Source organism: Varanus komodoensis, unplaced genomic scaffold, assembly GCF_004798865.1.
Source record: "Varanus komodoensis strain SLA01 unplaced genomic scaffold, ASM479886v1 scaffold1, whole genome shotgun sequence".
NCBI lineage: Eukaryota > Metazoa > Chordata > Lepidosauria > Squamata > Varanidae > Varanus > Varanus komodoensis.
Window position 1 is genome coordinate 20,589,374 of NW_025335268.1, and position 72,089 is coordinate 20,661,462.

At 42.0% G+C, this 72,089-nt stretch overlaps 2 protein-coding genes across 7 annotated transcripts in view; both read left to right on the forward strand.

Moving 5' to 3' along the window:
* The first annotated feature begins 11,178 nt into the window (after positions 1–11,178).
* SRD5A2 (steroid 5 alpha-reductase 2) lies at positions 11,179–41,123 on the forward strand. The gene is made up of 5 exons (XM_044448386.1): positions 11,179–11,513; positions 33,036–33,199; positions 35,808–35,909; positions 37,858–38,008; positions 41,057–41,123. The coding sequence occupies exons 1-5, from the start codon at positions 11,179–11,181 to the stop codon at positions 41,121–41,123; spliced, it is 819 nt and encodes a 272-aa protein (XP_044304321.1).
* Positions 41,124–51,494: 10,371 nt separating this feature from the next.
* Positions 51,495–72,089, forward strand: part of AHCTF1 (AT-hook containing transcription factor 1) — a 67,218-nt gene continuing 46,623 nt past the window's right edge. For 3 of the 6 annotated variants that reach the window (XM_044419219.1, XM_044419255.1, XM_044419264.1), the window contains exons 1-5: positions 51,495–51,828; positions 62,226–62,352; positions 65,812–66,065; positions 69,023–69,203; positions 71,468–71,675. In XM_044419219.1, the coding sequence (XP_044275154.1) occupies positions 62,232–62,352; positions 65,812–66,065; positions 69,023–69,203; positions 71,468–71,675 (764 nt within the window). In that variant the 5' untranslated portion in view covers positions 51,495–51,828; positions 62,226–62,231. Of the gene's footprint in view, positions 51,836–52,305; positions 52,328–56,890; positions 56,910–62,225; positions 62,353–65,811; positions 66,066–69,022; positions 69,204–71,467; positions 71,676–72,089 lie in introns of those variants that run through there. The other 3 variants (XM_044419228.1, XM_044419236.1, XM_044419246.1) reach the window with 3 other exon arrangements.

Here is a 72,089-nt window from a genome sequence, read left to right on the forward strand (position 1 = left end):
CTCAGGGGATGCCTTCCTGGCACAAAGGAAGCTGGCTCCAGCCCTATGACTGTTCAGGGTTCAGAAGTCATCTAATAAGCAAATAAGCCAAAGTCCAAATGAGCCACACTTTCTCTCTGAAGATAGTCTGCTAGTGAAGCCAGTATTCTAATGCAGACTGAAGGCATAATTACATGTGCCAAGAGCTGCGAAAGTCTCCAAGAGAAACAATAACACACCATTTTAATCTGGGAAGGATATTTGCTGATAGAATACTTGACAATGTGTGCACTTGCTTGTTATGGGTTCTCTGCCAGATGCTAGGGATAGGTCCGAAGGTGCCCACCAAAGGTGTGAAAGCTGGCAGTCCTGCCACAGAGGTTGGAGGCTTTACCTGAGGGTGGAGTAGCCCTAGCCCTACGTGTCTAGGGGAGGTCAGCTGTTGCCCACCTCATAGCTTTTACATATGTGTAATAGACATCAAAAAGGTGAAATAACCCTATTTGGCATCCTGGGGTGGTGTGAGCCTATCAGATGCTCTGCAAAATTCCATGAGAATATAAGGCTTTGTCACAAAATGGGCATATTTTCATGTTACACTTATGCACCCTGCCAATACGCCATCCATTGCTTGTTCTAACTTTCAAAGTCCTATCTCCTTTTAAAGATTTTGTTTTGCTTTGCTTTTCTATAGGCCTCCCCATAGTTTCTTTATGAGACATAGGCAAGCATTGAGTTCTTGTGGAAAAAAGAAGTTTAAAAACATCTGAAATGCTAGCTATCAAAATGTCACTTCCTTTTAAAAAAGGAGAGGGTCATACTTTTCTGTGTTCTCAGGAACAGGTAGAAAAGTGAGAGCACTCTTAGGACACTCAGATCTCCTGTTCCCTAAAAGGGGTCTTGCTGCAAAGATATATCCCACCACCTTTTCACTAGACAGATCACTTGTGGCTTTGGTTTGCCTTGACAGCTCATCTTTTGACAGCTGTCAAATCAACTAAGGAAAAATGGCTATTGGGAGCCTTTCTGAGCCAATGTCCACAGTTGATAGCTGCTCTACTTGGGCAGCTGGTACCTTCCTGACATTGCCCAAATCAGACTGTCCATTTTCAGACTTCCATAAGTCATGGTGTGGTGGTTAGAATACTGAACTGGGAATCTGAAAGATCTGACTTGAAATTCATTGGATGACTTTGGGACAGTCACTCATTCTCATCTACTTCACTGTAGCAGTTCACAATACTTCATAGTTGTTGTGAGGATAAAATTGAGTGATCTACATAAAGTGGGTGCCATGCAAAGGGTGGGGGGCAGGGAGGAATCAGAATGTAAATACAATGGGATAATAAGTGCACAGGGACATACTTGCAAAAGACTGAAAAACAATATCAGATAATATGTGCGAAAATCTGTGCCCCTTGCAAACTGCCTTTTTAAGTGGGACGCAAGCAAGGGCAGCCCCTCCAACATGCTGCTTGGGCACATTGAGAAGGCCGCCAGTGTCTGTCAGAATGGGTGGTGCAAAAGTGGGCTGTCAAGTTGGCTTTTGCAATCTCTGGGGGAAAACAGAGAAGTGGTAAAGGAGCAAAGCTGCGGCAAGCCAAGAACTGTGCACAAGTATGGTAGGAGACACCCAGTCAGTGCTGCTTGAACATTGGTAGGGTGTCTGTCACCGTTAGGCACCTGGGCAACCTTGGCAAGGGCAGCAAGGTGGATATTGCCATCTTTGCTAAGCCTCTTATAGCCAATTCCCAGTACCCGCAATGACACAGCCTGTTGTGGATACAAGAACCCCAAGAGCAACCCATGGAGTGTCAGGGTTGCTTCTTGCCCTTAAATTAGTCATGCTGTGGAAATTAGGTTAGGTTCGCCTGTTGTGTGCGTGCACTCAGAAGAGTCCCTTATGCGCACACAAGAGGAGGAAACTTCCCATGAGAACCAGAGTGTTGATGAAGAGCTATTTCTGGTGTCAGCGGAACAATCTTTACTCCCCAACTGCACAGATGATGGGAATGAGAATGAGCCAGGTAAGGAGGCTCAGGGCGAAGCCAAAACAGAGGTGCATCAAGAGGCCAGTTTGGGAGCAGATGGGAAAACAGTCTCACAAGTTGCCGATATGGAATGTGAGAACCAAGGAGATAACGGGCAAGGAGCTTTCGAGGATACTCGTTCTCGTAGGCACAGACTGGGACAGCTAGAATCGAGACTGATTGAGTGACACAAAGGGAGGGGTCACAGCACCCCACCCTTGGAGGGGCAGCCCTGAAGGATTCATAAACCCAGTGTAGGTTGAACTTAGTTAGAACGAGAGGACAACTTTCTAGCCTGTGTGACTGTAACTGTAATACTGTTTAGAATAAAGACATTTGTAGTATCAACTCAAGTGATTGCTTTCATTGGGAAGAAGTGCCAGCTGCATGACAGTTTGTCCTCTCATTCTCCAATGCCACACACGGACGGGCAGGTGAAGCAGTGGCTGTACTGAACTGATGCCTGGCTGAGGTAATGGGCTGGATGAGGGCCAATAAACAGCCTCAATCCAGATAAGATGGAAGTCCTGTTGGTGGGCAGATCGAGGTTTCATGTAAGTGATTTTGGATTGTTGTTTTGTAACCAAACCATATATGTGCCTCTCTGTCTTTGGGAATGGGCCTTATGTGAATGTCATGATGCTCTCTCTGCTGGTCATTTTGGCGTTTATAAGACTTTACATGATGTTACTAGGGATTTTTGGTGGCCTCCATTCAGTCGTGTGCCACCTGTCGGGGAGCCAAGCATCAGTCTGGGAAACCTTCTGGGTTATGACAGCCCCTGTCAATGCCCCCAGGGCCCTGGCAGACGGTCTCTTTAGTTCTTATTACCAATTTACCAGCATCCAAAGATTATAATACCATTCTGGTTGTGACTGACCTGTTTACCAAGAAGGCTCATTTTATTCCTTGTACGGGCTTCCCACCAGTAAAACCACTGCCTCCATGTTTGTACACTTTATTTTTAAATTGCTCGGGTGGGCCCTAGCATTAATTTCAGACAGAGGAACCCAGTTCACCTCCATGTTTTGGCAGGAACAACTTTCCTTGCTCAAGGTAGACCTGCGTTTAACCTCTGTGCATCACCCTCAATCAGATGGGCAGACTGAACAGTTGAATGCAACATTAGAGCAGCACCTCTGTTGCTATGTAAATTATCAGCAGGATTAATGGTCTGCCTTTAAACCTTGCCCCTTGGAACTCCTGAATACTATAAACTACCCTTTGATGGACAGATCCAGGTTGAGGCCCCCTGCATTAGAAGGCAACTGCTTTTCAAGGAGACAGTAGATGTGACAAACTGTTCTTCCCACACTGCACCTTTTGGTAGAGATCTTATGACTTAAAAGCCTAAAATAATTTGCAGGTGTTTCATATTCTCACTCTCACAGACTTGTCAAAATACTGCATTATTTTGGAATGAGAGAAGATTAGTTATCTTGAAATGAGGGCACATTAAGACATGTGAAGCTGGCTGTTGACCATTTGACTTGACTTGTCTTAAGCGAGGCACAAGGAACTATCTCTGCCATCAGGCTGATAAACTGACCTTCAAACACAGGTGTGCTTAATCATGAAATCATCTTCATTTTCAAGAGTTGCAGGCGCATAAGTCCTGAGAGTCTCATGGGTGATGTCTCTCAAGACAGCCCTCAGCTGCAGAAGTACTGGGTGCTGAACATCTCCTGAGGTCTTTCCATGGCTCTCTTCTGGGATTCCTGGTGACAGAAAAAAGAATTGAAGAGCTCTACTCAGCTATATTGTATGTTATGCTATATCTTTTTTGCCCTCTTACAACAAACAGTAGAATGTGCTGTATTAGTTAATTTGTTAATAAGCTGTTTCATCTTTGTCTACTGCATGTAGAAAAAGAACCACTTGCAGCTGGCAAGATTCCCAGTGCTCCTCAACTGCCTTGTGGGCCATCTCTGCCACTCTATGTCTGCCCTTGACCAACCTCCATCAAGAAATACTTCCATTCACCCAGTTCACCCCCTGCCCTGTTATTGCCCCTTCAAAATTAGCTTTTGGAACTGACTTTGTGTAAAGAAAAATGAAAAATATTTCACCATGAGAAATGTAAGAATACAGATTTGACTAATTTAGGGTACAGTCCTATGCATGCTTAGACAGAAAAAGCCCTAAAACTCCTAGCTTTCCCCAGCTAGTCATGCTGGATTATGCCCTTAAAGATGTATATTTTTTCACATAGTTAATTTCCTCACTGATTTTTTTTAAATTGTAGAATTTACAGATTTGTACTCCAAACACAATAATCTCACTAAAAAGTATGTACATTTCTCTTCATTGACTTTTACCTTTAAAAATCTGATCTGAACTACACAAGATGATATATAGTTTTTAATTATTGTCCCGGGTATAGAACATGCCTCTTGTTTGCCCAAGGGAGAATTATATCTTTTTCTCAAACTGCCAGACAGAATTCTGTCTGTACTTAAGATTATATTATACATGTACAATCCATGTATGGCTTGTTACATTGTCTGGAGCAAAGAAATTGAAAGATCACAAGGGACGGGTTGCACCTCACGAGGACGGGGAAAAGGTCCTTTGGAGATGCTTTAGTGAGCTTTGTCCAGAAGACTTTAAACTGAGCTGGGGGAGGGGCAAGTGGGGGGATAGGATCAGGCCTCTGGGTTTTAGAGGTATTGCAGGGACTGACAGGACTTCTACAAAGAGAGGGCCAGTATCAGGGAAGATGGGAGGTAGGAGGAGGAGGCTGGGGACTCCAAAGAAAGGAAGTTGTGGGAAGGAGTTGAGGTGCATGTACACCAATGCTAGGAGCATGGGTAATAAGCAGGAAGAGCTTGCAGCTCTCCTGGGAATAGGAGGGTATGAACTGGTGGGGATCACAGAAACTTGGTGGGATGAAAGGCAAGATTGGAATGTGAACATAGAGGGGTATCACCTTTTTGGAAAAGACAGGAAGGGAAAGAGGGGTGGGGGCGTGGCTTTATACGTCAGGGAAGGGATAGGATGCAGTGAGATAGAATGCAGCACAGATGGGGATTCGGCAGAGGCAGTCTGGGTGAAACTTAGGGGTTTTGACAGGGAAAGGGACCTGACAGTGGGAGTATGTTATCGCCCTCCAGGTCAACTTGAGACCCTGGATGATGTCCTGACAGATCAGATTCTAAGGATATCTCAGGGGAAGGACACTGTAATTATGGGAGATTTCAACCTGGGAGACTCACTCAGTGGTGAGAGCCAGGACACATCACTTTCTAGAAGCTATAAAGGGAGGGTTTTTCACACACAGGATCCAAGAGGTGACTGGGGGGGAGGGGACATCCTTGACTTGGTCTTGACCAACAGGGAGGAGTTGATGAGGTACAGATTAGGGGAGCTCTGGATGTAAGTGATCACTCCATCCTTTGCTTTGAGAGGGGAATGGGGACGTGCAGCAGGTCAAGCACTAGAAGCTAGGATTTCAAGAGGGCCAATTTTGGCCAACTGAAGGCCAGACTGGGGAAAGTCTCCTGGGATAGGTTACTGGAAGGCAAGCGAGTTGAGGAGAGTGGATGGCACTCAAAAGGGAGGTTTTGGAGGCGCAAGCCTTGACAATGCCTCTAGTTAGTAAGGCGGGGAGGCAAAGGAGAGTGCCACCATGGATATGAAAGGAGGTGGTTAGAGGGATTAGACGCAAGAGAAACCTCCATAGGAAATGGGTACTGGGGCAAATAGACAAAAGGGTATACCGGGGGGAGGAGGCCCATTGCAGAAGGATTCTTTGCAAAGCTAAGGCTGATTACAAGCTGAGACTTACAAAGAATATTGGGAGCAACAAAAAGGGTTTCTATCAACATGTAAATAGGAAGAGGAAGGGGAGACAAGTGGTGGGACCACTAAATAAGGAGGAAGGAGATCCAGTGACTGATATGAGGGAACAGGCACAGATGCTAAATGACTATTTTGCCTCTGTGTTCTCCCCAAAGCAGGATGGGGGAGATCTGCATAGGAGAGTAGATGAGGCCAGGGTCTTAGGGGCACAGATTAGAGCCACCCCACTAGAAGTCGAGGGGCTCCTCAGGGCTTTGGACATTACAAAGGTGCCAGGCCCTGATGGCCTGGTGAGTTACACCTGAGAGTACTTCGAGGGATGGCAGGAGTTTTTTCACGCCAGCTGGCCTCCATTTTTGAGGCCTCATGGAGAACATGAGGTGAAGTTCTGGGTGAAGTTCCAGAGGACTGAAAGGTGGCGTCAGTGGTCCCAATTTTCAAAAAGGGTAGTAGAAGGGACATAGGGAATTACAGACCATTTAGCCTTATGCCCATTGTAGGAAAAACAATGGAAAGGCTCATGATAGTGAGAGATCTAGTGATGCTAGATAGGGAAGGGAGGCTGGCAGCCACACAACACGGCTTCCACATAAACAGGTCCTGCCAGACAAACCTTGTGGAATTCTATGACAAGGTTTTGAGATGGCTAGATGGAAGGGATGCAGTGGATGTGGTATACCTAGATTTCAGCAAGGCCTTTGGCAAAGTGCCCCATGATATCCTGGTGGAGAAACTGAGGAGTTTTGGGATACACCAAAGCACTGTCTGATGGATTAGGGCATGGTTGACTGACCGAAAGCAGAGGGTGACCATTAGTGAGGGATCATTGGGATGGAGGCCAGTGACAAGCAGGGTCCCCCAGGGCTCTGTCCTGGGGCCGATCCTGTTTAATCTTTTCATAAATGACATGGAAGAAGGGGTGAACAGTCTGCTGATCAAATTTGCAGATGATACTAAAACTGGGGCAGTGGCCACAACTGAGGAGAAGGTACTCCAGATCCAAAAGGATCTGGACAGACTATGGAAGTGGGCAGGAGACAACAGGATGAAGTTCATTGTCTTGCACTTGGGGCATAGGAATAGGTGTCGTAAGTACAGGATAGGAGAGAAGTGGCTGGAAAGCAGCACTTGTGAAAGGGACCTCTGGGTGCTGGTTGACTGCAGGCTAAACATGAGTCAGCAGTGTGATGTGGTGGTTAAGAGGGTGAATGCCACCCTTGGTTGCATAGCCAGAAGTGTGGCTTTTAGATTGAGAGAGGTATTACTACCACTCTATACGACTCTGGTGCCCCCGCAACTGGAGTATTGTGTTCAGTTTTGGGCCCTTCATTACAGGAAGGATATAGCCAGGTTAGAGTTAGTGAGCGTATGGCCACAAAGTTGGTGGCCAGTTTGCAGGGGATGCTGTATGAGGCAAGACTGAGGGAACTGGGTCTCTTCAGCTTGGAGAAGAGGAGACTCAGAGGCGATCCGTTGGCAACATACAGGTATGTGAGGGAATGTCACACGGAGGTGGGTAGAGACCTGTTCTCCCCTGCAGAGGAAGGCAGGATGCACTCCAAGGGAGCAAAGCTCAGGGAACCAAGGTTCCATTTAGATGCCAGGAAGCACTTCCTGACAGTTAGGACCCTGAGGGTATGGAATGGGCTTCCATGGGAGGTGGTTGAGGCCCCATCAGTGAGGGTGTTCAAAGATAGGCTGGACATGCACATGGTGGGCATGTCCTGAGCAGAGCCGGCTGGAGCTGGGGGTCAGACTAGATGGCCCAGGAGACCCCTTCTGACTTGCTCTGTTTCTATGTTTCTATCACAAAAGCTGCTGCTCCCTTCAAGGCATTGTTGGGTGATATATTGTGTTCCGTGATACAATGCATGCAAATCTGGTAATGGCAATGAAGCAGACAAAAATTATCAGGCCAATTTAAAAAAAAGACACAGTTCAATGGGAAATAAGGTTCTGCTGGAGAAGAAACATATTAGTCTGTCAAATATTTTTAACTGCAATTAGTGTACAGTCAGGCAGTATTATTAACTGTGTGCCTCTTAAAGGATTTAGTGAAGTTGCTTTAGTGCTGTTCATGCTTTCTAAACAATGCTCTTTGCTACAGCAATAATGCAGACCTTCTCTTCTGACAATCTGTAGCTAGCCTAGCTATGGATTAATTTACTTTCAGCATGATGAAAAATGAAAATGGGGTGGATCGAATTGGGCATCAATTGAACACCTTGTTGCCCACATTTTACATGTAATCTAGGTTTCTAGTAAATCAGGTTTCTAGTGAGTCTAGTGAGCAAGCTGCATACTGATGCATGAAGCATGTTTATTCCCATGTGGCTCCTCTCACTAAAACAAGAGTTCCCTTGTGGTACTGAAACCCTGGATCCTGGCTTGTTGTGCCCTTTAAACACAGAATTATAATCAGAGTTTGTTCCTATTTTATTAATCCTGGTTTGTTTGACAGCTACAAGGAAGGATCCTAAATCCAGATGATACAATATATTTTCTGGTTTATTTGGCTGTTCACATTTGTGCAGAGATGGGGAACTTATGGCCCTTCAGATATTGTTAGACTGCAGTCCCCATGGTTCTTCATGATTGGAAATGCTGGCTGGAGTGAGAAGTTGGAGAACAATAATATTTAGAAAGTTGCAGGTTCTCTCCTTTTACTGGTGAGAGGAAGCAAGCAGAAGCCGTGTCCATGTTTAGGAAGTTCATTCATGGTAAGCCAGGATTTGCCAGGATCCTGGCTTACCATCACATTCAAATGCTGGCATTATGTTGCTAGATTATAGGTCTTTTAGCTATACAATGTGGAAGGAGGGAGTGGGTCTGGTTGACTAGACCAGGGGTCCTCAAACTTTTTGAATAGGGGGCCAGTTGAAGGGCTGCGGTGACCATTGCAGGCTGGTGAGGTGGGGGTGCCTGGGGGCGCAGGCTGGTGAGGCAGCATCGGGCATGTGCGAGGCAGCATCGGGCATGCGAGGTGGTGGCTCGCTCGCTCGGAGATCTCCCAGTGAGTTCAAAACCATCTCTGAGCGAGCAAGCCACCACCTCCCCACCCACACTGCAAGGCAGTGGCGAGCATGCGCTTACGGGAGACAGGCAGCGGCAGCGGCGGAGGCTTGCTCACTCAGAGACCATCTCCGAGCCGCCACCTCCCCACCCATGCAGCAAGCATGTGTGCGGGTGGTGAACGGGGGCGCGTGCCGGATGGATGGCCATGGCAGCCTGGATCTGTCCTGTGAGCTGTAGTTTGAGGACCCATGGACTAGACAATATGGCTGTATCTTTTATTGACCAGCTTCCTTATCTTGGTGAAGGGCTACACAAAACTGGGGTGCATACAACTTGCTTAATTAGACAGAAATCCGCGATAACTAATTTTCAAATTTACACAAGATCTTTAAAAAGCTGCAAAATTTACACAAGATCTAAAAAAAGCTGTCTGGATCATAATGTCCAGGTAGAAGAAGGTTGGGAAAGGTGTCCTATCGTGTTCCCAAGCTATGTAGGACTTTATAGGTCAAAACCAGCACCTGGAATTGGGCTTGGAAGGATATAGGCAGCCAGTGCAAGAGGGCCAGAATTCTATGTTCAGATCATCTGATGCCTGTTTAATAACAGATGTCTGGCTGTATTTTGCACAAGTTGCAGCTTCCAAGCAGTCTTCAAGTGCAGTTCCACATAGGGTGCATTTCAGTAATCTAGGTTAGAGATTACCAGAGCATTGATCAATGATAACAGACTATCTCTGTCCAGATAGGGGAGTAGCTGAGCCACCAACCAAAGCTGGTGGAAAGTGCTCTAAGCTGCTGGAGCCACCTGGGCCTCACATGACAAAGATGGCTCAAGGAACACCCACAGGCTATGAACCTGCTCCTTCAAGGGGAGTGCAACTTCATCTGGAGCAAGCTGAATTCCCTCCATCCAGTCAGAAGAACCACTGATTAATAGCATCTCAGTCTCATCTGGATTGAGCTTCCCTGGTAACCCTCATTCAGTCCATTGTCATAGCCAAGAACCTGCTGAAGATGAAAAGGAGAGATAAAGCTGTGTGTTATCAGCATACGGATGACAGTGCACTCCAAAACTCTGGATGACCTCACTGAGCAGTTTTCGGAGAGTTCTGCTGCACGGCAAAAAGAAGATTGAATGGAAACAGTCAGATATTGCTTCTTTGCTGCTCTCACTGCCTCCAAATATATTAGGCTGTAAGCACAAACTAGGACTGTATCAACTAGACATTTTCCTCCATCTGCATGCAAACCTCCTCCTGAATTGTTTCATCACTCTCAACTCTGAGGTATGTTGTGGAACTGTAAAAATTCTACTCGGGAGCTATCGTGTCAACCACTCAAATCATCTCTGTATTCCAAAGATGACCAGCCATAACAGCAAGAAAATCCTTAAGACCTCTGGAAACCGTCTAGATCCATTAGCTTCCGGGGGAAGACCATCTTAATGGGTCCCCCACCCCTCCAAAGGGGAAAAATCACCAGTAGTCTGACTCTCAACAAGAAGTGATCTGTCCATGACAAGGTGGACAGAGTCAAATGTTCCACCTTCAGATCGATATCCCCCTGCCCAGCTGAATAAACCAAATCTAGAGCTTGTCCTGCTACGTGTGTTGCCATTCCAGCCTTCTCTGTCCCTCCGTGGCCTTGGCACCTCGCTTTTCCTGAATTGCCACCTGGCCAAGGCAGCTGGGAGTCAAGAAGTGTTAAATCTTCCTCTGCCTAGCCCTAGGAGCTCCTGGGAGACTTTCTGTTACAATACTTTCTAGATAGAAAAATTGCCCAACAACCTTACAGAAACCTCTGGAAGATCATGGCATTGTGAATGCATTAATGGAATTTGTTTACCAAAAAATAAAAAATAAACATTGCATGAATATATAATTAAAAACTAATCCTTATTTCATGATGACTAGCCTTTGGAGTGTAATGTATCTTAAACAGAAAACTCTTTAGATAGATGTTTTCTCAAAATGAATTTTATTTAAAAAAAAAAACAATTTAAATTTAACAAATCCAGATTAAATTTTTAAAAAACCAATTTAAATTTAACAAATTCAATTTAAATTTTAACATCGGAGTTATTGTTTTTAAAAAGTCACTGATTTTTACCCACCCTGGTTAAAATTCACTGAACATTCTTCTAAATGGCAATTCTTTAAATTATTCTGGATTCCAAAAGAGGGTCGGGGAGCTTAGACGGGGCGTCCAGGAGGGGAACCGTCTGTGGGGACAACAAAGCGGGAGGCGGCGGAGGCGGCCGGGAGTCGCCCCCGAACCTCCTCTCCCCTGAAGGGAGGCGACGAGCGGCTCTATTAATGGCGCTCGGTGCCGAGCGCCCCCTCAGAAGGAGCATGCATTGCTGGCCGAGTCTGGTCCTCAGCGCCCTGCTGGTGGCCCTGGGGCTCCTGCTCCTGTGGCTGCACCTCCACCGGCCCGTTTGCTACGGGAAGCACGAGCTGCAGCAGCGGCACGACGAGGAGCGGAAGGACGGAGCGGGAGCGGACAGAGCCGAGAAGCCGCCGCCGCCGCGCCGCGCCTGTCTGCCCGCGCGCTACGCCTGGTTCCTGCAGGAGCTTCCCGCTCTCCTGGTGCCCGCGCTCTTGCTGGCGCTTCGCAGCCCGCCCCGCCTGGCGCCCCTCGGCTGCAGGCTGCTGGTGGGCATGTTCTGCGGCCACTACTTCCACAGGTAAATCGCGAGGGAAGCGGGCGGGAAGCGCGACGCAGCCCGGGAAGGTGGGCTTTTGCTGGCTGCTTTTACCGTCGCTTTTCTTGCCACCTCCATGCGGTATGCCCTCATTAAGTCTTATCTTTCTGATGCACCTGTCTGACCTTCTTGTGTAACCTGCTTCTTTGCAGCAAAGCTCTTTGGCATTCTCCAACAAAAAGATCGGAGGAGACAGATATGTGAGAGTCTGCCTCCCTCCCTCCCTCTGGTAAAGATTTAGACTAGGTGGAGTTTGAAATGCTGAGCTAATTAATACATCTTTGGTTTCTTCATTATAAGGCAGAGAATTTGGAATGCTAGTATCAATCAGAGGTTTAGACAACAAAAAGGAAGAAATATATTGACAACAATAACCTATTGCTTTTAAAACTGATGTACCTGTTACTTCATTTCAGCCCTAGGTGTATTTAGGGCTGCAGCATCACAGAGGGCCAACCTAGTTAGCAAGGGGCAACCTCCCCTTCTGCCTCAAACACAGCTTTTTATAGGTTACATCTGTTACATCAGGTCTTCTCTTGGAACACAACAAAACAAGGTGGAGGAACTTTGTATCACAAACAACTTTCATTTCGGGAATTTTATTGTATCATGCTATCTGGGCATTTCAAAACTGTAACTAAAATATCCCCGCCCCCTCCAGAACTTAACCTTTAGAGATCACTGAGAGATCTTTGGCTTTGGTTATATTTGGCTTCATGAGAAACAAAAGGTGCTAACTTTTCAGCTAATTTTCTTCCACACTTTTTCCTTTTGTAGCTTCATCTTCATCCCTGGAAACCTGTCTCCTCACATGTCCACTCTTTCTGTGATACATCACATTACATATTTACTCTCTTGTTGGTCTATTCTCTTGAAGCAAATTCTGTATCATTTTTCCTGTTTTCCTGCAAAATTTCTATTCTGCCTTGGCTAAGAACATGCTCTAGATAGGTAGTTATCTCCTTAATAAAATGATAATGCAGAGAGACTTGTATCTTTGTGTCAAGAAAGAATAGGCAAAAGTACATAGCAAAGCAGAAAATTACCCTTTTTTCAGCAATCCCGCATCATTCAGATGAGTTGCTCACAAAATAGAGCACACAGGAGCAAGGGAAGGGTGAATTTCCACAACTTCTCTTTACCCTACTACAAGGTCATTATCGAATTAGGGAATGGATGTTCTACCATGCCAATATAAACACCATCTGGAATACAGTAATTAATAGCTCTCCATTTTTTAAAGAGCTAGTATCTTGCCATAGTTTACAAAAGTGGAGGGGGGCAAAACAACAGCAAAAATATAACCTACTGAAATTGGTCTCACTTTTACTGCAGCAGCTCACTGAATGTGGTATAATTTTTCTATCTCAATTTCATTTACTCCTTCAGAATTCTTAAGGAGATTAGACTCAGACAGTTTAACAGTTGACATACTTGCAGCAGTATCTACCAGAAGTCACATTCTTTACCATTTACTTTGTGAGTAAGCATTGGATTGGAGGCAGAGAAATAGAAGAAAATGGCGGAGTCCCCTCATAATGTTAACAGTCACTGCACTGCATGGTATCTTAGAGTCCTGTGTTCACACATTCACATCATAACCACTCATGAAAAGTTTCCATGCACCTCAATCTTTCCTCCAGGTAGAAGTACATACCCCATCAGCCCCTGCTGCTTGGCATCAATCCAGCATGCATCGCTTCTGTCTGTCCCACCTGGGTTTCCCCCATTGGTCCTCATGCTCCCCTAGGTGCATCCTGTACCCAGACAGCACTTTTTTTTCGAATAAGTTTTATTCTTAATAGACCTAAACAAAAAAGGAACTAAAAAGTCATCAGTCATCAAAAACATCAGACCTACTGGGTCAGCCCCCCACATTTTTTCTTTTTATGTTAAACTATAAACATATTTAGATCTATGCATAGTCCCGCTTCTCTAGCCAATAATAAAAAGAGTCCCAGGTTTGATAGAAGTCTGTATCTTCTTTCTCCTTCAGAGACAAAGTCAACTTTTTATCTTTTAATAAGGCTTTGTTTAACACCCATCTGGGCATTTTTACTGTACCTTTCAATTTCATAGTTACAGCATTATGATCTGCCCAGACATTTGTCTCTATTTCAGCTTCTAGCAGATCTGGTATTAAGTCTGGGGTTATCCAAATCATATCAATTCTGGACCATGACCTATGTCTATTCAAGTAGACAGTATACTTAGCAGAGGTTGGGTTTTTATGTCTCCAAGAGTGTGTCAATCTAAATTCTTCAATTATATTAAAGGAAGCCTTTGGAAGTATCCTCTTGCCTTTTTTCTCCTTAGTCTCACTCTTATGATTCATTTTTTGTCCACAATTGTGTTGAAGTCTCCCATTAAACCCAAAATCTGATAATCCAGTTGCGAGAGTAAGTATGTAGTTTTTGGTAGAACATTTCCTGGTGATCATTTGGGGTGTAGATCACCACCAAAAGCAACTTTTAAAATGTGCAATGAATAAAATGAGCCTTCTTGGTAAACAGGTCAGTCACAACCAGAATGGTATTATAACCTTTGGACGCTGGTAAATCAGTAATAAAATCTAAAGAGACCATCTGCCAGGGCCCCGGGGACATTGGCAGGGGCCGTCGTAACCCAGAAGGTTTCCCAGGCTGATGCTTGGCCTGCTGACAGGTGGGACACAACTGAACGTAAATCTTAACATCATTGTTTAAACAAGGCCACCAAAATCCCTAGTAACGGAAGTGTTTTTGTTAGGCATTCTTTTTGATGAATTTGATAAACAAAGTACATATTTGACTTTACATGTAATCACAGCGGTGAGGATTGTATTTGCACAGCATTAGAGGAATGAAGAAATGATCCCAAAGAATATACTGGACTGTACAGAAATGGACAGTCTGACTTTGTCTCTTAAGGAAAAAGAAGGCACATACTACTATCAAACTTGGGACATTTTTATCAATGGCTAGAGAAGTGGAACTATACTTTGGGCTGAAACATACATTGATTGTAAAGAGAATAAGATAATACCCAGTATGTCCTATGTATTTTGAATGACTATTGTGTTATTGGTAGAAAATAATAAAAACTTTTTAAAAATCCCTAGTAACAGCATGTAAAGTCTTATAAACACCAAAATGACCAGCAGAGGGAGCATCATGACACTGACATAAGGCCCATTCTTGAAGAGAGAGAGGCACATATACAGGTTGGTTACAAAACAACAATCCATCTCTAAATTGTAATACAGAAGATAATGCACCAGCATTCTGCTCCCCGAACTTGTCCAGAACAAAGGCATCTTTCTGTTGTGCTTGGCGGAGATCATTCAACCACAGTGAAGAGGCAGTCGCCAACTCTGGGTGCAAGGTCAGAGCTGGCACAGGGTGCACATCTCCATCTTCAAAATACTCAGGCTTTTGCAATAATGCATCTGCCAGGAGGTTCTGAGATGAAGGAATATACTCAATGTGAAAGTGAAAACAAGCAAAAACAAAGCCCAGTGCTTGTCTTTGATTGAGGAGCTTTGCAGATTTAAAATGCTCAAGGTTTTTGTGATCTGTTTGAATGAGCACTGGATGAACAGCTCCCTCCAGTAAATGTCTCCACTCCTCTAGAGCAGCCTTAATCATCAACAACTCCTTTTCCCATATGGTGTAATTTTGTTCAGATGAAGTAAGTTTACATGAGTAAAAAGTCACAGGTAGAAGATCTCCTTGCTTCCCCCCTCCCTCCAATAGCACAGCCCTCAAAGCTCAGTCTGTGGGCCAAAAGGAGTGGCAGTATCAGGATGAAGCAATTGTGTTTCTGAAGCAAACTGTTGCCTTAAGGCATGAGAAGCCTCATCCATCTCCGGTGATCAACTAAAGCTTTTCTTTTTTCCTTTCAGGAGATCAGTCCAAGGAGCCATGAGGTGTGATTAATTGGGGATGAACTTGAGATAAAAATTGGCAAAGCCTAGGAATTTCTGTAACTCATGTAATATGTGAGGCAGTTTCCACAAAAGCACTGCTTGCACCTGAGCAGGATCCATTTTTAAACCAGCTCGGGAAATTTGATACCCCAAATAGTTTAAGGTGGTGAAATGAAATTCACATTTCTCCAGCTTTGCTGAAAGCTGGTTTTCCCTCATCCTCTGCAACACTGCTCTAATGTGCTGTACATGAGTGACAGGGTCCTAGGAGAAAATTAGCAAATCATCCAAATACACAATCAGAAATTTATCAAGGAAATCATGAAAAATTTCATTCATTAATTTTGAGAATGCTGCCGGGCCACAAATTAATCCAAAAGGCATGACTAAGAATGCATAATTTCCTTATCTCGAGCAAAATGAGGTCAAATATTCAAATCCCTGTTTGATTCTGAGAAAGATTATAGGTATTCCTGAAGTCTAACTTTGTAAAAACAGTTGCCTGCCCCAGGTACTCCAGCATCTCCAAGATCAAAGGCATAGAATGTGTATTGGGAATAGTAATTGAATTAAGATTGGGAAAGTCTATGCAAATGTGATGTTCTTGTGAGCCTCTTTTCAGAATAATTAAGGAGGGAGCTGATGAGGGAGATGAAGAAGGGCAAATAAAGCCTTTTTGCAAATTAGTGGACTCTTCTGAATGCACGTGCACAGCAGATGCCTGCTGTGCTTGTCTCACAAGGCCTGGCCTTGATGCACTGCCGGTTTACAGGGCACATCAGCAAGCTCGCAAGGTGAGGCTGTGATCGTGATGAGGTCAGGCCTTGCAGGATGGGCATGACAGACATCTTGGTGGGGCAAGGTAGGCTTGGTGGCAAGGCAGGCCGGCAAGGCTGGCATCATGGCAGGGCAGTCAGGCATTGGGCAGTGTGCATCAGGAGCGAAGACAGGGAGCATGAAGACATCCAATCAGCAGCCTGCTGCCAGCAACTCGGCAGTTGCTAGGCAGAACAGAGCAGAGGAAAAGAGCTGGCGGAACAGCCTCAGCTACTCTTGCCACCAAACTCACTGTTAGAAATGAGGAAACCATGGGGAAACAGTGTGCATGGGGCACACATCATGGCAAGCTATGGTGAGGAATGGAAACCCTGGAACAGACCATCATTTCCCTGTTGGGATTCATGCTGACCTAGCATGCTTCCTTGATTCACACACAGGCGGTCTCCAGCATGGCTTGTTGTATGTGGACTCAGCCCAAAAAAGGCTCATTAAAAGGCAGTGAAAAGGTTTCTAGTCATTGAGACACAGCTGGTCTTTGAGTTGGTTGCTGCTGTTGCATTTTTCAGATTGCTTATTGTCCCAAACACTTGGTTGCTGCTGTCACAATTTCATGTGAGGTGTTTCTAACTGCACTGTTCTACTTTGGTTTTGTGATTTGGGAAATAGTTTACAAATGAGGTATGACAGACAGTGTCAAGATGTGCATATTGGCAGAAAGGTGCCAAAAAACCCAAACATGCTATTTGCTAGGTGCCAGATCAGTGCCCCATGGATGATCACCGCCTTTGCAGGTAAGTAGTCCATCCCAATCTCTCCATGTCATTCACGAACATGCTATAGCAACCTGTTCTGCACACAGACTGCCCTCAGACAATTGCTCCTAAAAGGATTTTAAATATGGCAGAAAAAATAGATACAAGGATGGATTCTTACCTCCTCAATTGGGTTAGCCAGTCCTCAGGAGATGGGTAGACAAATCCAATCATTTAAAAATGGCTGTCTTAGTGTGTCCTGTCTCCCATGATCCAGAGTCAGACCCTCAGCAATGAAGTTCTGAGATTATCCTGCCAACTGCACCAGAAAATATCACAGGATTCTCAGCTCAGTCCAAGGAGGGGCTGGTGCCCACTCCCTGCACCCCCCCCCCCCCGATCTGGAGGTTCTTAAAATCTAAAAGCACTTGCCACGCAAAAGTGCTAACAGAAAGCTTTATTATTTTGCATGCAAGGGGTAAAATCAATTGAGTGACAGTAACAAAGCACAGTTTCAGTTTAACACATTTTATACACTTCGACACACCGCCTTTATCCTGACTGGTTAACAATAGCTGCTGGTATGACTCAGAAGTTGCGGATTTCCACTTAGGACAAACACAACTTTTTTACATGTTTTATATTTACATTAGATTGCCACTTCAACAAGCCCACTTTGTAACTTTCTTCTTATCTACTGTGACAGAGAGGGCAATTTATATTCTTTAAGTTTCCCTGTTCAGACTTAAATTCTCTTGTTCACCCTTTCTTCATCAGATGCTTCTTGTTCTCATTAACAGGATCATATAAATCATTCCTCCCCATGGTCTTTTATTTTTATTTTCTAAGTCATTTGTCTGCTGCTCCCCTGTGCTATATCACCCAAATTGTGAGGCACAACCTACTAAGAAATATAAATGCTCAGTAAAAGCACAGGCACAATAAAATCTCTTAGAATCATAGAAAAAAATGAGTCAGGGTCTCCCAGGCCATCTTGTCTGACCCCCAGCTCCAGTTGGCTCTGCTCATCTAATCCCCAACATGTGGTTGTCCATCACTTGTGAGGAGTCTCCTAGACAGAGTTTCCATGTAGGCATTAGCTTTAAACTACTGTGTTTTCCCGAAAATAAGACACCATCTTACATTTTTTTGGCTCACAAAAACACACTAGATCTTATTTTTGGGGTAGGTCTTATTTTTTTTTTTAATGTGTACAACAATCCACACTTATTCATGTACAACAGCATGAATACATGTACATTTGGTACATTTGGTATCACTCCACCTGTGACAGGAGCCGGCACTATAGAGGAAGTAGCTTTGAAATGACACAGAAAACCAAAACCTTTAAAGTGAGTTTTGAAGGCTCTCTGTAAATGTCACGATAAGAGGGATTTCATTAAAAAGGAATTAAAGAGGATATTAATTTTGTTATAAACTGTTGACACAAATAAGACAATTTTACTAATCATTTGTATTGACTTTTGTAAGAGAGGTAGCCAATAACTCTCAACTAAATAAAGATGTGACATTTGTGTTGGTTTCTTAAGATTAAAACAGGATATGGTATTTGCAAACACTTCCAATGTAGTGAAATGAATAGTGTATAAAAGGGAAATCTAATAAAAATGGGTTATTACGATGGGAAGGAGTAAGAAGTTCTATGGACCTAAAATACAAAAATGCTATTTTGGTGACACGTGCTTAGTCCAGCCCAGTGCATCTTCATTCAGGGGAGACAAGAATGGTTGCCAACCTGGGCTAAGCACTCGGGGGGGCGGGGGGACAAGACGACCAAAGCTAAGCCCGCCCACTTTCGTTGGTGCACCAACAAAGGAAGGCATGGTCCTTTGAGCTGAGTGTGCACTCTGTGTTTGTGAGAGTGCAGAGCAAAGAGGGGCAGTGCCTTCTGAAGTGCTTGGCCAGCAGTACTCATACCTCAACCTCATGCCTGTGGGGAGAAAAGAGGAGACTGCAGTGACTGTGATCAGACTTTTCTTTCCCCTTTGGGGGTTGCAGTCAGGCTGTGATTGTGCAAGGCAGGGGTGCCTGTGAGAGTCTGGCCAGCCATGCCAGTGTCCGGAGCAGAGCTTTGCTAGCAGAGACTTTGGCTGCATGTGCTTCCTGTATGTGGGCAGGACTGCTCCCTGCTGCCAAGATGGAGGAGTATTAAGGCAACACAGAGGAGGCAAAACCCTATTTTTGTTCATGGCAAAGGAGCAGAGGTGCATAAGCTCCACTGAAAGAAATGTAGTCCCATACATTTTAATGGGTCTGTTCACCAGCTGTGCCCCCATGTGTGAGAGAGGCCAAATGCCCTAAAGCTTTATCCACAAAGAGTGTCCAGAGTGGCAAGCTGTGTGGCATTATCAGTGAAAGACAACTAGAAATCTGCTTTCTTCACCATCCCCCTGAAACCCAGTCTGATAAGAGCTCTTTGCTCTCAATCTGCTTTGCTTTGTTTCAAGATTCTAATAAAATGTTATTGAAATTTATTGGATTCTTTCTTTTTTGGGGTGGGGGGTGATTTTTTAGCATTCTGATAGTGCTGGCCTACTGTAGTCCTCTGTTAGGAAGATCAGAATGATAATGAATGGGAGACAATCAGTAAGATGATGTGCTGTGGAATAAATGGTTATAAAACCATGAACTCTATTTACATTTTAAATCCATGAAATACTCTGAACATCACATTAATGCCTGAAATATTTTTTTTCCTGCATGCAACAGTAAAGCTGTCTGTAGCATAAAGGCAAGGCAAAATACTTAAAAGTAGGTATCAGATAATCCAAGCTTGAATTTCTTTGATTCAGGATCATTTGTTTTTAGATGGAGAGCTTTGGCTGTGAGGCAGTATAGAAACATAATGAAGAATAAGAATTACAACTTATGTTGAAGTAAGGGAGAACAATTTCTGTTTTTTAAAAGTTACAGTGATACATCACAAAAGCTCTGCACACTCAAACACATTCATTAAAAAATGGATTCTGGATTTGGGGGTTGAAAAACTATTTTTCTTTTTCTCAGTTTGTTTCATTCCTAAATGAAGTGAGACCCTGAACAGATTATAAACTTTTGATCGCATAAAGTTTATGAAAATGGACAAATTCTGGGGAAAATGTCTGCAGTCATCCCCAGAGTTTGAGAGCAGGAATCTTGTGAGTGCAGTTTATAGCCATGTGTGCCCAGAACAATCAGAAAACAAGAAGAAAGAGGGAGCAGTGTGTCTTTGGCTGTATGAGTGCAGGACAGCTGAGTTGTGAACAAAACCCAAATCCTGCCCAGCAGTTTTTGGAGACAGGCAAGGCAAGTTTCATAAAATTCTGTAAAGTGTGATGTTGCATTAACAGGCATTGGACAGTTGCCAGAGATACCTGCATGTAAGGTCCCATCAGCATTATGGATCTGGCTACAAGTCCATGGCATGCTGCATATACCCCAGCGTGCATTAAATTGGCATGGGACTTGCATTCCACTCTGCAGCAGCTGCTTATCTTTTGTGTATCAATGCAGTCACAGGGCTGGAAATGGCCTTGGCACAGTGCAGGATTTGGCCATTTAAGATTCGTCTTCATTTTAGCATGATTTCAAGGAAGTCAGATGGAAGGTGCTGATTCTCCTGCACTATATCTGCTGTATGTGTGCTGTGGGGTATTGAAAGAGATCTTGAAAACGTTTTTGTTTTATGCAGCATTTTATCGACTTAAAGAAACACTTACTGATCTGTTTGCTGCTGCTTTTTGTATGTGGTTGGTTTTGACTAATTTTAATAGCAAGGGTTATGTCCAAATTAATCAAAGTCCTATTAATTCATTTCAGTGGTTCTAATGTAAGTAGCAAAGACATTGAATGCAGTCCCTGTATATTTGAATGGTTTCTCATTATTGTATAAAGTACATTAGGAGGGTTGTTACTCTGCAAAGTGTGTGTGTGTTTGTTTAAATACATACATACAAGGATGTGGTTGAAGCAAGCATGGCTTGAGTCTCAGAGGTCGTGTTTGCATGAGAAGGGGAGATCTGCCCAGGTTGAGTGGTTTAACCAGAGGGAGGAAAGGAAAAGATCAAAACTGCAGCGTGCATCAAGGAACACAGGTGCCTTGCTTCCCCCTTGTCCAAAAAATAACTCCAAATGGAGGAAAGGAAATGGGACATGACTGCAGAGTAGGGATTCTTTTTAGAAGAAGCTTTGTTGGATTGGGGATGGAAATGCTGAATGTCCTTTCCACTGATATTAATGTTTATGCCAAAAAGTTCAACATTTTATATGTTAAACATATTTTCAAATGCATAAACTAAAGGCACGAATGCTGGACATTTATTGTGGCTTGAAGAAAACTTTCCACAAAACAGTTTTGCAAGTGATGCTCTCCCTAGCTGCAGATCTGAGAATTAATAAGTCTACCATAAATTATGGCTGAAAATCTCTAGAAAATATTTTGGCTGCTGTGTATAAAACTCAAGCACCATAGAGACAAATTGCCACTAGTCTGATTAGCTTCTCCATGCAGTTTTTATAAGGTCCTTCCAAAACTGCTATTTCTGAATCTTAAAAAAATTAAATAGCAATGAATAATACGGATATACAAGCAGTGCCAGATTAATTATGTGAATATATTAAAACAGGCGGTAGATTTTTTCATATGAATTTAATCAAACATATCTGTCTGTGATAGATAAGTCAACACCGTATTTTAGATCAGTTTTTCCCAGTCTGATGCCCTCCAGATGTAATTGACTACAACTCCCAGCTGGTTGGAAAATGCTGGTGGTTCTAGTTCAACACATCTGGGGGGCACCAAGCTGAAGAAGGCTATATTAATTTATTATATTTATCCTGCTTTTTCCTGCAAGGAACCCAGTGAAGCTAGCATAACCCTCCTTCTCCGTGGAATTTTACCCTCAGAAAAACACGGTGAGGCAGGCTGACCTAAAGTCACCCAGGGAGCTTCATGGCTAGGTGGGAACTAGAATGCAGAACTCATGAGTCATTCCTGGACATATTCCACACTGGCATGTTAAGAGCTGTTGGTGCATCCTATCATAATCACATCCAGGCAGGTACAATAAAGTCTTAGAATATGTCATTCATATTTATCTAGTCTGATTGATTTAGTCAGGATAACTCCTTTCTTGTGGTATTTCTGTGGCTGTTGTTATTATGCGGCAGTGACTAGTGGGAAAGCTATTAATTAGGGAGAGACACAGGATTGTAGTAGAAACATGATGTACATGGTAGATTAGAAGGTTGGCAAGTTGGTATTTGTCTGCTTCTTCTGTGGTATGACCCTGCTGTGGGTCCATAGCATCAAACTTCCTGTACATGATTGCTTATCATATTCCCAGTTGAGCAGTCCTGTGCTAGACTGGTGCAAGTCTTCTCCCATCTGTTGGAGTGCAAGTGTGAGCTTCAGTTCAGCACATCTGGAAGGCATCAGGATGGGGAAGGCTGGGCTGCAGAAGTCCTGGTTTTAAATACCATTTCAGGAGAGCTGGAAACAATTGAACCCATTAATTTTTTACTGCTGGTTTTATCTAGGAATATGGCCCAAGTTTATTTCCCATCTGTTTAGAAGGTGGCCAGGAAGATCTGATCCTGAAGTTGCCAGGAAGCTTCTTATTGGCATCAATGCACAGCTCACAGTTTGCTGCGCTAGGTTTTTCGTAGCTGCCTATAAAGATATTGTATGCAATGTTTTAAAAATTTAATTAGAAGTTGTAATAGGCAATTTTAATCAATTTGATATCATTTGTTTACTGTTATTTTGCCTTTTAATAACTGGAATATTTTAACTTATGTTCTTACTTTTAAGGACAATCTGGTCACTGACCATAATAAACTGCTATGCTATGCTATGCTATGCCATTTAAGGTCTACCAGACCTCCTGGTCTACCCAGAAAACACCTGCTTTTCTGAATGCTTGTAAGGATGAAATATATTGGCTAGGATAACTGCTTACTGCTTGCCTGTAATTAAGATCCAAATAGCAGATTCTAAGACAGACACAAAGATAGGTAAGGTCTCTTGTTCCATAGGACTAGTATGGCAGCAACTGTTTATGACAATCCTTTCATTCCTTACCCCATGATTACAGAATTTTATTAAAACCTAAAATAAAATGTGGAGTTTCTAATCATTCCACTCTTCATAGGGAGCACAAGGAGCATACTGGGGGATGGCAACATTAAATGTTCACCAAATACCTTGTTTCCCTTTTGTTTATGTTATTATGTTGGGCAGTCTTGTCTTGAAATGCTATTGCACTTTTTGTGTCATGGGGTATTCAGACTCAGTTTGTGTGTAGCCATAACACTTGTGTTCCATTTCTTAACCTGCAAAACAGACCTTTTTGTTCTCCCCATAGTTAAGTCCACATAATAAATCTTGGAACTTTCTACTCCCTTAAAGCAACTAACTTTTTGAAGTCTGTAGTCCAGTTAAGTAATTCCTGTGCACCTTACTCTTTGGCAGATATACAGCTCTTAGCAACAGGTACAAACTGATCTGTTTTCATAAAATATCGAATAACTATTATCTAGGAGAACAGAGAGGGGTGTTTTGTTGAAACAAGGATGCACTTTTGAAGCACCATTGCAATCCTATGCCAGCAACAGCTCTCAGTTTTCTATTCAAAGAGAAGCATTGTAGTATACTGCAGACCTGGGAAGTGGTTGGAAGAGTATCTCTAGGTATTTTCCAAATATGTTGCTTATTGGGGCATATTTATGATTTTTGCCACAGTAACATGCAAAACTTACTGGGGCCAAACTATCGAATCTCCTAAGTCCCAGTCCCACACTCTTAACAACTGTACTTGCAAATCTTCCGAAAATGACATTGTTATTTATTTATATGATTCATATTCCACCTGATTAACCATAGGTTATTTGGGTCAGAACCACAATAAAAATATGATAAAACAGTAATAACAGCAAAATCAGTAATCATCATCATCATCTTATAATAATAATAATAACAACAACTAATTCATTTTTCTAAGATAGTCTATAACTCTTTTTCTTTTTACTGCACCACCTAAATGATTTACATTTAATGTAACAGCCCTAACTGTAACTATAGTTCTAACTTAGATATATAAAAAACCCAAAAAATGGCATCCTTTTCCAACCCCATAAAACTTCATGTTATAACTAAAGTTATGCCTGATAACGTTCCCAAACTTTCATTTTCCCTTCCCTTCCCCACCAAACAAAGCCCAGTGTGCCCTGTATCACAGACAACCTTGTTTGCCCTAAGGGCAATAGGAAATCCAGCAAACCTGGACAGAAATACCCACTTACTGGTATTCAGAAGTCACACCTGACTCAGTGTTTTCCTCTGCTTCCAGTCAGGCCTCAAATATTTGGCATTCTTTTGCTCTAAAAAACACAGTTAAATCTCCAAATTTTGATTTAGAGGCTGCAGCAGACATTTTACTCCCTCACTGTGGGAGCAGAAAAGTTTCAAAATTATCAAGTGGCTGTATTATGTAAGTAAGCTCCTACATTGGAGAACACAGTTCTGGATTCAAGCAGCCAGTTTCTAGTTTGCAGGCCACACACCCCCTCTCATTGTACAGGCAATAAATAGTTATTCAGTTTGCTAAGTTGTGGATGTTACGCTTAAAGTCACCCAAAATTTTGGGTCATACCTCATAGATACTCATTTCTACTGATAATCTACTAGAAGATACTCTAGTGAGTATCAAACTAGATCAAACTGAGTATCAAACTTTCTACTTAGTATCAAACTAGAACAAAGAGTACTTTTTTGAAGAAAGAGCTTGGATACAAGGCAAAGATGAGTTCGGAGCTTCAGGACATGAAAGCAATTTTCTCCTCTAGCATCTATTTTCAGAAGTTAGACTAGTGAGACTCAGAAACAAGTAGTCTAAAACATGAGTACAAGCAAAGATGGAATCTGAGCCCCAAATGCCAGATCACATATTTATATCCACAAAGTGCAACAAAATATTGACCTCACATATGTCTCCCAGAGGCATTAAGAGAAGCAAGGAGAGAAATGAAATCTAGCACTGCTCTTTGCATAATGCAGTGAAGGAGTTTGGATGAAGAAACTTGTGAAAGTAGTTTTTTTCCCAAATGGTCTAAACAGATTTATATCTGTGCAGTTGCAGGCTTACTTTAATTTTACTAAAATAAAAATCAGGCAAGGGAAGTAACCTTGCTAAGGGAGGTGTTTGCGGGTACATTGGGGAGAATGTTGGCTGAAAATCGAAAAGACTTCACCCAGCTTTGAAGCTCATTAGGTAATACCCCCCCCCCCCACACACACACAAAATAAGGCTAGAATAAGGATAAAGTGTGGGGAAGCCCACATACACAGCCTCGCATTCCTTAGAGGAAAGGCAGGATATAAGTCTTAGAAATGAATCATCACTAGTGACATAGCAAATAATGGGTGCTCATGACAGTTGTGCAAACATACTTTTATGGCACTCCCTACAGTTGATGGGCATGTATTTTCCAGGTTCAGATTTAGGGTTAGATCCAAAAATCTCCTCCTCCTCCTCCTCCTCCTCATCATCATCCTTAACATGTTTACTTTTGAATGTTCAAAGTGCTTCACCAACATTCATTATTCAATGGCAAACCATACAACAACCCTGTCAGGAAAGAGGTTGAAAGAATGGCTTGCATAAGTCCATCTAGTAAGTTTCTGGCAGAGGTTAAATTCAGAACAAAGAGTTATAGCTGAGTCATTTCACCAGGACAGGAAGGCCTGGAGGAATGTTGTCCATGGGGTCACAATGGGTCGGATGCGACCTTGCAACTTACAACAACAACAACATTTCACATTTCTTAAGACTTTCTATACCTTTATTTTTAATCTCATTAATGCAGGCAGGTAGTATTTTTTCAGAAAGCAGCTTTTACTTCTACAGTTAAGGCATATTTGAACCTCACTTGCAGTATTTGTGCCATATTCAAATGCAAAAAAAGTTTAAACATCTAAAAAATGAAATATGTTATGTTGGAATTTAAAGTACATTATAGCCAAGTCAGGCTAATTTAAGTCTCACGTGTGAACAATAAGAAAAAAGTGTTGTCTTTTAAATCTAAAATCCATAATTAGACCCTATCATCATTATTATGACTAACCTAATTGTTGCAAAGTAGAGAGCAAGCAAGCTTTGGAGTTCTCCAGCACTTTGAAATGGGCCAAATTCCAAGCAAAAAATCTCCACCACTCTCCCCTCTATTAATGTGGACTCATTTCTCCTGCAGTATTGGCCCTGCAGTTCAACCCGTGGTTCAGAAATACATTTTCAACAAAAAGGATGCTTCACAATATTTAGTGATGTGCACTCATCAAGAAACAATGCTGTGATCAAAATACAGTACACATTTGCAACAATCCTTCTGTGATAAAAGGGCCCACAGTGTCCTGTTCCAGAACCTTTTGAGCCTCAGTTCCTTTTTTTTTTAAGCATGTGGGTGCTTCAGAATGTGATGATTGTGGAGGTTAAGAGACTGGGGCAGCCTGAATGTCTTCATTCATCGTACCTCTGCAAGGTATATTTTGCTGGTCTTTATTGTGGAATCTGCTTCCATTGTTCCTGGGCTTTTCTCAGCATATTGTGATTTGTCACCAACCTCTTCCCTCACAGTATGTAACCCAGTGAGAATCAGGTAGAAAAGCGTATTACACTACACCATCTCATAGGAATGGGATTGCAAGATTAGCCACTTGGCTCCCAGACAACCCTAAGTGTGACTTCCTTGCTCCTGTTCACCCTCTGTCTCACCCCATTTCCCACAGCACCCCCTTGACTGGGAATGCAGTTACACTTGTTCAGTGCTGCCCCACAGCAGGGGTGGGGTTTTGGTCCCGGGGGCCAAATAGTCATCTGGCTCATGCTGTGGGGACTGGATGATACTGGGAGCAAGCTCATGGTTTTAAAGAACAGGTACATCAGTGAATATGAAGGACTGTTCCAGTACAAGATTTATTTATACGAGAGCCTCTTCCCACAGAGAAGCAACTACTAGACAGTGCCAAAGCACTGCTGAAGTTTAGGGAAAAAAACCTTTCATTCTATTGTACCATCAGCAATAAGCTGAAGTAGACAATTCGTTGTGAAAGAGGCTGCAGTGTGCAACAGACGTGGAACAAGACATGCGGAGCAATAGAGGCTCAGGTAGTTGCAACAGGTAGTTGGCAAAGGCCGTCCACTGATCAGGCATTTGTGGTGGTGCCTACAGTTTCTCAAATTCCCAAACTGCACAGGTCCAAAAAGGTTGGAGTGTGGAGATTAAAAAAACAATTTAACTGTGATCCTCAGTGAAGAATTTTTATTAGCTAGCAAACGTATGTTTATTACTACCATATAAATATGCTGAGTATATTTCAGGACTGAACTGGCAGCTATATTTGGAATCATGGATATTCCCTCCTGAGTATACTTTGGTGGAGAAAAAAATGGTATGTTGGTGTTTTTGCTGTTATCTTTGGAAGCACTTGATGCTTCCTTTTTACCTCAAATTTATCTCAAATTGTCTTTTTTATCTCGTAATTGTCTGAAACTTGGCTCTTAACATCAATTAAACAAATGAATGAAAACTGCATGCTCTTGCTCAATTCATTTTTAATATGCACAATAAAACCTATATTGTCAGTTTTACAGCATGAACCTTCTCTAATATTGTTATTAGGTTATCTAATGAGCTACTTTCAGGACCCATTGCTGTTATGAATTTGGGTAGTCAGTTACTGGTTTTGCCCAAAATGCCACCTCATGTGGGATTTTACTAAATAGCCTTAATGTTATATAATGGCTCTAGCCTTTAGAAAATTATACCAGCCAGAGTTGGTCTGAGGGAGGCAAAGAAATGCTTACAAGATTATCTGTACTTCTAATGAGCCTGATCTAAAAAAGAATGCTGGAGGAGATACACCTCGGAATGCAAAGGCTATTTCTGGAAATCTAATCCAGGGTTTGTTGGCTATGCTGCCTGCTGTAGGAGTGTTCATTTGTTTCCACATGCTCTGCTCATGTATCTGTATATTTGTAAACAAAATAAAGTTAAGTTATGGAACGCGCTCCCCAGAGAGGTCTGCCTGGCGCCGTCGTTATTTGTTTTTCGGTGCCAGGCGAAGACCTTCTTATTCAAGCGGCATTTTAACTGTTAATATTACTGGATTTTATCTGGCCAGGGCGGCTTATTTTATACTGTATTGTTGTATTTTTAATTTAATATTTATATTTTTAATTTATATTATAATTATTTTAACTTAGTGATGTAAGCCGCCCCGAGGCTTCGGCGAATGGGGCGGCATAAAAATGTTTTAATAAATAAAATAAATAAAATAAAATATCACCAAGATGTTAGATGATTACACTGTTCTCTGATTTGCTCCCCTCGAACTTTTTATCGCTTGGTGAAGTGAGGCATGCGTAGCACTGGCTTTGGAAGTGATGTGTCTTTATATTACTGTTTCTTTGGAGTGAAACTGAGCCTCAATGGAAGAAGTAGCAGCAACACGTCCAGCAGAAATGGAAAGATTTCAACTACTAGTCCTACAGAGAAAAAATGGTGGCTTTGCAGCAGCAAGCCCATCGAGCAGTGAAGGCTTTGCTGCGAAACCTGATCAAGCGCCATAAAAACACGCAAAAACATAAAGCACGATAACCAGTCTGGGCTTACACTAGGACTTGGAGCAGCAACTACAGACAGTCATAACTGATTCAGAAGACTGGCTGAAGAATGCCCAGTTTTGGGTAACTGAGCAGCTCCATAAGCTGAAGGAGCACCTGGAATGGATGAGTGCAAAATTGAGCAAGTGATTCAAGTGAGGTTGCCCAAAGGACCCAAAGAACAGGCGAGGTGCCCTGTCATAGTATTTTTTAATTGGATCCAGTCAGTGATTGGAGGAGACTTTCTCAGAGGAAGTCCTCCTTGCCAGCCTTGTTGGGCAGCCACAATGTTTGGCTTGCAGATGCCAAAGTCTGCTCTAAATTAAGTAAGTACTTGTCATGGTGATCCAGGCTGGTTTACCCTGAATCCAGACGGGTTGCTCCTTGGACAAAGGGTCCACCTAACTGAGAATCCAATTGTTCCCTGGAACATGCTGCCTCTTCTTCAGAGAAATAGCTTTGGTCACCCTGTGATGACCAGTGTTGCAGCTTCAGGAGGAGGAACAGGACTTAAACAGTGATGTGCACTTTATCGCTTGTATTTCTAGTGCAACAACTACCACAAGTCACAGCATAGCGCAGCGCTTGCAGGAGAAGCTGCCATTTCAGCTTGCTTTTTAAAAAAGGCCTCTAACTACATGCATAGCTTCTTTGCTGTGCAGGAATGGTTCAAAAATAAATGGTGTGACTGCTCACAAATGCTTAGCTGCATAGGTGTGCTGTGAAAATTAACTGCAGATAAATCCTGGATTCCCTGCCCCAAATTCTATGAAAAATCAGTGTGAGGAAAGAGCAAGGAATGAAAGGAGGATTGACGAAAGGTGTAGCTTCTGCTACGGCAAGAGGGGGAAATGTTGCACATTAGGTTGTACAACGTCAGATCTGGTCCTGTGTTTGTAAGTTATAATACAGCCAGACTGGAATGCAAATGTTTTTGTATTGCACAGAAACAACAAACACTCTTTCTTGTGCAAAAAAAATAAAAAATCATAAAATTGGTTTTAGAAAAAGTGGGATATTGTGGGAGAAATAGCAGCAGAGAAATGGGCTATGGAGTACACTGCATGCCTTGACTAGAATTCTGGAGCAAAAAACCCCCCATATATACCAACCCCTCCAAACATTTGTGGTGCAAAAAGAGGGGGGGTGCTACCCTCTAGTGTGCCACTTGGGAGCTGTGAGGGGGCTGTAGCCAGCCATCAAACCATGATCTCCTGAAAACTGGGAAAGCGGAGGAAGGGCTGTGGCAAGTATAAAAGGCTTGTGGTCACAGCGCGGGTCCCACTGTTCCACTTTGCTGCTTCAGCATTTGCACCGTGGCTGCATTGGAAGTGGCCTGGGCAGAAAGGCATTTTGCCCCTCTTGCCAAGAGGCTCACTCGCCACTTCCCTTTGCTCATGATGGAGATGGATGCCCAGTTTTGGACAATGGGATAACCCACTGCAGGTGACTCCTACCCACCGTGGTACAAGCCATGGGTTATCAGGGAAGCTCGTTGCCCAAGGATAAGGCATGCTGTGGGAAATGGTCCAGGTTTGCATGACACAATAGGTCACTGTGCATGGTGGGCTACCATGCTGTGCAAACCCATTGAGTGTGGGGCTGTGGTCAGGTTGTGTGGAGATTGGAGCCTGCTTGTTCCTGCAAATTCTTCCAGGCATTTTTTCCTGCAAACCAAATTGTTCTCTTCTTGGCAGTCTATCTAGTCACTCTTATTCTGGCAGGAAATTGCTCTCTTGGCTCTGGGAAATGATTTATTTCTCATTTGATGGACTGCCGAGTTGTTTCCCTTATTGAATCCATGCTTCCTCTTTTACACCATGAATTGTCAATTTAGCAGCTTTTGAAATTCCCATATTGGTCTGGTGCTACCCCCTCTGTACAATAATGCACTTTCAATAGTTAATGGAGCTACATTGAACAGATCCATTTCGCTGGGCCTTAGCATGATACTCTTTTTCCATTGCCTTTCTTTAAATGAAACATGTTTTTAGCAGTTGCATTTATTCTAGAAAAGTGATGGCCTTTACATAGATTTTAGAAAACTATTCACAGATAAATGAATCTGGCTGCTACCACCACCAGGCAGTGTGTTGTATGATGATCTAGATTTCTAAGGGCACAATCCAGTGTCTTCTATACTCAACAGCTTACATGCAGCCAATACCTGGCATGGGAGTGACAATTTCTGCTGCCCCATACGGTGTGTCCTCCACTGCCTCTGCTGCCCCATATCTTGTGCCCTGCACTGCATCTTGATGCAGCTCCCTAGATGTGTTGCTGCAGAGGGGGAGGGAAGGAGGCTGGGACATGATTTGGATACACCATACAGTCAGCCCCAGACTCCTTTTCTTCTCTCTGAAGCCACTTTCTGACTTTGGAGAGGAAGCTGGCATGGTTCTTTCTGCACCACCTCAAGGAGGACAGGGTGATGTTCTGGTGTTCAGAGTTCCAGCTCTGAGATCACAGAAGCTAAGAGGTGGGTCTCTGACTCATCCTGTGGCTCACCAGACACTATCTGGATTGTGCCCTGAGATAGATCTCCAGATGTGTTGGAATTCAGCTCCAGAATCCCTTGCCAGCATAGCCAATGATCACAATTACTGGGAGTTAAAGTTCCAAACATATTTCTGGTCACTCCTGCTCTAAGAAATGCAAACAAACTGGAGAATATGTAAGGCAGGTACTCACAGAAAAATAGCCACTGATATACCTGATGATCTATGCTTAGGATATGTGTCTTGTGTAAAGCATCTGTTTTTCATTAATTGTTTAAAGTTATGTTTCAAACTTTTTACATACGAGAAACAGCAGTGGGATATGGGTAGCGCATGGGTGCAGGGAGGGGACAGAGCCTGGATCAAGGCCAAATCTCAGTGAACAAGTCCATGGTTGCTGCACATAAACCTTCAGCTGTGCATATCTGTCTAGGGCAGGGGTCAGCAACCCACGGCTCTGGATCCGCATATGGCTCTTTCATCCTTCTGCTGCGGCTCCGTCACTCAAAATATGTGTCACAACTGCCAATGTGTGACACCCGCTGGCACATGATTTACTGAGCTTTTCGACCCCCAGTAGGCCAACCATGGGTAAATCCAAGAAAAGAAAAGTTTCAGAAGAAAACAGAACATTTAATGGTACGTGGGCAGATTCATTTGCTTTCACTGCTGACGAGACTGGTTTACCAGTATGCTTAATATGTGGTGAGAAATTGGCAAACAACAAAAAGTCGAATGTTGCAAGACATTTCCAGAATAAACACACGACCTTTGCTGAAAAATATCTGGATGGAGATGAGAGTAAAAAAGCCATTTCGGAACTGATGTGGAAGGTTGATGTGAGCAAAAATCATAATTTAAGTTTGGCTTTTTAATTTCATAAATACGAGGAGGACTCAAATAGACATTGAGTATTTTATTTGAAAGTAACCTTCAACCCAGTGTCTTTTTTTTTGGAGTTCAAAATGTCTTTGTTGCATGCAGAAATAAAAATTCGTTTTCTCTGGAGCAGTTCATTGATTTCATAAATGCAACACACTATAGTTTTTTTGTACGTAGCATAAAGGTAAAAAAGGATATATGCAGTGTTATCTTCATTTTAGATGTCAAAAGGGATTTGTGGCTCACGGTGTTTTCTTTTCTTTTTCTTTTATTTTGGATTTATATCCTGCCTTTTTCCTACAAAGGGCTCAAGGCAGCTTACATCATTCTCCTCCTGCATCTTATCCCCACAACAACATCCCTGTGAGGTAGGTTGGGCTGAGAGTCTGTGACTGGCCCAAAGTCACCCAGTTGGCTCCATGGCCGAGCGGGGACTAGAACCCAGGTCGTCTGAGTCCCAGTCCCATGCTCTTAACCACTACGCCACACTGCCCAGATATCTAGGTGGATATCCACTAACTGATGTCTTCAGTAAGGCTACACATTCAAAAATAGATGGGGCCATGAACTCTTCCATCCAGTGGGAGTAGTTACTCCTGCCAGTGCTTTAATTCAAGCTTTTCAGCCACCAGAAGAGCTTGGCTCATGCAGTGGCAGCTGTCTCTTTGTTGCCCCATCATTCAGACACTGACACCTGTGATGTGTACAGCTACACCTGTAAAGTGAAGGTATGTTTCCATCACTGAGGAAAGGTGGAATCCCAGATCAGAAAGACATGGAGACTTCTATCAGAAAACTCCACAACTGGTGGACCAGATTCCTCCTCAGTCATAGGAATAACATGTGAGACGGTTAGCAAGTATCTGTGTGAAGCAGCTCTTATTTGTTCAGTGAACATAGTTAGCAGCATTCCTGCAATATCTGCTGATAAGAGAGTGCAAAGTTCCATTAAGAATACTGGCATCTATTTCCAACTGCTTGATACGTATTGTGTGTGCATGTTTCTTTGTTTTTGTCTACTTCAGGACATTCATTTACCCATTCCTGATCAGAGGCAGGCCTTTCCCCCTGAAGTTGCTGGTTTCTGGTGTGCTCTTCTGTATTTTTAATGGCTTCCTTCAAGGTTACCACATGATTTACTGCGCTGAATACCCTGACGACTGGTGCAACGACATAAGATTTACTTCAGGTAATTATACCTGTGAGTTGTCAAACATCTTGCCATCCAGATGACTTGAGAACTGCCTAAAATTCACTGAACCTCAGTGCATTGAAGGGGTCACCATACATGTCTAAATGTCAACACAGAAAAACAATTGTTTGAATAGTAAAAGAAAAAGAACGCTTTGCAACATCTCTTAGTGTTTTATTTATTTATTTCATTCAATTTCTATGCCATACCATAACCTGGAGGTTCTCTGGGTTACAAATGCTAAAATAGCACAAAACCATACATAGAATACAATAAACAATTAATAATCAGATGAAATAGATAAAACAATCAAATAATTGATAGCATCTCAAAATATACCCCCACACACCAATAAACACAACAAATATATTAACCAAAATTAAATTAAAATAATCCATAACAAGTTATAAAAGTATTAAATTAATTTAAATCATTAAATTAACCAAAAACTTGTTTAAATACAAACGTTTTCACCTGGCGCCTAAAAGAAAGAACAGTAGGCACCAGGCACCCTGGGGAGTGAATTCCAGCATCTATGCACTACTGCCCAGAATGCCATCCTCCAAACCCTTTCCCCTTCGATCTCACTGGGGAGGAGGACTTCCAAAGAGGATCTAAGTGGACAGGTAGGGATATATGGAGAAACGTGCTCCTTCTGGTACCCTGGTCCCAAGCCATTTAGGGCTTTCTCTGGCAAGGACAGCACTTTGAATTGGACCCGGACTGCAACAGGGAGCCCATGCAGCTGACAGAGATGCCAGAAGTCTGTTGTTTTCTCTGTAATGGACTGAAATGGCTCCCCATATTGGAAGATCAAATGTGTGGTGAAGATATTTTGTGCTCACAAAGGCCAGCCATTTGTAAATTTCACATTCACAAAATTGACATTTGGCAATCAGTTCCTAGCTGATTTATTACTTTCCTTCTATATGCCTTCCCTCATTTTTCCAATGTTATGTCTGTTCTGTCCTGTTTCCACCTCAGGATGCAATATTTTTCTAAGAATTTTGTACAAAAATGGTATGCAGATATTTTTCTGTGTATATATTCATCTTTCCCAAGTAATTTCCCTTACTAAAATGCATTTTAGTGTCTTCTTTCTCCTAATATACTAATTTTGTGTTCATTAACCCCAATTATATACATGTGAGTATTTTTTAATCTGCATACTGCATTACAAAATTTGGAAATATGTGAATATTGCCATTGAGCCCTTCTGGTATATGTCCAGGTTTAGGAAGTGTGGATTTGGTAAATATCCATTAAAAGCAAAGCTAAAGTTTTTCTCACCCTTTCCTAGTCTTCCTTCCACTCCTTTTTTGTTCTGTTTTACATTGGTACTAAACAAGTTCTAGGATCAAAGCCAAGATCAAATGTAGGCCTAGTGCTTTCTGAGTGAGCCACAGTTAGATTTAATATTGATAAGTTTTATTGATAAGATAAAGATTTTCCACCTTCATCTGTAGAAGTAAAACCAAACACAGTTATTAACACCTTTGTTGCCCTTTTTCTGTTTACATTGTAAAGGATGCTACTCACTCCGGATTTAATGAATAGAAAAAGAACGTGGTACAGCAGTGCTGGGAGTGTACCACTTCAGCATGCAACAGAAGGCTGCTTGTCCAAACACATCTCCCTATGCAACCTCCCACTGGAAAAAGCTGATGGAGTCCCCACGCACAGGCACACCTGAAAGTAGCACAGTCAGTCAGAGGGAGGAATGCGGGTCTCTCACATGGCCCCAGTTGCTCTGTGCCGTCCCATCCCATCCCATCGCCTCCCGTCCTAGTTGTGCAAACAGCCTTTGCTTTCTGATCGCATGGTTCAAGCAGTCATGAGTATGAGACCAATGGAAGCTCTTTGGTGCCTTCAGTATATAGTGTGGCCAAGTTTTAATTCTGATTGTATGATTGTTTTAGCATTGTTTGAGTGTGTGTGTGTGTGTGGGGGGGTGGCTTTTAAAATTTTGTTTGCTGCTTTGAGAGGGGTTTCCCCTAAAGGTGGTGTACAAATCATGTGTATTCATGGGTGTATGGAGTGAACCATCATGGAGAGGCATATACAACAGACAATGGCTGCAATTTGGATTTATGCTCCCTTATGTGGGACACAGATTAGTATTATTAGTGTCAGCAACAGCACCTTATAAACTTAGGCGCTGATGCAGGTAATCTTTCAATAGCTATACCAGAGCTACAATTTTCTAAATGCTATAGAACTGAAAGATAAGGCAGTCTTTTGCACAGACTCACAATCAAATAGGTATAGTATAACAGGAAAGGAGAGGAGAAGGGAGTGGGAAACAAGCAGTGGAGGAGCAGTTTTCCCCAGATTGGTCACAATTCTAATAGGTGCTCTTTTTATCTGGGAAGGGGAAACAAGCTCCTGGTAGCTGTTCCTTCTCTGGCTGATATGTGGGGCAAGAGGGTCTCCCTCCTGCCATGATGTTCTTCCTAGGAGTCAGAAGATATAAGGCAGTCTCCTACCTAATGGATGAGGCCAAGGTGCTTACTAGGTTCATCAGAGAGAATAACCATTTGAACATAGGTTTGAAATTTAACGGTCAGGACATCCAACTGATAAACACTTCATTTTCTGCCTTTAGGCACTGTGTTGTTTTTGTTTGGCATGGGAATCAATATTCACAGCGATAGCCTCCTTCGCCAGCTCAGAAAACCTGGCGAGCAGACTTACAAAATTCCACAAGGTATGTCTGTCTTCCTCCATTTTCTCAGCAATATAGGGTGACTTCTGATGCTATGCTTGCTCCTGTAGAAATGTGTCCCCACAGTTTGAGAACACAAAGGGAGGGTGAAGACAGCATGAAACTATGCAGTTAGGTCCCTTCCCTTCATCAGAAGTACTTAATGAACAAGAGGAATGGATCACAAATTCTTGGGCTGTGCATGTACGCTCTGCTTCTTCACTCCTAGCATATTTCTGCCTGCCTGTGGTTGGTGGAATTCTGCGTTCTACCGCAAAAAAAGGACAGGCTGAGTCTCCCCATCAATGATCCCTTCCAGCTGGAATCTTTTATTCTCTGTCACATATGGGCACTTGATTTTGGTCACTCTACTTTTCTGAGAATTAACATCTCTTATGTGGTAATTTTACATAGGTGGTGATCCCATACAAAGCCAGGGCCAGAGTAGATATGGTACAGACAAGGATGGTACATGTGCCTTTTTTCATAGTAAAGCAGCATGTACCAGGGTATTGCTTTGAGAGTAATAGGAAGGTGTGGGAAAGGGATGTGGAACCTGCCCCTTCTGCATCTTACCCTTATTTTCAGTCTGTCACCCCAAACACTTTTCTCCATTCAGCTCTGGTGCTGCCAGTGAGTCAAGAATAGATAAATGTGGTTGGAGAGGGCAAATATGGGGTGGGAGAGACTTTGGGACTCCCTTTGTATGAGGAAATCTCCACTGGGATCAGAGGAGGGGATTTTCCTTCTTTAACTGCCCCCCCCCGGTTAAAATTTTGGGGATATGACAGGTGAAGGGGGAAGTATATAGTCTCCTATCCCAAAGGACAAAGGTCCTGATTTGAATCAAGGCCAGATTGACCCTGCTTATACTGGACTGTTCTGTGGTGTTAGGGTGGTTGGAGCTGCATTCACCCAACAGCAGGAGGGCCTCCTATTTTGTACCTCTGCTCTAAGTAATGTTGAGAGAGAAGCAATAGTTCTTAGAACTTACTCTGTCCAGATAAATAGCTATTGCAGTAGGAATGTCCAGAATACCTGTTGAGAACAGGCTTCTGAAAGACAGCTGCTCCTCAGGCCACTACTGCTACCATCTTTCAGGGAAACACAACAAGGTATTGAAGTAACAGCAGCTGTTACTAATTTGGCATATAAAACCGTGAAGAATTTAGGACAAGTCCTTCCACAGACCTGTTAAAACACTGTGATCTTCAGGGAAGGCCTCACCATCTGGTGGCAACTAGACTTTCCCCTTGTATGACCTCTCATCCACAATATGAAAGATACCAGCAGACTTGTGCTTTAACAAATTAAGTACAAAATCTTATGTATATTTAGACAGAAAAAAAGTCCTTCAGTTGCCTCATTTCCCAGTTAGGGAGCCTTCTAGGAATTGTAGGACATTCTGCTTTCTAAATATGCAAAGTATAGCACTCTGTTTTAAGCTTTGTCTTACACAGCCTTGTAATCTGAAATATTGTTGTGTTTTATTGTTGAATAATTTCTTGCAAAAGGGATTTTTAAAGTGGGAAGTGGTATTTACCTACTTAAATAAACGAATACTAAACAAGAAGAAAAGAATTAAACTATTGGTTGCTTCTTACCACAAAAAACACCCGGTATTCTGCTTCTCTTGCTTTAGGGCAATACAATCCACGTATAAGTCTGCTTTTATTATTATGAGCTGCTTTGAGAGCCATTATGCTTGAAAATTGGCATACAGTTTTGCTTACAATATACTGTAAAAAAAAAAAAAATGCCTGGGAGTATGCAGGATTGTAGCCTGGGAGCAGCCTGGGGTATGCAGGATTGCAGCCTTCACTTGGATTTGGCTTAGTGTTCAGGAAAGGAGAATCAGCATATTGAATTGGCAGCGTGATGAAGATCTAGGAAAAGAGAATCAGCTTTCATGGGTCCAATAAAGTTATACATTTTTTATTTTTTTGTGTAGGAGGTCTGTTTGCATATGTATCAGGAGCAAATTATTTTGGTGAAATACTGGAATGGTTTGGCTATGCTATAGCAACCTGGTCTCTCCCAGCACTTTCCTTTGCACTTTTTACACTCTGCTGCATTGGGCCTCGTGCCTACCATCACCACAGGTATTCAAGCTATTGTTATTTTTTACTAGCATCTGGCAATGTTCTAGGAAAATGATATTGCTTAGAACTGGTTCACCATTCACTATATGACTGTAGCATAAACAGAAGAGCATACAGATGTGAATAAGTCATCTGCTATCAAGCCTCAAAGATGGAATTTTCATATTGCACTGCATCATCCTACACTGTAGGGACCAGCTATATGCTACATGTTTACTGAATGGATACATATATAACGTGACTTTAAAAAATGAAAATTGAACACATTTTTAGAGAAGCGGTCAGGGGATGTGTGACTTAATACTTTCCCATTAACTGTTTCTCTTTTTCTTATCACACCCTCATATGCAACCTTGAGAATAAACAAACATGTTTGTTACAGAAAAAAGAATTAAGCACACACTCCCAGCTCATCTCTGTTCTAAATTCAGGTATACACCTGAATTGCGGGCGATGAAGCAGGCTGGGAGATGGCTAGAGCGTAGGTGGAGGAGATCACGGGATGAATCTGACCGAACACACTTGAAAGCCCATTATCAGGCCTATGCTGTGGCGGTGAGGGCGGCGAAAAAGAAATTCTTTTCCGTTTCCATTGCCTCCTCAAAATGCCGTCCGGCGGAGCTTTTTCGAGTGGTGCAAGGCCTGGTTTGTCCAGGTCCTAAGAAAGATCTGGTTCCACCCTCGAAGGCCCACTGTGACGACTTTGCCAAGCATTTCAGGGAGAAAATCGCTCAGATTTGTCACAAGCTATACTCTACTAGTGACTCAGAGGTTTCTGGGGAGATACCAATGCCGCCTGGTCCAAAATTAATGGATGAATTTCAGTTATTGCGGCCTGATAACGTGGACAAGGTGCTTGGATGAGTACGTCTCACCACTTGCCTATTGGACCCTTGCCCATCTTGGTTAATAAATAACTCCAAGCACGGGATCTGGATCTTGGAAGTGGTTAACGCTTCTCTGAGGGAGAGTCGGGTACCTGCCCCTTTAAAGGAGGTGGTAGTCCAACCGGTCCTGAAGAAAGCGTCACTGGATCCAGAGATGGCCACTAATTATAGACCAGTGCCCAACATCCCGTTTCTGGGCAAGGTGTTGGAGCAGGTGGTGGTGGGACAACTCCAAGCTCTCTTGGATGAAACTGATTATCTGGACCCATTTCAGTCTGGCTTCAGACCCGGGTACGGTACTGAATCTGCCTTGGTCGCCCTGTACGATGGCCTGTGCAGGGAGAAGGACAGGGGGAGTGCATCCCTGTTGGTTCTTCTGGACTTCTCAGTGGCTTTCGATACCGTCGACCATGGTATCCTTCTGGATAGGCTAGCGGGATTGGGGGTCAGAAGCACTGCTTTGCAGTGGTTCCGCTCCTATCTCAATGGCCGATTCCAGAAGGTGGTGCTGGGGGACTATGGCTCTGCGCCATGGCAGCTATGCCATGGAGTACCGCAGGGGTCCATTTTGTCCCCTTTGCTGTTTAACGTCTACATGAGACCGCTGGGAGAGGTCATCAGGAGATGTGGGCTGCGGAATCATCAGTACGCTGATGATACCCAGCTCTACCTCTCGTTTTCTACTAATCTGGGTGAGGCAGTGGCTGTGCTGAACCGGTGCCTGGCCAAGGTAATGAGCTGGATGAGGGCCAATAAGCTGAAGCTCAATCCAGACAAGATGGAGGTCCTGTTGGTTGGCGGTTCGGGCTTCGGTGAGGGTGAATTGAACCTAGTCCTAAATGGAGTTGCACTCCCTCTTAGGGACAAGGTCTGCAGCTTGGGAGTGCTCCTCGACCCAGAGCTTTCATTGGAAGCTCAGGTGACAGCAGTGGCGAGGAGCGCTTTCCTTCAGCTTCGGCTGATCCATCAGCTGTGCCCCTACCTGGAGTATGACTGCCTGGCAACAGTGACACACGTGTTGGTGACTTCCCACCTTGACTTCTGTAACATGCTCTACATGGGGCTACCCTTGAAGATGGTCCGGATACTTCAATTGGTTCAAAATAGAGCTGCCAGGCTGCTGACGGGGACTGAGCGTTATGTTCACATGACTCCAGTCCTCTGTCAGCTTCACTGGCTTCCGATTGAAGTCCAGGCCCAATTCAAGGTGTTGGTGATGACCTATAAAGCCCTAAACAGCTTGGGTCCTGGTTACCTGAAGGAGTGCTTACGTCCATATATGCCCGCCCGCCCCCTGAGATCTGCGGGAGAGGCCCTTCTCCGGGAACCCTCCGTGAAGGAAATTAGGAGGGTGAGTACTTGGAGGAGGGCTTTCTCTGCGGTGGTGCCCAATCTATGGAATGCACTCCCCAGAGAGGTCCGCCTGGCGCCATCGTTATTTGTTTTTCGGCGCCAGGCGAAGACCTTTTTATTCAAACATCATTTTAACTGCTAATACTATTTATTTATTTTATTCTTCAGCCAGGGTGACTTATTTTATATTGTTAACTTGTTTTATATTTTTATTGTATAATATTTTAATTGATATATTTGTGAGCCGCCCCGATGCTTCGGCGAATGGGGTGGCATAGAAATTTTCTAAATGAATGAATGAATGAATCTTTTTAAAGGAATTTTATTGTGCTTTATCTTTTATATCTTGTACAAACCACTTTGTTACAAGCTACTTTAAGGCCTTGTTCACAGATAACTTGTTTTCTGTCCTCTAAGCACTCACCTTCCTAAGTTCAGAAACTCACTCCTATGGGGTAGTAGAAGCTTCTGGAGAATTCCTTGTAAGCATTTACCTAACGCAAAGTCAGAAATGGCACAAGCCATAGTTTGCAAGTCTACTTTAGTTTATGTCATGATTGCTGATTCTGCATAGACAGCACACTAAATACAGTTAAACATCCCTCCCCTTTGGGTGTTCTGATGGCTGAACTCATGTCACTATAATGTTGATCGTCACCATCAGTCACTCCATTTGAGCACTGCTTTCATTTAATGAACCGTTCAAAGTGAGAAATTAACTGCTGATTTCTTCAAATGATGTGTGCAAGACCACCCTCTGATGTCCTTTTGTCTATTAGTATTTCATCCTGTATCTTTTTTCTTTCAGGTATTACCTTAGGAAGTTCACCAGCTATCCAAGATCAAGAAAAGCCTTGATTCCTTTTATATTCTAAAGAGCAGTTATCTGATTTTTTTTGAGGGGGTGCAGGAGTGCTATGTGTTCTCTGTCCTTTTCTTGTCCATTTTAAAAGAGAAGTTCTATTATTTTTATTACGATGTGTAAAATGCTAATGTGACCTTCTATTCTCCTCCTCTGCTCCTCCCATAAGGACCAACAGACCACTCCATGAAGCGAAGTGGTGCTTGGTTCCAACATGTTTTGATTCATATATCTTTCCTCTCAGAGGGACTGTTGTTGTAACTAATTATGATTGAATGCGGGCTGTGGTGTTTTAAAACCACAAACTTAATTGGGCATGTCTCTTCCTTGTAAAATCTGGTTCATGACCTGCATATGGAATCAAATAAACAGTGAATCAGTGAACAGTGAACTTGTGGCAGACTTAGAATTCAGTTGTGCTAAAAGGCTGGTTCAGGTGGCTTGTTCTAGCAGGGCGCTTTCATTGCACCTCAGGCTGTGTGATCTATGCATTTATTCAAAATTTGCTCAGGATATCCCCTGGCAGTTTGGAACAGTGTGCCTTTAAAACTATGGGTATTTAAAGCATATGCTTTCATTTAGGAGAAACCAAATCATATGAGCATTTAAAAACACTTGGTGCTGTAAAAAATAAAACCAGCTTTGCCTGCAGCCTTCTAGCTAAGGTATATGACAAATAAGTTGGCAAGCATATAGTAGTTGATAGCATTGTTGTTGTTAACCAAATAGGGAGTGAAGGTTAGTAAAAGATTTTGAAAATAGAGTTTCAATCATGTGAATAATTCTCCTGCTTCATTGAAATCACACCTCATTGAAGGCACACAGGACTGCAGAGGGAATCAATAAACATTGCTTCACCCACCCATGCCAGTAGGAGCAGGACTGGATCCAAGCCTATGCACAGAAACCATACAGAAAAGGCAGATATGTCAACCAGCATATATTTTATTGAAATACAGTGGTGCCTCGTTCTTCAAACTTAATTAATTTTGGGAGGCCATTTGAATTCTGAATTGTTCAAAGTCCAAATCAATTATTCCCATTAGAAATAATGGAAAGTGAATTATCTGTTCCCAGACCCTAAATAATACCCATTTTGATAAACTTAAACAGTGAATATGGCCTCCTGATATAAATTAAGTTTGAAGTATGAGGCACCACTGTATTAGAATTTATGCTGGTAGTGTTATGTTAGTGCATTTACTGTATCTTATTGAGGAGTGGCTTTATATATATATAAAACCCAAAAATAAAGCAAAAGAAGCACTGAAAATACACAAAAATGCACACACTGAAAATGCATGAGCATTACACAAGGGATGTTTCACAGCAAGAGATGACTTGGGTGCACAACAGATGATGTTTACGCTGTGACTGCATTTTTTTCACTTTGCATACAGTTTGAACGTAGAAGCATCGTTTGAACATTGGAGCAGTTTTATCTCAACTTGAATTGTTCAAAGTCAGAGTTGTTTGAAGTATGAGGCACCACTGTATTTATATCCCACCCTTCTTGTGCAAAATGACACTCACAGTGACTTTAAAACATTTAAAAATTACAATATTATAAAAAGAAAAGTAAGCAATTAACCTGAAGGGATAATGTCAGTGATGAAAACCAAGACATAAATTTTGTTGGTCACTTTTAACAAAATCCTGCTGGAATAAAATTTATCATATATAATACATTTCAATTAAAGATCTAATATATTTATTACATTTCAGATTACATTTGCCACAGAACTCAAGGCAATGGACATGGTGTTACTCATTCTTAGTCAGTTTGCACAATTAAAAAACCTGCTCAGCTACTAACCATAATCAATCCCACTTGTATGTTGAAGCAAGAACTTTTCAGAACACCTGAACAGAACTTAGGAGAACCCACCAGGCATGAAGATAAGCATAGGGAGACATTTCCAGGGAATAAGCATACACCTTTCACTAGTTACATTTATGCCACCCTGAGCTCCTTGGAGGAAAGACAGCATATACACTTAGTTAATTACAGTGAGTATTCATAGATAGATCTTGATTCTCTTCTATAAATTTAAGTATTCTTTCCCATGACCATTGGTAGTGGCAGTAAACTTTACACATGAATTATGCACACTGTGAAGAAGTGAAATGACTCTTGGAAAAGATGTGTTATGCTCTCCTCCTCGTGTGTGGCTCCACAAACTATTCCTGAGCAGCCAGTTCTGCCGACAATTAGGTGTTTCCTTTTCATAGAGTTTGCAATGCCCTGTTCAATTTCTATTAAATTATTCCTACTCTACTGGAGAACAGTTGTGTTCCCATTATGCTGTTTCTGTCTCATTAAGCCTATCGTTATCTTGGTTTTGATGTCCATAACCAATTATCAGCATGTAAACATTTGATAAATAGATGAGCAGATCTTTCAAACAAAACATATACGCATTCATCACACATACATCACATTCATCAGAGGATGTATTTTACAGATCATCAAGGTTGAATAGCTGCCAATAAAGGGAAGAAGCATAGAGAAATATCATGTGATGGTACAAGTAAAATGCCCGAGAATGTGTAAGCTCAGGAGTGCTGAGTTGTAGCTACATAATAAGGCTGCTATATTCTTCTATCAAGTGAACATAGTGTCATACTTTAAGGTTTCTAAAACGCCACTGCCTCACGCACATGCTTCACATGGTTTACTCTATACCAGTGGCGTTGAATCTTTTCTTTGTGAAAGGCCATTTCGCTAAGGGAAAAGTCGGACAGGATCCATACCCAATGGTGACAGAGTCAAAGCTAATACTGAACAGGAATGAGCAAACTTTCTGCTATGAACAAACCCCTTTCTGAGGTAGGGAAGCATGCCCTCATGCAAGATTAACCTGAACCTAAGATGTAACATTCTGAAGTAAACTGTTTAGTATACAGGGTGTCCATGAAGTCCCTGTGCAATTTAAAATACATGTAACTTTGTAGCTACATGAGATAGAAACAATCTGTAAAAAGGATCAGAAAGCTTGATGTATAAAGTTTTTTTATCTTTAGAAATTTTATTCAGCATTTGTTTTACACAATATGTTTAACAATTGCTTGACATTTAAAAATTCCTTATTTTTCAGAATTACTGTTGACCCATGGCTCCACTAGAAGTGAAAGTAAACTGTGTTCTTTGGTTGGCTGAACTAAAATCTACCACCACTGTCCAAAGAAGGTTTAGAACTCAGTACAAGAAAGAAGCACCACCCAAGAATTCCATATCCAGGTGGATGAAAAAATTTAAAGAAACAGGTTCTGTCAATGATAAGCCATGGTCTGGTAGGCCACGTGTTTGACTCCATTAGATTTGATTTCATTAGATTTCTTTTTATGGGGACATGTGAAAACTAATGTTTATTCAACCAAACCTCGATCTGTAAAAGACTTGCAAGCTAGGATAACTGATGTAATTGCTGGCATTATTGAAAATCAGCTTGAAAATGTTTTCCTAGAACTACAGAATCGTATTACCCTTTGAATTAGTAATGTCGATGGACATGTTGAAAATTAACAAGAACAATAAAAAATTAAGTGTTTCTTCTTTCTTTTACTTTTTAAAGATTGTTTCTATCACATGTAGTTACAAAGTTACAGGTATTTTAAATTGCACATGGACTTTATGGACACCCTGTATAATAAGGTGGACTGAAGGGATGCTATGGTTGCTTTGCAGCTGCTGAATGCTCTTTCACTTGCAAACAGCAGGGTGGTCTCCCCTGTCCCTGCCTGCCTAGTGCAGTCCTCCATGCTCTCTGAAATGCTGCTCTTCAGAACTGGGGGTTCATCTGGAACACTACAGCAAATGCAACAGACAGGGACAGCAGGCAAAAGGTATCTGCAGTATTGGCTGCCTCACTGGATACAGTCAATAATCCTGCTGCAAGATGCAGTAACAGGGGAAGGAAAGAGTTGGAAAAGCCTGAAAAAAATGGCCCTGGCAAATACTGTCTAGGGGTATTTACTGACTGCGACAGAAAATAATCAGGATGAACAGGCACATTTTGGCAAAAGGGTATTCCTCCCCCTGCTCAGCAAAAATGATGTAAGCTAGGCATCTGTGAAGGAGACAATGGTCAGGGGGGCGGGGGGGATGCAGTCCTACACATGTTTCAATATAGCGAAATGGCTTGTAATTCAGCTTTCCTCAGCCAGCCAATACCAATAAGCTTCTAATAACTTTCCAAAGAAAACCAAAACAATGGTGCACTTGACAACCAATAATACACTTCTGAAATTTTATCTCTGCCTGGAGAAGTGGCAGGAATATTAATTATTTTAGGAAATTCAGTTAGCATCTCACTCACTGTCCAAACATGAAGTATAATAGTTATTATAGGCAGGGCAAAAGACGTAGATGGCCTGTGAAACCCAACAAAGCACTTAGAGGGTCAATTTTGGCCATCAAGCAGCTTTGCTACATGCGGCATTTATGATGCAGGTGTGATTGTGGAAGTTTGTGAACCCTTTGCACAATGTTGCCATCCTCCAGAGCCTCTCCCATCTTTCCAGCCTTTTCTCTCTGTATGTGTTTTTTTAAAGTAACAAAAGTATGGCATTACATTTTAAATGACAAACCAGAACAAAAGCGGCATATTGCCCAAAATCCACTATACTGCAGCTATGCCATAGCATCACCTTGTGGTTGGTTAATACATAGAAAAACAAAGAAATGCAAACCCCAGGAAAAGAAACTGTGCTAAGGACGCATTTTCCTCTCACAGTGAAAACAGAAGATATGCCTCAGTAAAGCAGTGTGCCTAATCCCTCAGGCAGAGAAGTCCTAAGTGTGACACCTCAGAGTAGGAAGCAAGCAAGATGTGTTGTATCTTTGCAGTGGTATTCTTCCCTCCTTCCTGTCCAGAGAACAACTCCAGGAAGTGCAGCCGACAAGGCTCTTTCCACACTAGTTTCAAGGACAGGTGCTGTAAGTCAGAACTGCAGTTGCACCCTTGGAGCATGTTTCTTAATAATATCTTATATAGTATTTTTACAATACATGTTTGGATGTTTTGCGAATTGCCACAGAGGGGAGTTGCAGGGTATGCCTAGGGCATGCTGGGAGCCATAGGACCTTTTTTTTGTCCAGTGCATAGGGATGCACCTAAACTGTAAAATAAAGAATCATGAAGATTGCTTATATTTTCAAAGCAATGTGTAATTCTGAAACACATGGTAAAAGCCAGGTTGTGTGGTCCAGGAATAAGGCAAAGGTCTAGGAACATTTGCCTAGACCTTTGCCTAGGTCTAGGAATATTTGCCTAATTTGTTTTTCATTAGTTTGCTTTAAATGTCTAATCTGCCATTTTATTGAGTGGGCATTGAGTGGGTGTATGGTAAGCAATCACAACAAAGAATCAACAATTATTAAAGCACTTGAGCATACTAAAGGCCCACAGAGGAATTTAAGTGTACTCAGCTATGACCTGGTCCAGGCTAGAAGCTTGTACAATATTGTGAGGTCTGTGGAGGAATCTTAATATAATGTTCAATAATAAATGTCAAGAACAGAACAATATTTGTGCCTAATTTGCTTTTGCCTTAGGACTCTGTAGTTGGTCATATAGCACTAGAAAATGTTCCTTGAAAAAATCAATTAAGTAGAGGAATTATTTCTGCCTATATAAGGGGGGAAAGCAGTTAAAATTAAAGAGGGCACAGACATCATTTTACATTAACATCAGTTAAACAACACCAATAGTGGTATATATTTACATTCTATTAGGTTATATAATATATAGCTTATTAGCTGTGCTGAAACAGTGAGGCTGAAAATGCTGGAACAAAAGGCTGCCAGGATAATGTATTCATAGCTGTCAAACTTACTTTATAAAAAGAATGCAAAGACAGCTTTTCTGTTCCCTTGTGCACTGTCTAATAAGTGTTCTTTGTTTCACTGAAAAGCCTAAAGGTTATGACCGTTGTCAGGAAGCTCATGTTGTATCAAGAAAGGGGAGTGCGACGTTTCGGGGGCAGGCAAGGTCACACATATGCTTCACCCTACCCTTCATATATTCATAGTAGAAGTATAGAGGATGCAGGAATTCCAGCTTGATCGAACAATGATGAAAAATATTTTCCTCATGTAATGAGACTGACTCATCATCGAAGTAGCTGACCCTGCATCATTGTATGTGTGTGACTGAATATGTCTTGTGTGCTCTGCTTTCCCCCACAACTCCTCAGATCAGGGGTCCTCAAACTATGGCCCATGGGCTGGATATGTCCTGCCAAGGTAATTCAGTCAGCCCACCTCAGAGCTTTTGGACTCATTCAGATAAACTGATCTCCAAACGAATCCAAAAGCTCTCAGCCGGCACAGGCATACTCTGAAACTTTCTGTTTCGGAGACAAGCAGAGAGCCAGCTCATGTGCCAAATTGTAACAGCTCCCTTCAACTGTGCATGTGCCGGCTCTCTCTGTTAGCTCTGACTAGCTCCTGCTGCTGTGCTGGTCTTGCCACATGAATTGTGCATGCATCGGCTCTTCCCCCTATTGCACACGTGTTGGCTCTTAATACAGAGCGGGAATATGGAGCAGGAATACAGAAGAGAGGAGGGCAGTGGAAAGAGAGAGGTGAAGACACTAAAAAGATAGAAGGTAAGAAAAATATAACTTTTTAAATATATTTTAACTATATAATACTTTTATTAATGAATATTTCTGATTTATTTTATTCAGATTTATTTTATTTCCTAAATACAGTGTCAAATTTATTTTATTTCCTAAATACAGTGGTACCTCATTTCACGGACTTAATTCATTCCATGATTTTGATTGTGAACCGAAATTTCCCCATAATGTTCAATGTAATAAAGTTAATCTGTTTTTTGGTTTTTGTTTAACTACAAAAATATGAGCCACATCCCTGGGCTGCGGGCCAAGCTGCAGCCGCCTTGTCAAGCCTGGGGGCCTTCTCAGGGCAAGCCGCTGCCGCCACCATTGAGCGGCCTCCATGCTGGGGAGAGGTGGAAGGTGCCCCACTCGGCCAACCGTGGTCCTGTCCCTTGCCTCCCCTCGCCTCTGCCTGCAGAAGGCTGCCCTTACCTCCCTCCTCGCGGCCCTCTCTCGGCTGGGAGAGCTGTCCTGTGCCCACCTCTCCAGCTTCCCATTCCTGGCCGGGTGAGCCCCTGCAAGGGGACCTTCCTCCAGCTCAGAAGTGGGACGGCGGCGAGGAGCCAGGAAGGCTTCGGCCGAGGCGAGTGTGCCTTCATGGCTCCCCCTTGTGTCTTGCTCTCCCTTTTGGCGGGCGGTGCAGCATCATCTTGGGCTTCTGCTGCAGCCTGGGCGAGCAGAGCAAACATTTTTAATTTAAAAAAATAGCACCGGTTTTAAAAAGAGAGAGAAACTCTACAAACTATATGCAGAGACATAATTTGTAGAGATGGACTTGGGTTGCAGGACCTAGTGAGTTTCTCTCTTTTTAAAGCTGTTTTATATTTTTTAATAAAAAATCATAATTTTTAGCAGATTCAGAAGTTGCTCCCCTCCATCTTTCCTCCTCATTTTTGCTCATGAAAAATAAATTCTAATGCTAATTTTGATGTAGGATGCCACACATCATGTATTTCTATGGGTGTGCACTGATGTGAGTGCAGATTTATTAGTGTCATTTGGTTGCTATTGGAGATGGTGGTTAAAAAAGGTGGTGCGGAGGTGACAGATCACTTCATCATTGCCTGTCCATTGCTTTCTAAAAAGCGATCCCCTGTGGATCACACTACCACATATATAAATGAGCTCAGTGCTCATGATGAGCTTATGATTGTTCTCTGCAGAAATGGTCCTAATCATATCCATTTTATATTCATTGTGTTGTTGTGGACACATTTCTGGGGGGGTCAGTACTGTGCTAATTCTGCATCTGTCGACATGTTTCTGGGGGGTCAGTACTGGTATATTGTTTTTGTAGCACTGTATTTATTGGTATTTTAGTAATAGCAATTTTGAATCCCTGGGAAACTATTATGTCAAGAAAAAGAAAAATTGACTCCGAGTGCAGGATATTCAAAGAACAGTGGACTTGCAATTACTTTTTCATGCAGTACAAGAAAAGAGCTGTTTGTCTAATATGCCAGAATTTAGTGAATTGTGACTCTCTGAAAGACGGATTCAGGTCAAGCAGCCTTACTAATTTCTATGCATCTCTCCCCTCTGAGACATATCTTAATCTCAGGAACCATGCACTCAAAATGGCAGCCATCTTGGGCAGCACCAAAGTCTGTGAACAGACTTTTTCCTGAATGAAACATCTGAAATCTCCAACCAGATCCAGACTAACTGATGCACACTTGCATCACTTGTTACGACTAGCAGTGACAAATATGGAAGTAGACATTAACCATTTCATTAGCCAAAAGCAGGTCCATACTGCCCATTGAAATACTAATAAGTTTATGTTGATTAAAATTGTTCTTCATTTTAAACATTGTATTGTTTTTTCCTGGTTTTTTGCACTACAAATAATATATCTGCAGTGTGCATAGGAATTTGGTCATATTTTTTTCAGACTATAGTCTGCCCCTCAACAGTCTGAGGGACAGGGAACTGGCCCCCTGTTTAAAAAGTCTGAGGACCCCTGCCTCAGATAAACAATCCAGAAATGTTTGCCATCAGAGGCAACCCAGGTCCAAATTTCACTGAATTTCTGAGTAAACATGCATAGATTTGTGGTATTGGAATTTTGAATAAATTGTTTTAATGGGCCAACTTTGTATTTTAACCAATAGACAGAATTTATTTATTTATTTATTTATTAAAACATTTTTATTTAGACAATGGATATATGAAAACACTAAATTTACCAATGGCAACATCCCTTTCTTAACAAATACTAGTTTGGGAGGACTGGGGTTGCAGCACCAGAGGAAAGAGATCACCCTACCCTACCCCTACCATTATCTTAAAGGGAAAAAATAGACACAATAACAAACTACATGGTTAATAAAATATGCAGCTTGGATTTCACCAGTCATGTCCTGCCTTGCAAGGACAGTTCTCTATTTAAAGGCATTCTCTGTTTGAAGGGCTGCCCTGTTCAAATTCAGATACATATTAAGAAACAAGATGGAAGAAAGGAAGCCTTCCTTTTGTCCAACAACTGCACCTGGGCAGCGGATTGAACAGCCACAGAGGACACCTGCCCTCAATCTTCCCAACTGTGGTGAGATTTGCTGAACTTCTATTCTGGGTATAATAATAATTTGCATACATATAAATCAGCCTTTCTTTTATTTTCTCTTTTTTGCAAATCTGTCTCTTCTTTTGTAGGAACAAGTGTCACTTTGTTGTAAATATCAGAACAAAATGAGCAAAAGCTTTGCCATAATATGGCTGCTAAAAGCCTGACACTGTAAAAGCAGCTTTAGGCTTAAGATGGGATTCCAGATCTTTTCAGGAATCCATGTTACAAGCCTTGCTTGTACACCTTAAAAATGCTAATGTCCTTATCCTGAAAGGCCTGTTCCTTGGAGGTAACTCTTAGAGATGCTAATTGTTTACCTGTCCTGAATGTCCTTCTGTATTGTCTTAGCCCTTGTTTTATTCTAATGTGCCTCTACCATATGGTGCAGTGATCCCTCTCCCTCCTCCAAACTATATGTAACTGATAGGTTATAAAAACATCTTGTACAGCCTCCATCTTTGTAGTCCCTTCAGGGGGTTGCCTACATGTATTTCCTGTATGTCTGAATAAACTGTACATGTTCTATTGATCATAGACCCCCCAACTAACTCTCAAAGGTAATTATTTTCACTCTTGACATAAACAAGAAAATATCTTAAGTGAGCCTCTGCAAACACATCTTTGACTATAAAGGATTTTAAAAAATAAGGTAGGCACTTAGGCAGTCCATGCCCATGTCAGTCCAGGTGCTGAAGCCAGTCCATTTGCCAATGTCCCCATCACCCGTCTTTCCGCAGAAGGTTCTGTGCTGTAAGACCACAGATTCCAGCTACAAGATCAAGTCCTGGGTGCACCACTGGCCCATTTGGAGCGAAGTTGCCAGTGTGGCCAATCACTTTCATGAACATGTTGGTGCACCCTGAAGCAGTTTACAGGTAAAAATACACAAGCGCTATAAGGATTGCAACCCAATGTTAATTAATATGGGAGTAAGCCCTTTTCTACATGGTTGGAACTATTTCCACAAAAACGTGCATAGGCTCAGGCCGCAGATAACTGTATTATCCATCGCTACTAGCTGTACTGGCATTTCCTCAACAAAAGAAACAAGTCGGAAGCACAAGCTTTCAAGCGTCCCGGAATATCGCTTCAGCGGCCCAGCTCAAAGCGTTGCATGCTGGGATTCGTAGTTTTACGGAAACTACGTTCGGGTACTTTCCACTTTTCTTCGACGAACTGTAACTCTAAAATGAGGAAAGGCGTAAGAATTTAAAAATTCCCGCGACGGCTGTGATTTGTTCTCGCGAGATCTCGCTCTTCTCTCCCCCTACATCCCCTCCTTTCTGCTGCCTGCCGGTGGCGATCGTGGGTGGGGGGAGGAAGAGGAGGTTGCTGCGCAGACAGATACCGATCGAGCGCCGTAGCAGCAGCGGCTCGAGCAGGCCTGGCCTAGCCCAGCGAGCCCGCCAGGCTGCCTCCGTTTTTCGTTCAACCGCCGCGGCGTCAGCAGGGGAGAGATGTTGCTGTTCTGATCAAATACTCAGCGACGGGACCGAAGCGGTGACACCCGCCTTGGCCGCAGGTACCAGGCAAGAAAGAGAGACGGGCCGGCCGAGTGAGGGTTTGGGCGGCGGGATAAGCCTGTGTAACCTCCCCACTAGGCCCGGTTTCGGGCCGGAGTGGGGGGAAAGCGGAGGCCCGAGGAAGGCCAGTGTCGGGCTCATTATGTAAGCGTCGGCCGGTGCCACACATGGCTGTGCCGGTTGCCTGAGCCGCCGCCTTCCCCGGGTCAGCCTCCTGGGTGTGCCGCCGGGCCCGCTGCTTCCCCAGCACACCCACCCGCGGAGGCTACCTGCAGGGCGGTGAAGCCCTGCCTGGCCGTTCTCCCTCCCTGCCGTTTCCAGGTCCCGCAGCGCGGGCTGGGTGGCCTTGAGAGGGGCGCGCAAGGCGGCAGTTGTGAGCGGAGGGAAAACGTGCCGCTCGCGACGCGGCAAGCGGAAAGCCTAAAGGTTGTTGTGAGGGAGCCGGGGCTCCGCAGCACGATGCTCCACTCTTGCACGCTGGGGAGAGCGGCCTTTCAGGTTTGCGTGTGCATGGGAGTCGGTCGTGACTGCGTTTTTCCCCTCGCCCCGCTTAGGCAGCACGGCGAGCATGTGACCGTTCACGGCAAACAACTAAAACGACGGGGAAACAGCCATTTTTGAGAGTCAACACGGATAGTGGCAGGCTTAGACCTGGAGCCAGAGCTCGGGGGGGGGGGGGGTTCTGGCTGGGCAGCCTGTTCTGTGTGTTCTGCCTGGGAAGGTTTCTGTTGCTCGTTGGAGTTGCTTTCAAGGAAGTGTGCATCCTCTTTCAGTCCTAATTTTGTGTTCTTGGCAGCAAGTGATTCTCAGAGAAGCTAATACATGCTACAGTACTTGAGGGGGTCTTCAACTACTGCAAGCATCTTATCACCTCAAACCACATGGGAGATGACACCTCGCATCTTGCCCCCAAAACTTCGTGGATGTAGAAGCTAGGAAACATGGGATAATATCTCTTCCTAAAGTACCCCTATGTTTGTTTTGTGGCAGAGCATTGGAAAGTGATCCTTCTTTTGGTTTGAAGGCCGGTGCTTCTGTGTACTAGGCTAATATTTCAGTTGTATATCTCTGAGCCAGGAAGTCCCCTGGTTCACATGTTACCTCTGAACTAAGGAAAACTTAAGCTACTATCTGGCCTAGCTCACTCATAGATATTTTAGCTTAATTAAGTCAATATATCTATGTGCATGTGTGCTTGTGTACTCTATCCTCATGCCTATTTCCTCTTACATCCACAGCACACTGCAAATGAGCACTTCCAGACATAGTTCCAACCTTGTTCAAATTCAGGCCATTATTGTTCCACATTAAAAACAACCTAGAAAACTACCATGAATTACCAAAAATACTAAGTCATTGTGCCCTGACAAGTTTGAAGATGGAGCATGTGGCTGATGAATTTGCACATATCTCTGTTTAAAAAACTGAGATACATATGTTCACACCAAACCTTGACCTGAGCCCTCAGTCAAGTCTGATAATATCAGCTTTTAATCTACATGGCAATATCAAAAGCTAGCACTCCACTTAACTCTAAACACATTGAATTAATAGGTATCACCACTAGCACAACAGAAAATTAGCACTTGCTGGTACAGCTGAGGAAACTAGCTGTTTCTAGGATAGGACAGGTTAGCATAAACTCTGCTGACCTGTCTCATTCTAGAAGTGATAGGTAGCACTACTCAAAACTGCTCCAACTAATGCTATGTCCTGTTGAACTAGTGATTGTCTCTGCTAATGTTGTGGCAGCATTGGATACTGCCCACTGGCTTTTTGTAAGGATTATTGAGATAAAGATTGTGGAGTGCACTTGGAGAAAAGAATCAAATGCTAAGCAGCATACATTTATAAACAGAAGTAACAGTACAATCTTAGGCATGTTTACTTGAAATTAAATATTAAGTTCAGTTGGACTTACTCCCAGTTAAGCTTGTGTATGGTTGCAGTGGACATCTTCTATTTTTTGGGATAATTGTTAAGAATTAATACGAACAATTCTTGTGCTTTTGGGAGACTTAATGGAGGAATATAGCTACAAAAATATGTGAAAGTGTGATGAGGTACTCTTTGATTCAGTGTACACTGACTTCCTTGTTGCTACATTAGTTAATGTTCAAGCCAAGACTATAATATACATTTGGGGAACCTTGATTCCTACCCTGTATGCAAAAATAGATCAGAGTTTGATAAAATACATTGACGATTTGAGTGGTAATCAGATTTGTGTCTGTAGATCCCATATTGACAACCAATGACTTACAGCTAGGCTACATCAAAAGATTAGTATAACTGGTTGGTGTCCTAAACTTGGTAGGCTGAATGCATGAGTATGCAAGGATACATTTCACCTGTCCTTCGAAACTAAGAGTTCTTTTGTGAAAGTTTGATTGTGAGGTAGTTATTCGATATTGTCATGAAATCACGCATCTTTCATATGCCTTTCTGTTTTCATGTTTTAAAGGTATGCATATTTTGGCAGAACTGTAGAGCTGATATGTAAAATAATGCATCATATAATAAGCATGTTAAGCTTTAATTTCTCATTGTTCTTGGGTATGAAGAAAAATTGGTTGCCACTGTTTCAGTGTACTCAAAACAGTTGTGTTACACGTCAAAACAATAGGATATAGCAACTTTCCCCAAACTTGTACCTTCTAGATGCATTAGACTACAACTTCTATCATGTCCATCCCCAGAGAAGGCTGGAATATAAAATAGGTTTTATGGGTGAAAACAGTCAAGAGACCAGGGTATTTATCTCTATACATCAGTGCTGCCTTCTAACACAAATGAAAGCTAAGATACAACCTGTGTAGGAAGCTGACAAAGTTGTAACCTGTACTGCCTTAGTCTTTGCATCTAGCAAATGATGCTTTTTATCATTTAAAGAGTGGTAAGCATGTAGAAGGACAAGCTCTGTTGAAAGGGTCAACATGGCTTCTGCAAACCTTTTAGAGTTCTTTAGCAGTATTTATAAGCATTTGATCCAGTACACATTGACAAAAGCCTTTTCAAAGTTCAAGGAAACCAAGTCTGTCACCAGAGATTCCTGAGCATACTTAGCAGTCATGGAATAGGCAGAGGGGTGGCCTTATAAATCAGCAGCTAGTTAAAGAACAGAAATCAAAGGGTAGGAATAAATGGTATTTTTTTTCCAGTGGAAGGATGTACACAGTGGGGTTCCACAGGAATCTTTATCAGGACAAATGCTTTTAAACTTATTCTTAAGAGATCTGGAATTAGGAATGAGCAGTGAATTGGCCAAGTTTGCTTATTTAGAGTGTTAAAAAGGGATAGTGAGAGCCTCCAAATGCTTGGAGAATGGGCATTGAAATGGCAAATGTAGTCCAGTTTAAGCAAGTGCAAAGTTACACACATTGGGGTAAAAGTTCCCAGCTTCAAGTATGAGCTGATGGGATTTAGGCTAGCTGCAACAGATCCAGAAAGAAACTTTGGGGTTCTGGTGGAGAGCTGAATGAAAATGTCAAAGCAACATGTAGGTTTTTTTGTTTTTTGTTTTTTTTGAAAAAGGCAAATTCCATGTTAAGCATAATTAGGAAAGGAATTGAAAATGAAACTGCCAGTTACATAGCTCCCTTTATACAAATCTATGGTACGACAGCACTTAGAATACTATCTGTCTGTCTATTTATTGAATTTATAGGCCGTTCATCACTGTTGTCTCTGGATGGCTTACAGCATTATTCTAAATCCTAAATAAAATAAATCAGCTATTCCACGAACTGAGCATAAAACTAACATATTTAAAATACATTAAATAAATCAAATACAGTTAAAATTGGTTAATGTTAAAATATTGATCAAATAAAAAGATCTTGACCTGGCACTAAAAAGCATATAATGACCAATAATAGGTCTTGTCACTGCACATTGTGCAAAAAAGACAAACTAAGGATGCAGTCTCATGCATGTTTAGATAACAAATAGTTGTACAGCTGTAGAAACAAAATGAGTCAGAAGGGGTCTCCCAGGCCATCTAGTCTGACTCCCAGCTCCAGCCATCTCTGCTCATGTAATCCCCAACATGTGGTTGTCCAATCTTTCCTTGAACACCCTCACTGATGAAGCCTGAACCACCTCCCTTGGAAGTCCATTCCATATCCTAGGGGTCCTCACCATCAGGAAGTACTTTCTGACATCCAACCCGAAGCCTGGTTCCTTGAGCTTTGCCTCATTGGAATGTGTCCTGCCCTCAACTGCAGGGAAGAACAGGTCATGGCCCTCCTCCACATGACATCCCCTCACATACCTATAAGTCGCTAAAAGTTCACCTTGGACTCTTCTCCAGGCTGAAAAGACCCAGTTCCCTCAGTCTTTCCTCATATGTCACCCCTCCCAACCCAGCTACCATTCTTGTGACCCTGTGCTGAACTTCTAACCTAGCCATGTTTCTCCTGTAATGTAGCTCCCATAACTGGAGGCAGTATGCCAGTTGTGGGCTCACCAGAGTCGTGTATAGCGGTATCAACACTTTCCTAAATCTGGAAGGCACGCTTCTGTCTTTACATCCAAGGGTGGCATTTGTCTTCTTAACTGTCATGTCACACTGCTGGCTCATGTTCAGCCTGCTGTTGACAAGTACTCCAAGATCCCTTTCACAAGTGCTGCTCTTCATTCTGTACCCGTGGCACCTATTCCTGTGTCCCAAGTGCAAGACCTTGCGCTTATCCACATTGAATGCAATCCTGTTGTCCCCTGCCCACTTCCACAGCCTGCCCAGATCCTTCTGGATCTGGATCACCTGCTTCTTGGTTGTGGCCACCACCTCTGCCCCCACTTTGGTATTGTCCATGGATTTAGTCAGCAGACTAGTTCTCTCCTCCTCCAGATCATTGATAAAAAAGTTGAACAGAATCGCTTCCAGAACTGAGCCCTGGGTGAGCTCGTCACCGGCTGCCATCCAGATGATTCGCTACTGATAGTCACCCTATGCTTGCAGTCCATCAACTATGCCCTAATGCATCGGGCAGTGCATCGCTCATTCTATCCCAAAGCTCAACAATTTCTTGACCAGAGTATCATCCAACACTTTGTCAAAGTCCTTGTTGAAATCCAGGTAAACCACATCCACGTGTCCTCTCCATCTAGCCACCTTGGCTCCTTATCATAGAATTGCACAACGCTAATCTGGCAGGAACTATTTTTATGGGAATCTGTACTGCGTGGCTGCCAACTTCCCATCCCTATCTAGGATTTCTAGAGCTTTCCCTATTATGAGTCTTTCCATCGTCTTTCCCAAAATGGATGTAAGGCTAACTGGCCTGTAACTCCACATCTCCCCTGCTACACTTTTGGAGGATTGGTACCACTGACACCACTGTCCAATCCTCTGGAAATTCTCCCATTTTCCACATGGCCTCAAAAATGAAGGTCAACAGATGCAAGAGTACCCCTGTCAATTCCCAAAGTGCCCTTGGGTGTAGCCTGTCAGGGCGTGGCACCTTTGTAACATCCAGGGCCCTCAGGAGTTCCTTGACTTCTAGGGAGGTGACTCCAATCTGTGCCCTTATAACCCAAACCTCATCTAGCCTCCCCCCGCCCAGCTAGATCTCCCCCAACCTGCTTTGGGGGAACACAGAAAAAAATAATCATTTAACATCTGTGCTTGTTCCTTTACATCAGTTACCAGGTCCCCTCCCTTCCCTTTAAAGTGGTCCCGCCACCTGTCTCCCCTTCCTTTTCCTATTTACATGAAGGTAGAAGCCCTTTTTGTTGCTCAGCTCATAATCAGCCTTTGCCTTGTGCAGAACCCTTCTGCATCATGTCGCTGCCTCCTAGTATACCCTTTTGCCCACTTGCTTCAGTGTCCATTACCTGTGGAGGTCCCTCTTCCTTCTAATCCCTCTTTGTATCCATGGTGGTGCCCTCCTACACTTTCCCGCTTTGCTAATCAGTGGTATCATTAAGGCTTGTACCTCCAAGACCTCCCTTTTTAGCGCCATCCACCTCTCCTGGTCTTCCAGCACCCTCTCCCAGGAGACTTCCCCCAGCCTGGCCTTCAGTTGACTGAAGTTGGCCCCCGAGAAGTCCCAAAGTCCTATGCTGGCTGAGGTGTGGTAAGAGTTTTCTAAATACAGATAGGATTGTACTTTAAGATAATCCAGAGGCTGGAGCAACTCACTTTTGGAAAGATGGCAATATCTGAGATTATTTAAGCTTATAGATAGGCAGGAAGGGGAGATATGGTAGAAGTACAATATTATACCTGGCATTGAAAGAAAGAGACATATTTTATTTCACTCATGATACTAGAACTTGGCATCATCCCATGAAGCTGATGCAAGACAGATAAAAGGAAATTCTTTAAACTGTGCGTAGTTAAACTATGGAATTCAATTCCACAAAGTGGAGCAATGGCCACTAATTTGGATGGCTTTTAAAAGGGATTAGGCAAATTCATGGAGGAGGATTCAGTGGCTACTGGGACTAATGGCTACGCTAGTTCCTGCACTAGAGACAGCTTGGTTATATGTAGCAGTTAGGGGAGAGCATGGACAGGAGAGTGCTGTTGCCTTCATGTCCTGTTTGTGGGTTTCCCAGGGGCAGTGGATTGGCCACTGTGGGATCAGAAAGTTGCACTGGATAAATCTTCTTATGTTCCTATGAACTTTGTCATTGCATTCCTGCAGATGATATAGTGGGAGCAGAAACTAGGTTATAAACAGTGTGCACCTGGAGAACCCAACTAGAGGTACCCTTGCAGAAATGGCTGAGAATTGTGCTTATAAAAGTTGTGCAAAATTGTGCAGAGCTCTGCTAACACTTGTTGAAGGACATTGTAGCATATTACTTGTAGTTTGTATGTAGCTGAAGATTTTAACTTACTTGTCTGAAAAAATATATTAAATCTCCCAATGCATTTTTAATATCAAATATTTGATTTGCCAACAAAAATTCCAAGCTTGGTGAGATAGTGAGTCAGTTAATATGGACTGAATTCTGTGACTTGTCAACATGAATTTTTTCCTTGTATATATTTATTCTTAATTTTGCACTTTTTCTTTTGTACAAGCTCTTGATATTGGCATGTAATGCTTTTATTGAACTATAGTAATGTAATAGAAGAGGCTGCTATTATTGATGTCATTGTCTTTAACAAGTTGTTTCTGGGTGTGCATCTGATCAGTGCCTTAGTCTGACTGCAGTACTTTGGTATTGTCCTTGTGGCCAGCAACATTTTTTTTTTCAGATTATTGTCTTATTCCTTGAATTAGTTTCTGGATGTGCTGGATTCCCCCCCACCCCCTTATTTAGCACAGAACGTTTGAGTTTTACAAAGTTTTTCACTGTTTTAAAAACTGAACAGAGTATTGCTGGGCTCTGGGCCTTAATGTTCTCCTCTGATTAAAAATAATATTTTTTTAAGATATTGTAGCTATCTAATTAATTGTGATTAAACTGTTAACCATTTGATTCATAGTCACTTTGATTTATGACACAGTGGCTTAAATCCAACATCACTTGAGTGGAGTTCCTTTGCTTCCCTTCCTCTGCAGCCTCCAACACACCTTCCATATCTGTTCTGGAAAGTCCTTTAACCCTCAGGAAGCGATTTGGAAAACATGAAAAGGGACTGCAGTGGGAAGGGAAATCTGTTTTGCTGGAAGAACTTCAGAATTTGATCCAACCCAGTGAAAGATACAGCTAATGTCTCAATTTTTTACTGAGTTGTTCAGACTTGTAAATGGCATGTTGCCTGTAAAGATAATCTAAATGCTGACTATAGAAGAGGTTTAGAGGAAATTTAATCTTGATTTTGGTGAGAAGGGCTACTGGTTGGACTAAGCAGACATTGCTGGGCTAGCTTGTGGAAATCACTGAAGCTGCTAACAAGGGCCTTCTTATCTTCAGTGGTGGTGAACTGAGGACATAGACACCATGGCTTAATCTGGTAAAGAAATATGCCAGTTGAGGGCATCCTACAGTGTCAGCAGTCACAATGAGCTCAATGGCACTATTCACAGCCTGTTTGCCTTGCACCAGAGCCAATTAGACCCTGATTTGCACCTGTGTAAAACACTTGCCTATCTTGGCATGCTTATACAGTTCTCTTAAAGACGGTAAAGCTAATGAGGCTGCAATCCAAAACTAGATTTAACAGGAATACTGAAAGAGAGAGCATTATAAAAAACAAAACCTCAAAACTATATATATTTCCAAATAAACAGTTTCAGTGCACACAAAGGAAATACTTGCCTATGTTGGTTGATGAAGTTTGTGCATTTTCATCAGTGATGTGAACTTTCTAAAAATGTTTCATCTCAGTTTGCATTAGAAAACTTTCTGATGCCCAAGGCAGGGATTGTGGCCCTCAAGAAGTTTTGCCCACAACTTAAATTATTCTTCATCTTTGGCTAATCTGGCTGGAACTGGTGGAGGCTGAAGGTGAAAACATCTGGAGGGCCATAGTTTTCCCACCCCTGCAGCAGAATGATCTAATTTAGCATGTTCATTTTATTTGCATTTTCGAAACAAAGCTGAAATACTTGAGAGAAAATTTAAAGCAGACTCAGTGTAATTTAAATGTTATATTACATTGAAATTTTAATTGGAATACTTGCGAAAAATGTATACTTCCCTCATTGCTTAAATTTAATGGGAAAAAAGAAACTGAAAGTATTTCACGTGTTTATTAAATTCATGCCCTGCCTTTTTTGCCTCATACAAGAAACCCAAGTTGGTTTACATGGTCCTTCTGTCCATTTTACCCTCACAACAACCTGTGCAGTAGATGGATTGGTCTGAAGTCACCCAGTGAGTTTCACAGCTCAGCAGGAACTAGAACTTGGATCTCTTCAGTGCAAACTCATTCTAACCACTGTAACACCCTGACTATCACAAATTATTTTTATTTGATGACACCAGTTAGCAACTCAAAGAAATGTGCATGACATGCTGACAGCCACTCATCTAATTCAGTGACAATCAGCTCTCTTCCAGGAAGGTTTTTAAAGTCCCTTCAGTTTTTCTGTCACTATTCCTACATTCCATTTCACTCTGCAATATGTTTATGTATATTTTAATAGCATATATGTTTTTCTGACACACTTACTCTGGGGATAATTACCTGACTGAGAATAATTACCTGACGCATATTAATTACAATTTTAAAGCTTCCAACCTTGCCTAATAATATTGAATTTGCCGTTGGCATCCATTCATTTTTACTAATGAATGTAAGGAAGTGAACGTTTTCCATGGAAAAATTAAGCAACATCTCCCCCCACCCACATACAGAAATATGGATACACATAATCTTTAGGCTAAGCAGTAGATGACTTTTACTTCCAATATGCTGCTGTCTAAGGATGAATAGCCATGTTTTGTATGTACCATATGGGATGTGGTTTTTCCATAGTTCTTTACTGGAAGGAAAAACAATCACCCACTTAGCCTAGAGAGTGTCTGTATATTTACATTTCTGGGAGTGTAGTAGTGTTGGGACACTACTACATATTTGGATAATATTCCAAATATGCATACAAAGAGATAATTCTAAAGCAACACAGAATTTGTTCTTGATATACCAGGCCGCAACATTCATCTTACAAGAGTTTCTTCCTCTTTCCCCACATGAGTACCTTGCTGACATAGCTCATGTCATCTGATGTGTTTATCAATATTTGTGAGTGGTAGCCACAAATAGGCAGCCATGACAAGGTCCACTACCTCCCTAATGCTCTGGCATAGCAGCTTGAAGAGTATTCTGTTGTATACAAGTGACTTCTGCACTGTTTTCTCTTCTCTTTCAGACTTTTCTTCCCTCCTCAGTTGCATATCTTTGGTGTTGCCTACCTTTTATGTAATAATTTTTAGAAGGCAAGATGGTATTGCAACATAAGAAAATGCGTTCTTATCGGCATTCTGTCCCTCTTCTCTTACCTTTCCCCTCTCTGTCTCAGGCAACACTGATTGTTTTGATTGGTGTACTATCCTTGCATGTCTTTCCTATTTACATTTTTTGTATTAACTATTGTATCTGAAAATATTGGCTTTTCTTTTAATAGAAAATTAATTGTAACTAGAACAAAGGTTTTAGCCTATAGCTGCAGAGGAAAGCATAAATGCATGGGAAAGGATATCTTCAGAATGAAGTTGAGCTTGAGAGTTCTGTGTACCTCTGTAGCTGCTATCTCTTGTTCCTACAGTTTTCTTTCTTGAAATTTAATATTTTCACTTCCTCCAGACTTTGCTAGAAATGTGAGACCCAGTGCAAATGTGTATCATTACAAAATAAGCATATTTAGGTAGACTTCAGAAGTTGAACTCCTGTAGTACTTAATAAAAGTGCTGTAAGCTATGAGTATTGTAGTTGTAATAACTCACTGGTACTGACTGCTGGCTGAATAAACTTCTTATTGTGTCTCTACAGTGAATCATGCGAGACCTAACAGCTCATGTAACCAGCAGTCTGCTGCAGTTTCCAGAAGTGACAGTACAAGCACTTGGGGAAGATGAGATAACGATAGACTGTGTACTTCATGGGAAATTCACTGGCGGTAAAGTCTTCATTTTTTACCTGCAACAAGTGTTCTAATACTTAAGTATATGTCTAAATATTATCCGCAGAACAAAGTAGGATGTTATCAGCTAGAAAAAGGAAATTGCACAATTGGATCCATAGAGGGACAATTTTCTTGAATTCTCAATTGATGGGCAAGTGCCCATTTGCATGGATCCATGCAAAAGAACTTAGCAACTGAGATAAGGAGGATACACTTGGGGCCTGCATTGGATCCAAGCAAAAGAACTTAGCAGTTGACATAAGGAGGATACACTTGGGGGCTGCAGTAGAAAATATCTGTCCAACCCACAGTCCTTTTCAAGATCCTCCTACCGCACAGCAGCCCTCAGTGAGTAGTTCCAAGATGTGAGCTACTAGGTGGAAGTGAGAAGCATCTGACTGTACTCATAGAAGAAACACCAGACAGGAAGGGTGGAGGAGCAGGTAAAATAGATGGAAGAAAGAAGGCAGCCATAGAAGAGGACATTAAAGAGAGGGAAGCAAGTGGAAAAGAGAAACAGTTGAGGAGTGAGTATGGGGAGGGCCAAGAATTCATATGTTTTGTGGGATTTGGGGAGATGATAAGAGGGAGGGTGACATTCAAAAGGAATCAGAGTAAAATCAGGGACCCAACAGGACAAAGCACGAAGCTGTTTGGCCACTCAATTCAAAGGAGTTGTACTTGACATGAACGTAATGCTGCCCCCAAAACTAAAATATTACATAATCTGACAGCAGAAAAGTGTTTGCAGAGCAGTATTATGGAAAGTACTGGTGTTTATTTTCCTTTGTAGTGGGAAAGGAGTACATAAAAAGAAAGAGCATAATTCAGTGACAGAGCACCTGCTTTACCCATAGAAAGTTTATCATTGGTATCTTCAGGTAGGGCTCAAAAAATTCCGCCTGAAACCCTCAAGAGCTGTTGTCAGTCAGTATCAAAACGGTGGGCTGGATGCAGCAAGGGTGATCTTCTATGTTCTAATGCTGCAATAGTTGCATCTGCAATAGAAAATTACCAAAATCCTGTCATAATTGTTTGGTGGGTCTGGGAAGAAAGATTTCACCTGTTTAGGATAGGGTCACAGTCCCTATCCATGAAAAAACAAATGCACAGCTTTGAGGATGCAATTTGACCCTTATTTGCAGCCAGACTGTGAAATGGCATAAGTGGCATTGGTGCCTAAGAACACCCTTTGATTAGCTTTGTGTGGGTAAGGGGGGCTGTATTTTCCCTCTGATTCATGCAACAGTAACTCTTGCTGTTGATTGCCCAACACTGGCATACTCCGAATGCAGCAGCCCATGTATTGATTCTCAAAGAAAAAGAAATCACTCCAGTTTTTGTGAACTATCTCATTGACTTAGCTTCTAGCCCAATTCAAGGTCTTTATGCTTTTAAAATGTATCATGCCAATGTTCTGCAACCTATATCTTTGGGACTACCTCCCTCTCTATATATTTTTAAGAACAATAAGTGCAGTTCTACTGTGTGCTCCACCTTACCTTGTGAGATCTGTAAAAGTATATAGTTTTTTTGGAATTCTTCTCCCTTAGAGAGCTTGAGTTGGTTCTTCCCTTCATGGCTTTTGTCTCCAGAATGTCTGTCTTGACAATTTTGAATATTAAAATGAAAACTGGACTTGCTTGATGCTGGATTTCTCTGTTGCTGTTATTCATCTTAAGAAATTGTTCGATTCTGTGCATAACTTTTGGGTAACCATATTTGGGTTGGGATTGTGACTTAGGTATTCTGTAAATGGAGAGAGGTAGCTCTTCTTTGGCAGCTCTTTTAATAGAGTTTTTGGTTTTACAGCAACAGCTAGTGAAATCCTGAGAGTACAGATTGCTTGCTTGCTTCTGCTTCTGGCTGTAAGTTCCTTAGTAGAGAAATTTTATATTTTTTTAATGGAGCTTCCATTCTCCATCTACCCTTGCCAGCACATATTGGATTGTAGATTTGTAACTGCACTCTCTTGAATTCATTTGGAAATGCTGCATTTATTTCAGAACAGACAAATGACAGTTAGAAGGACTGATCATTAACCAGAGTTTGTATATAGTGTACATGGACTGAAAGTGTGATTTCTGTCAAGAGGAGATCTAGGATCTGAACTCTACTTTTCTAAAATGTTGTCTTTAGATGTTAAATTAAGGGAGATCATGTTACCTATATAGTGAAGCCAAATAATCCAGGTCTATCTCCAGGCAGTAAGCATTTGTTTCTAAGCCTTTGGTTGTGATTCTGCTCCTTCCTTGTCTTAGTGCCATTGTCGTCTTGAATTTCATCTTGTAGCTAGCATAAGGACCAGTTCAGTGGATCACTGTGCCAGGTGTGGAGAATTTGCATAGTAAGAAGCTTATGAATAAGATCATTTCTTTGTGGGACACCATAACTTTTTGGACATACTCTGATGCGGTAATAATGTGCTCATAGCATTAAGTATGCCTTTATAGTGGTTTCTAGTCATTTTTCAGGAACACATATTTTCTTTAATGAATAATCAAAACTCTGGGATGGGGTAGGGCATCCTGAACCTGAATTTTAACATTGAGGTGGTGGTGATACCAGTCCTGAAGAAACCCCTCCAGGTTTGGAATATTTTAATAACTTTAAGTCACTAGCAAATATCCCTTTCCTGTGCAAGGTACCTGAGTGGGTTGTATCCAACCAGTTCCTGCCACTCTTGGATGACAACAATTAGTAGGATCCATTTCAGTGGGAGTTTAGACAGAGAAACAGTTTTGGTCGCCCTGTAGTATGACCCTTGGTGGAAGAATGTGACCCTTTTGCTATTCCTGGATATCTCAGCAGCTTTTGATAACATTAATCATAACTTTCTTCTGGGATAGCTGTCTGAGTTGGTAGTAGGGTACTGTGTTTGCACACCTACTTGGATGGTTGACTCCAGAAGATGAAGCTTGTTCTCGGTATGCTGATAGCATAAGTTCTACTGTTCCTTTCTTTTCCATCAGGTGAGGCTGTGGATGTGCTAAACTGTCTGTGCCAATGGACTGTATGAGGCTAGCAAACGGAATTTCAGTCCAGAAAAGACTAAGATACTGTTGATGAGTGGTTTCTCTGACCAGATGGAGGGTGTTCAAGCTGTTCTTGATGAGGTTGCACTCCCCTTGAAGGAGCAGGTTCATAGCTTGCATGTGTGTTGGGGGAGGAGGTCTTCCTTGAGTTTTCCTTGGTGGCTCAGAGGGCCTCATTGAGTGCTTTCTACCAGCTTTTGCCGATGGCCCAACCATACCCTTATCTGGACAGCCTGAATTTAATAATCTCTACTCTGGTGACCTCTAGGTTATATTACTGCAATGAATGGGGATACCCTTGAAGACTGTTCAAAAGCTGCAATTTGTGTGAAATTCATCACCCAGATTAATAATCGGGACCAGAATGTCTGAACGCAACAGCTCCACAACACTTACATACTATTCTCTTTTCTTCTAGGACGAAGTGGACTGGCTTACCTTGCGTGTGGACCTCAACTTGAGATAGTTAATCCAGCTACTGGAGAACGACTGTCTGCATATCGTTTTAGTGGTGTGACTGAACAGCCTCCCACTGTCCTTGCAGTGAAAGAGTTTTCCTGGCAGAAAAGAACTGGAGTATTAATTGGCTTGGAAGAAACAGAAGGGAGTGTTCTGTGTTTGTACGACCTTGGAATATCAAGAGTGGTTAAAGCAGTAGTTCTTCCTGGAAGGGTACATACATGCCTTTTGAAATCTAAAAATCATGACTTTGGCTATGTTATATATCTTACCATTTTTTTCTTGTGTCAACCCCACATTCTCTTCTAGTAGATATTAGACACCAGAACCAAAGGTGAATCCAAAATAGGCTGAACTAATGGTGAATCCAAATATACAGCGTTAAGTGAACATTGGAAGATAGTTGTGGGGCAAACTAAATAGGACAAGGCAGATGCTTAGCAGAAACACTAAGGTAAAAGCAGACATTTAATAAAATGAGGTGTAGACATTCAAAGGATCTTTGATTTTGCTATAATCTGCTATGTGTACTACTATTTTAAAAGCACATGTTTGTTCCCTGTAAAGTGTAAAGCAACCCTTTCACACTTTACCATGAACTGAATTTCCTTTCCCATCAGTTTGAAGGGAGTAGATTTTTTTAAAATATATTTTTTTAATTCTGCCTCTTTGTTCTGTATCTCAGGAATATTGTGCTTCTGCTAGGTTAGACTCTGGCAACAAAGCTTTATGCTTGAGAAATCTGCAGTCTTTTGTGGTTCTTGAAAGCCTGCCTGAGGGTCAGAAGAACATTGATATCAGCATTAGGTTGGCTATGGGGGCTTTCAGGAGGGAGAATTGGCCTGTTGGAGGATGCACTCTTGTAGCTGCTGCTAAGGGCCCCTTTATTTTGAGAAGACATTTTTAAGGGACTGCTGTAGGTATATCTATGGACAGTCCCTTAGGCCATCTCATATTATGTTAGATTCAAGCAATATGTCAATAGTGCAATATTGCTTTATTTGTATGGCTTGGTCTTCTAAATGAAATTTGCTTCGAGTTTGTTTACACAGACTGTAATGAAAATACTCTTACTTTGGCATTCCTTCTTTTCTTTGTTATCCTCTGTCTGCTTAGCTTAGATAAGAGTTGGAAGCAGAGATTAAAGCAGAATGGAATTTTCTTAAGCTATGTCCTTTGGTTTCAAAAAAACTCAGAAGTTTAAATGCTGAGGATATTAGTTGGTGCATGTGCAGTTATTTGCAAAACAAATTTGTGTTAAACCTTGTCATTAAAATATTTGGCATTCTTGGCTCTTGGATTTTCAGGACAAATATATTTAGGTCATTGTGCACACAATATTTAGGAGCAGGGCTTGGAGCCTGGGGCTTCATGTTGCTGGTGATAGGAAAGTATCTACAAAAACGTTGTGCTTCCCTATTTTTATAACTGTGAGAGCTATGGTTGGTCTGCTGAAATAATCTCTGCTTTTGTTTTGATAGTGTATAAAACTTGGTTGTGATTTTTAATTTTCAGTGATTTTTAATTTTCAGTCATAGTTGCTTTAAAATAATTCTGCTGATTAATATTCTTTAACCTCATTATTCAAGTATGTCAAAAGTAAACCAAAATTGCAAAGAGCACCCAGAGAGGGAATCCCCTGCCCCACATATTGGTGTTCATTAAGCATGGGAAATATTTGAGAGGCAGGATTTGGCACATGATAATGATGCATACTGTAAATTACTTGAGTAATTCACTGAAACATTTCTGCCTTATGGAATGATAGTTAACCTCTTGACTGCAGTCCCTAGGCCTGAGTGTTAAAACAAATCTGTTACTTTGTTAACTGCTCCTCTCAGGTTTTGCTTTATCTTAAGCATTTGCCCTAACATTATTTTGTGACTGAAACCATAACTCACAGTGGACTATGTTATTTTATACTGACCTGGTTCAGTATCTTGAGAGAATCCATTTATGTTACATGGTGCTGTAACGTAGTGCACACCTTAATTCAGTATGCAGGATCAATCATGTGAACTTGTTCATGTAGGGAAAATTACCTAGAACTACATGAGTCACATTTTCCATGCATGTTGCTTTTAGTATTCTATATTCTGGATCTGTTGCGAGAGTATTTAAGAGTCTGCAACAGGTGAGATTTTTGAATCATGAAGCTACTGTTCTATTTATTAGACTCTTAAAGCTTTTCTATAGGACTATGCTCAGTTTAGGGACTGCAGGTGGCGCAGTGGTTTAAACCGATGTGCTGCTGGGCTGGTTGATTGAAAGGTTGCTGGTTTGAATCTGCACAGCAGAGTGAGTTCCCGTTGCTCCGTCCCAGCTCCTGCCAACCTTGCTGTTCAAAAGCATGCAAATGCATGTAGATGAGAAGGTACCACTTTGGTGGGCAAGTAACAGCGTTCCGTGCACTTCGGTGTTTAGTCATGCCAGTCACATGACCACAGAGACTGTCTGCCGACAAACACTGGCTCCCTCGGTTAGGAAACGGAGTTGAGCACCGCCCCCTAGAGTCAGGCATGACTGGATGTAACGTCAAGGGGAAACCTTTACCTTTTATGCTCAGTTTAAAATCAAAGTAAAATTACAATGTAATAATAGAAACATGCTTCGGCAAGGGGTGGCATAGAAATGTTTTAATAAATAAATAAATGAAATTAAAATGAAAAATTAGCAAACATAACAGCAAAAATGATAATATCCGGTAGGCCCAGTAAAAACATTTTTAATGCAGTAAATGATAAGTGCACTGAGAAATCTGTTTCTGTGTTATATGACCTTTTTGGGTTAACATTTTTGTTCTGTGTGTTAAGAACCTCAGTAGAATAATTACAAAAAGATAAAATTTGCTTCCTCTTGACTTGGAAAATCTCTTCTCCCCACAAGTGAATTCGGTTGACTTTAAAAGATGAACAGTTTTATTTAATTGGAAATAAACTAGCAAGTAAAAAGTGAGTAGCAAGGGCAAACACTTTGTGTAGATTAGCTTACTGTAAATTATAACAATAAAATTTAATTACATGAATGATAGCTACAGAGGGAGCCACACTGGGATTTTTGGCCAAATTGAAAGGAAATGCAATGCTAAATGATAAAGCTGGGCTAAAAATGCAATAACCAAATAGAATATATGTGTCAAAACATTAATAAACTTTACTTTTCCCCCCTAGGTTTCTGCTATAGAACCCATAATTAACCATGGAGGAGCCAGCTTGACAACACAACACTTGCATCAAAGTCTTAGGTGGCTGTTTGGTGTGGCTGCTGTGGTTACGGATATTGGACATGTTCTCCTGATAGATCTTTGTCTGGATGACTTGTCATGTAGCCAGAATGAAATTGAGGCTTCTGGTAAATTCCAATCACTTTTCTCTGTAACAGTGCTTGCTAGTTGAAAAACAGGTATTAAGTTTCCTTCATCAAATGTGTCCTTTGACATATTTTAGCCAACTTAACTCACAGAGACCAGGACATCTGGCTTGGGTTGTTAAAACTGTACTGTTCAATCTCCCTTGTTCCCTGTAGGATGACTCACTGACTCTGCTATGCTGTAAAATGCATATTGGATTCTTTTGGAATAGAGAAGTCAGAAATGCTGGCAACATCACTCCAGTTCCTGTGGGTGATGAGTCAAAACAGTAGACTCACATCATCAGTCAAGAAAGACAAATAGCTTAGGATAGAATGGCTTGGGCTTTCATTTTGGCCCACAGTAGAACTGTACTGTAAATAACTGCTTATTTGAAGCACCTATAGCAATGATTCCCAAAGGGGGCAGTGGAAAGATCAAGTGGAAGCAGTGACTGGCTGTTTTAAATTTCCAGTACAGCAGTTGACCTAATACAAAGAAAGAGGTGTGGGGTCACTAGGGCTGTTGTCTGAGAGGAGAGTGGGTAGCAGTCTGAAAAGTTCTGGGGACCACTGATACAGACTCATAGAATAGCAGAGTTGGAAGGGGCCATGAAGGCCATCAGGTCCAACCCCCTGCTGTTGGATGTATCTAATGCATGATAGCACTGAATGCAGTTGGGAATCCCTGGGCTAACTAAATTCATCTGTCTATCAATGGAATGGACATTACTGGCAGCACAGATTCCCTTTTTCCTGCAGACCTGTACATGCTCCCATTCTTCTCCAGGGGGGTATGATGCCCTTCAGGAAGAAGGTAAAATATTATTGAGTGGAAGATTGCTCATGCACTGTTAGTGTCACCCATTGTTTTACCAGGTGTTGACTCATCTTGGCTGTCTTAAAAACCACCTGGTTTAGTGACTGCTGCTAATTCTGTCTCCTGCCCCATGGGTGGATACTGGTATTACTGTGCTGAACACTATGCTAAAATTATTAGTGTTAATTCCAGGTTCTCTCCCTCTCCCCTATAGAACATATCTAAAATCCAGAGTATCTTCATGACTGGTTATATTGTAGGCTTTCAGTTTGTGCTATGTGTATACACATACATTGGAATATGAAACATGGTGTTTATTATGTGGGCAGTTTTATATTAACTGCCTCTGAATTAGAACTAAGTGCTTCTTTTAAAATTAATTTAAGACAAAAATGCTTTATGTTTATTTGATAGCTTTAAACTGCTTTATTTTGTAGGCAATGTTTTGCTTTGAAGAAATCGGCTAAAATTGGCAGCATTCATTTCAGGAAGAGAGCAGGAAGAAGAATGAAATGGGCATATAGGAAAGCAATATTTAGAGCCATCTGTACAAATTCTAGTAAATTTTCAAGCAGAGAAGCAGCAGAAGAATTAAATACTTAATTTAGTCTAGATTTTAGGCTGTGTCTGGAGTCTGTTTTAACTTAGTCTAAAATAGGATCATCTGTCCCCACTTTATTCTGTGAATGAACCTGTCATTGGGCAGCTGTTTGAATTGTGGTGCTGGAGAAGACTCCTGCAAGTCCCTTGGACTGCAAGGAGATCAAACCAGTCAGTCTTAGAGGAGATCAGCCCTGACTGCTCTTTAGAAGGCCAGATACTGAAGATGAAACGCAAATACTTTTGGCCACCTAATGAGAAGGAAGGACTCCCTGGAGAAGACCCTAATGCTGGGCACAATAGATGGCAAAAGAAGAAGGGGACGGCAGAGAAAGAGGTGGCTAGATGGAGTCACTGAAGCAGTTGGTGTGAGCTTGAGTGGACTCCGGGGGATGGTGGAGGACAGGAAGGCCTGGAGGAATGTTGTCCATGGGGTCGTGGTGGGTCAGATGCAGCTTCGCGACTAGCAACAATAACATTGCCTAATGAATTTTTTTTTATGAGGGCACTCACTCATAGGGTCACCATAAGTTGGAAATGACTTGACAGCACATGACAACAGCATAAGCCTTATGCAGAGGGGTTAATAGAATATATGGTGATATAGATGCAAATGACCAATGTTAGACAGTAGAAGATGGACTGATTTTATATTGAAATGTATGAAAAAAATGAGTGCATACAATTCACATGAAGGAAAAGCAAAATAAATGAAGCTTTTAAATGAAAACGCATGAAAAATGAAGCAGATCTTCCTGATCTACCTTTGTATGTTCAGTTTAGTTTTTGATCTTAAAAGAGGTACATCAAAGACAACATAACATTGTTGCATCTGCCATATAAACAGATCTTGAAGTTATCACTGGAACCCCTCCAGAAATCCCACAAATTAGGGAAGCTATAACAAGGAAAGGTCGGCATCTCTGTTTCCAGTTATTGAACCCATCAGGAACTGCTGTGACAACCCTCTCATACATACACAGAAGCAACCAGTTGGTTGTGGGTTTTTCTGATGGATATCTCTCGTTGTGGAACATGAAAACCTTGAAAAAAGAGTAAGTAATACTCATATGAAAAATGGAGTATGTCTTTCACTGAAATAAAATGAAAGAGATTTGCAATACTGATCATAGAAAGTCTTCATATATATAAAATATGCACAAGGCCAGCCTTTTCTTAAGTTGCTTACATTAACTAGCTTCTATAACTAGTTCATGTTTGTCAATTATGTGAACCATACTATTTTATTGTATGATTTGGTTTAAGCAGTGCTTTAAAAAGCCAACTTGAAGGGGCAAATGGCTGGAACTCCATTTGGCTTTAACTTGTGGTAGACAGGGCTATACAATAATTAAGTAGGAACAGACAAATGTAAAGGTGATGGTGACTTCAATCCAAAGTTCCTGTGAGTGAGGCTAAATTCACATGTTTCTCCTGCTGAAAGATGGTGGAGAAGATATTTTTATTGA

Excerpts from the sequence above, each read along its gene's own strand:
- SRD5A2 (XM_044448386.1), top strand. The coding sequence starts at position 11,179 with ATGCATTGCTGGCCGAGTCTGGTCCTCAGCGCCCTGCTGGTGGCCCTG. Across the intron at positions 11,514-33,035 it reads TGCGGCCACTACTTCCACAG|GACATTCATTTACCCATTCC; the intron begins GTAAATCGCGAG and ends TGTCTACTTCAG. Across the intron at positions 33,200-35,807 it reads CGACATAAGATTTACTTCAG|GCACTGTGTTGTTTTTGTTT; the intron begins GTAATTATACCT and ends TTCTGCCTTTAG.